The sequence below is a fragment of the Adiantum capillus-veneris genome, chromosome 19, assembly GCF_014529385.1.
Source record: "Adiantum capillus-veneris isolate H3 chromosome 19, ASM1452938v2, whole genome shotgun sequence".
Classification (NCBI taxonomy): Eukaryota; Viridiplantae; Streptophyta; class Polypodiopsida; order Polypodiales; family Pteridaceae; genus Adiantum; species Adiantum capillus-veneris.
In genome coordinates this window covers 118509127-118572921 of record NC_140949.1, presented here as the reverse complement: position 1 = coordinate 118572921, position 63795 = coordinate 118509127, and the positions used below count along the sequence as shown (strand labels likewise).

Sequence of the window (63795 nt, the reverse complement as noted above, 5' to 3'; positions counted from 1 at the left end):
ACTCTCTCTCTCTCTCTCTCTCTCTCTCTCTCTCTCTCTCTCTCTCTCTCTCTCTCTCTCTCTCTCTCTCTCTCTCTCTCTCTCATGCATTCTCTCATTGCTCTACACTTCCGCATCATCCACTTTGAAAAAATTATGCTTAGTGCTTCCAAGAGATGAGTCCACTTTCACTTTAGATGTGCCATCACAATCTTTGAATCATTTGCAGTAAAGATTGATTATAACTTCACCTATAGAATTTTGCACATTAAAATTTCAGGTTCAAATATTTGGAAGTTGCTTGCACAAGGGGGATAGTTTTGTAAGGTGTGATACTCTTTTTCAGAGACATCTCCACCACATCGATTAGTTGATGGTAGACAACTTGCTACTTGTTATTTGATTCTTCAAGCTTATACTCTTAATGGATAGTTTCTTCCACTAATAATTAATGATTTCATCTCAAATTCTAGTGATCTTTGGGGGAAAACAAAAAATTACTAAGAATATAACATTTTCTCATATTCTCAATCTAGTCAATTGATATCAAGAAGTTCTAACCACAAAATTTTAGCTCTCAATGTAAAATAGTGTTACCGTAGTGGAAATGGAGGCCAAAATGAGCCTGAATCAAAATTCTAAGCACACCAAGTTCTATGAGCTAGCCCAAAGTATTACTCGACATGTGGATGCTCACCAAAGATCACCCAATTGGGAGAAAGTGAGCAGGGGGGGTGTTGGCCACTATGCCTGGGAGGACGCAACTTGCTCTGGTACCAATTGTTGGAATTAGGGTTGCAGAGATGCACACTTAATTCGGAGAAGATGAAGAAGCTCAAGTCGCACAATAGAGAGAGTCTTTCTTAGTGCACAAATAGAAAGTTAAGCTAGCTCTATGTGACTCTGTATATACAATGCACGGGGGGGAACCTCCTAGTGAGGTAAAAAGTGCCATGATGGTCCTAAGTGTGTTCACACACATCATTGGTAGTACTCTGCATGCAATTTTGTCCTTTTGTGCAAAATTTATGTCATTGCATTTTACAAAGAGCACGTCCCTTATAGTCCTCTTCAAGTTATGCTACATAGCACGTGTTGGCCTACTTCAGAGAGGGGAGATTCAAGGGCTGACCTTGGCAAACAACGACCAAAGTCTAGCGAAGCTCTTCATGGATGACTCCCTTCTCTTCCTGAAAGCTTGCTCTCAAATAATTAGGAAGGCTCTGCAGATTGTGCAAACTTTTTCCATAGCCTCGATATCGAAGTGTAATATTGAAAAATAAACACTAATTTCACTTTCAAAAAATGATTTATTCGATCCATGTGGAGTGGAGAGATGGTTTCAAAAGGAAAGATATTCCATCATGTGGGAGCGCCACTAGGGGTCAACGTAATGCACAAGCAAATATTTAAGTGGGTTTTAGATCTGATAAGGAACAAAATGCAAAGGTGGGAATATGTGGTGCTTCCCTTCCCGAGAAGGAGAAAAGTGATTAATTTGTTTATGCTTCCATACATAGCTTCTACCGGTCCACTCCTCAAGTTATCCAAATACAACTCGAAAGAATTTGTAAAACCGATGAAAAGATATTTATTGAAAAACAACACCAAAGTTTTGATGCCCTAGTAGTGGACCAAATGCAAGTCTGTCGCTAGAACAATGTAGAAAGGTGGTATCAAGATCCTCAACTCGGCTATCCATGTAGAGGCCTAGATTGCTAAATTTGTGGCTGCAATCACAAACCAAGACCAAGCATGTGATATTATGGCAAAAGACATGAATGATAGGGCAAAAATATTCTATGAAGGTGGCCAGTGTAAAGAGCTTTAGGTGCATGATAAATTGCTAGCCCCTTAGTGGGCCAACCTAAGAATAGGTGGCACAAAGGCGAGTTGATACAAAAGTGTATTAGAGTTACAGAGAATTTGGGAGTGGGGAGAGCTAACGAGGTATTTTCAAAACTCCATTCCCCTTGGCTCTCTAAAGTAGAAAGCATCTTATTGAACCCATCTTGGAGAGAAATTTTTGTAAATGTCAATAACAAAGGACTTAGACAATCGGCCCTTTTTTGGGACAGCAACAACCGGAGGAGCTGGGAAGGAATAGGTCAACTAGCAACCTAGCTCCACCTTAATGGTACCAAAAGAATGTTGATTAATAAAGTTGTTGAAGGGTTTGAAAACTACGCTACCTATATGCGAATTCAAGTTCAAGTGGAAAGCCTGGTGGTGACCCAAAAATAGACATTTCTTTAAACCGCAAGCCAAGGATGTCTACCACATTCTATTGATCATGATTGATTGGTTCTTCCCCCTTAACAAGTAGTGGGGAAAGAAATTCATGAAATCTAGATGGGTGGTGATAGTGTATAACATTTGGATTCCACAATGGCCACTTTTAATGAAGATTTTTTGTGGAAGGTACCATGGGGAACACTTCCCACATGCGTAAAGTTTCAAACCATAGGTATTGGCTCAACTTGAGGTGCAAAACTGCAAGTGAGGACCTCCCACACTTATTCAAGGAGTGCCCAATTATTTGTGGCCTAGCAAGGAAGATTTGAAAATGGATTCAAAAGACCTAAAAGCTAGGGTTCTTCAAGAACATTATGTTTTTAGGAGGGAAGGTGGTGAAAAATGAAGCACTGTAATCTGTGCACAAAATGTAAGATTCTATTACTTTGAGCAAGTTTGGAAGGCCATGAACCATCAAGTTTTCAAAAGAAAATTATCAACAACTAGCTTCACATAGGCTATCTAGGAAACCAGAGAAGTAATTGCCATTGGTAAAAGGAAGAACTCGAATGAGTAGAATAGGGTAGTTAGCGTCGTTATGATAAAAAAATAATTATAAAGGTATGGAATCATGGGTAGTGGTTCACCTCTGTTTGGGGCCTTGTAGGCTACTTGATGTATCTCGTGTTTCCTCAAGGCTTGACACAAGCTTGAGGTTGCTTTGTACATTTCTTTTAGAGAATTTATTACATCCATTCACAATTGTGAGGTTGGAACTAAAAAAAACACACACCATGATAATAATTTTTGTGTTTTGTGCCCTAAACCTCCTCCTTCTTCTCCTCCATTTTGTGTGCACTCTTGCGACCTTATATCCACCAATTAGTATCAATGGAATTCTAGGCAAGGTTGCCAACACACTTATGGATTATTTTTAGATTGAGGTGATATTTTGTGAGTGTTTTCTAGGCAACATAACCTCTATTTTCATAGCCAATGCAAGACAAGTACTTTTATTCTTTTGTGTGATTTTTTTGACAATGGAAGATTTGTTACAACAGGTGCTATAAAGGCACACATTGGTTTTGTTCAATTTTTCTATCCAAAGGCAATTCTACACTAGTTGCATAGATCTACTATGGCTGCAAATAATGATGTTTTTTGCATGTTGGCTTCTAGAAAATATTTGGATGGGGATAACTGCCCTCTTATGTAGACTTTCTTCCCTGTTTGTCTCTTGTGCTCCTTCAACAAAAAGAAAAAACCCTTCTAATGCTCACCATCCCCTTCCTTCAGGAAGCATTGTCGTCATCCCCCCTTGCTTGCTAGGTGTTTGATCGTTTTGGGTTTTCTTCCTCTTGATTTCACATTGCAAGACCTTTTTACATATTTCCCACCATATAGTGGAAAAGTTTGCCCATAGGCCCCTTTGTGTAGTAGTTTGAATGCCATAAATAATGATTAAAGAATTTCCAAGCTTAACATCCAAATAATTCTTGCCACTTCCATATTGGGCATATCCCCCGCAATCAATGTACCCCAAGGGGCAACATTTCAGACAACGAGCTTCTCAAGCACTATTTTTACTTTTTGAAGTGCACCACATATCGACCAAAATAATGCCAAGCACAACATCCAAGGCTTCCTTGCCACTTACATGCTAAGCATAGGCCACAATCAATGTACTCCAAGACATAATATTTTGCACATCGATCTCTTCAAGCAATTTGTATGCTTTCTCAAGTGCACTACATTCGGCATGCATATCAACCAAGTCATTCCAAATCACAACATTTGGCATTCATAGTTATCAAAGCATTTCCAAACTCAACAATTGCCCTACATTGACCAAGGCATTTCCAAGTGCAACATTTTGTTTGCCTTGCTCTATTGAGTGTAGCTACTTACTAATATGCATCCAGGATGGTAGTTATAGTGTTTCTTGTAGTAAAAATTTGCTGGTTTGGTAGCTAGGTTTTCCCATCTGGTGGGGTTTGAGTACAACGTAGCAATTCAAGTCAAGAGGTGGCTATTTTCCCTTTTCACATGACTAGTATGTCCTCGGTAGCTACCTTTTGTAAGTACCTTTCTTGGTAGCTATCCCATATTTGTGGTGGGGTGTGCTCATGAGGTGGCTACATAACATGGATTTCAATCTTTCTTGAGAGCACCACAATTATGGTTTAGGAAGCTACCCATTTGGTTTGCATCCTCCCAAGGTAGGGCGTGACCAATCCCTTGCTACGTTCTATACATGGTAGCTATCCCCTACGGTTCAACTTGCTATTGGTTGAAGATTATAGTCAGGTAGCTACCACTCTATCTTCATTTTTGGTTGGTTGTTGTGTGGTGGGCAAGTGCATGAGACTAGTCCATTAGCGGATCATACAGGTAGCTACCCCATAGGCGATGGCAACCTCAAAAAGAGCTCATCCAAGAGGCTAGTGTGGTGAGGCATGGATGCCTATGCGGTAGCTACCTATAGATTGCATGACACCTACTAGCTTCCTGTATTAGGGATGGTATTTTGAAGTGCATGGTTTCCATCAAATATACTTAAGCTAGCTAGGCTATACACAGGTACAATCAAGTGCATGATAGAAATAGGTTGACAACTTAAACGGTGCTCATATGGATGCAAAATCGAAAGGTTTGCATGTCTACAGGTAGAATTCCTCCTTCGGTTTCAAAGAGCCCATCCAAATGTGAAGATTGGGCAACAAACTTTTGAGAAAATGAAGCTATACTTTGTCGGCAAACTTAAGGATAGGTACACGTGTTGATGTGCATAACACATGTCCATATGTCTTTTTGGAGAGATGCATTAAACCAGATAAGGAAAGGTTCTACCAAAGAGGGAAAGGTTCTATTGGCTTGCATTATGTCAATTGTACTTGCCAATGTAAACTTTGTGGGGCCACTGACAAGTGCAATGCATGTGCTCAAACCTACAGCAGTATAACAGTACTATGGAAATTGTTATGTGTCCGAAGTCTGAAAGTGTCAGCCATCACATTAAAAAATGTTTAATGGGAAAATGCTCTATTTGTGTCCCATAAAAAATGCCTAAATGCCCAAGGGAAGAATCACAGACAGGATGCATCGTGACAATCAAGCTATTCGAGGATGTCAAAGTTGGACAAACAGATGCCGGTAAAAAGAAGAAGAGGAGAGTCCTTTCACTCAAGAAAATGAACAGCAAAGAGCTTCTGGTTTTGTTTAGGGATCACTTGAAGAAGTATATCCAGCATAACTTTGTGTATAGATGGTAGGCTAACCAATTCAAAGAGCGTCTTGTAGTTTTTCCAGAAACTACGGTATTGTTTCTAGTGGACTTTGCAAAGAACTACACGTTCAAAGAGCAGAACGAGATTCAAACAATGCACTGGTACTCTGATCAGGTCACTATATTTTTCCACATCACATATATTCCTGCATTGTAGGAGTAGTCCAAAAATATTATTACTTCTATATATCAGATGACAAGACTCATGATATTCTTTTTGTTCAGCATTGTTTCATCCTACATCACCAGTGGTTGCAACAACTTAGCATAGCAGTCCAAGAACATTAGGTGTGTTCGGATGGCATGGCCTCTCGATTCAAAGCTAGGAGGACATTTTACTTTGTTGCTAGGTATGGCACTCTAACAGGGGCTGATATGACATGGAAATTTTCAGGATCAGGTCATTGTGTTGGGCAAAATAAAAAGTGGGACACCTCTATAGCTAAATAGCCCAAGAGCGTTCAAAACTTCAACCTCAGCACCGAAATGTATACCAAAAACACTCTTAGTAAACCCCAACAAAAAGGCATATGCTCCCTTGGGAATTTGCCAGCACACGCCCACCCAAAGGACCATAGCACATAGGAGAAAAACCTTGTCAAAGCACGGATTTACAGCACACACCGACCAATGCATATGAAGATAAGAGCCTCCCCTTTCACAATAGAACATCACAAACTTCAACGTGAATTCCACCATTCGTAGATACGTGCCCTCCCGATCTGTCTGCACACAATTTGCCATTAGGCTACCATAGTCATAACCCTGCAGAGAACTAGTCGTAACCTGAAGAGAACAACTCTAATTGGGGCACTTTAAAGCTCGGAAGAAATATTGAAATATAATTGGCAAGAAGCTGAAGATGAACAAAATTGAATCTACACGCCGCTACATGCAAAATTGACGCGAACAGAGAGCTGTTCGGACACGACTATGCATAGAGCAGGCAAGGCGAGGCAAAAAACTACATCAGTAACCATCAAGGAGGAACAATGAGCTAAAACCTGCAATTTTTTGAACTTTGGCTGAACTTTTATAAGTTTGTAAATGAGTTTTAGTTATATACAAGTCTCACTTCCAAAAGCTCACTTACGGGTACTTACAATAACCGGACAGCTGGTGCTATGTTAGTGACTTGCCATGCATGTACATGTGCTTGCAAAAGCAATCATAAAAGCCCAAAAGAACATGTCCAAATACTCTAATGAAAGTCTATCTCAAGCCCATATGTACAATTTTAACCAAAACCGGGGTTCTCAAAATGCACGCAGTAACAGAAAAGGTGAGCATGATGGAGCAGGGGCTATCATCAAACGTCATCTCACTCATGAGCAATTGAGCCAAATGGAGTAAAATTCCAATGTGCACATGAAGTTGCAGCATTCTTGAGGGAGACCATGTCTACATGCGTAGAGGCTTCTTATCCATCAAAGACCACGATCGTGGGTGTTTTAGGAGATCAAGTTAGATGAGGTCGATCAAAGTCAGACATGGGATTGTAAGGTTGTCCCTAATGCGCGAAGCATTCATTGCATATCTGGTTATTTGCTGACAAATGGGAGAGCTCTGAAAAGTAGGACACTATCATGTGTTTGTTGTGCATGTATGCACGGTCTTCGGAGGAGATGCTCCAATTCAGTGCATGTGGGGTCTTGGGAGTACATTTAGATCGAGCCCATGAATGACTTTGAGGTGGAGGAAGAAACAGACAATCCAGACTATGAAGGACATTATGATGCCCTAATAGATGTTCTGCATGTAGATGATAACTTTGTTGTATCTGCAAGTGCAGACAATGAAGAGCTTGTGGACTTCTATTTGTTGAAGTGCATGAGAGAGAAGACATGGATCGAGTCTCCAATTACCGATGCTGGGGGCAATTATTGCCTGCGAGGATCTTATGTGGTCAAGGGAATTTGGTATAAGTAGCGATCTCAAAATCCGCAAGAGTACAAGCTATTGCACTGGAAGCCCAAAGTCTATATGTTATCACACCTTGTGAGAGCTATCACGTTCCCCATGGAGAGAATCGGCCACAACTTGTTTATGATGTTCCATGATGTATATGAGGCTGTTTACAATAACATTCCCTTTGATACATAGGGACCTTAGAATTTCCAGTACATTCAATGAATAAAGTATCCTTTGTTTCTTCCAAATTAAATGGTGCACGGATGTAATGTTATGTTGTTCTTGGGCTCCAATTCACAATAGGAAGTCTGCTCTTTATCTGTGTACATGTAATGGTTCCTTCCTTTCACTTTGGAGCTTGATGAGGATAGAGAAGTTTTTTCTCTATAACTATGACTGTAATGGTACCTTCCTTTCACTTGGGATGTGGTTGTGGGTAGGGAAGTCTTCAGTTTGATGGTTCACAGAGTGAGGCATAAGGCCTCATCATCAAACTCTAAACAATAATCCAACCAAAATTCCAAATCTGCCTTGAATCTTTAAACCTTTGGAACTATAAACCAACATCCTCAAGTCATGGTCTCTCTCTCTCTCTCTCTCTCTCTCTCTCTCTCTCTCTCTCTCTCTCTCTCTCTCTCTCTCTCTCTCTCTCTCTCTCTCTCTCTCTCTCTCTCTCTCTCTCTGCGTGTGTGTGTGTGTGTGTGAGAGAGAGAAAAGGTGTTTTGGTTCCCATTAATTGAAAATTGTCACATAAAAGTACACCGTGACGTCTGAAAACCCAAACACAAGGTTGAAAATCGCCGAGGTAATACCCTCAAAATATTAAATCATAGCAATCCCAAGGGGAAGAGCCCCAACCAAAATAGAAGACATTGGATTAGGATTAAGGATCCACAACAAGAGCTCGTGGTAAGCTGTAAGGAGAACAAACATCGAAAAAGAGGATTAAATTCTTTAGTTGATGGTTCCCAGACCAAGGCACAAGGCCTCATCATTAAACTCCAACCGCGAATCCATTCAAAATTGCAAATCTTCCCTAAATATTTCAACGTCTAGAACTGTAAAATCAACATCCTCTCTCTCCCCCCTCCCTCTCTCTCTCTCTCTCTCTCTCTCTCTCTCTGCCTTTCATTTTTCTCTCTATCTCTCCCATAGAGAAATTGACATGCACAGAATCTTTCATTTCAAAACTATCATGAGTATGAATCATGAGTCAGGAAGAACTTTCTTAACTTTTAAATCTTGAGCAAAGGTAACTAATGATGCAGCATCAACTCTCAAAGTTACCACAAGTTCAATACTTAGAACTTGAGCATGGTGTTGCGACTAGTGTAGCTTTATAATATTAAGTAGAATATTCAATCACAAGGGGGTTAATGGACAAGCAAGAGTCTTGTCATTACGGATGTTTAGGGTGTCATTTTTGCACTACATGTTTTCAGTGCGACACTCAAGTTGAGTTTTTGATAATCTTCAACTCACAACACAGCTGATCTCTACAAGAAAGTATAGATGCAGCAATCAGTTGCGACAACATGGCTGTCCATAAGAGCTCGAAAATTCACTTGTGTGGGTCTCCTGCTCTCTCTATAGCACTATGGAGTGTCTATGGACATACTGTTTTGGGGTAAGACCTGGCGGGTAATTGCTACATCACCCCATAGGCATTAAGGATCATAGTTTGATCTGCATTGAGGATCACAGTTGATCTCTCCCAGTTATACTTTCAAGGAAAGAATTCCGCAATCTACCACACGGTAGCGGACCAACACACTTTTCAAGTTGATTCCAATCATTATGTCCACGGTTGACTATGTTGGTTACCTTTATCTGCTAGTTGAGCAGTTTCTACAAAGAGTCTTACCAAGGGTTTGACTACGTAGATTCTAATCCAAGGGCTTGGATTACAAAGGCAACACCCAGGGTTCCCAGTGCAATGCTGTTTGTTTTTTCAGGTAGGGGACGTGCTCCTCTTCGTTTGAATACGGGTAAGTGAACATTACGTTCAAATCTCTAGGTACGCATCTATTGGTTTGGTGTTATTCCATTTTTAGTATGCTTTGCTTGGTTTTTCAAGACGTATAAGTACGCTTGAATGTTACAGAGCCATGCCAAGGGCATGTCGACACAAAGTATTTTGGGCCCAATGTGCAATCTATCTTTCTGCCTTATGGTGTTACGAACCTACTTGTAGGGTTCAATTTGGCACATGTTGTCACATGGGATACAACATGGTCTAGGAACTCAAGGAGTTCAGTTTAGACAGTGTGGACAATGAATGAGGGTCCCTCTCACTCTTGTCGCAGAGTGTTTAGAGTTACCTCCACACACAAGTACATCTTGTACTTGACGAATGTTCTTTTTTATACATCCTCACATGAGACATATTCCACATGTGGAGAATATGAGTCTTTGGACTGACACTGGCGCCATTATTTCAATTATGTGTCACGACAAAGTCCAACTAGGTGCTGGTCAAATCTGTTTCTAGACCATTTTCAGCACGACGTATCAGGAGCAATTTTAGTGGCCAAAAAAATTATCAGATACTTAGAATGACTTGTTCACGTACAAGTACTACTAAACAACATTACAGATGGTTGTTTATACATATAGCAAGGCTCTAAGTTGTTAATGAAAAAGTTTCATTGTTGGTACCTAGAAGTGATCCATGTTTCACCTTCTATTATGGGTCAGACGTTTCAGCAAGGCTGACACAAGATTGCAACTGAAAGTATTTAGTTTCTTTTTAGACCTATTTACATTCCTTTTTAATGTGTGCTAGGTGCATCACATTTGCCATAAGTATTGGCAAGGATCACCATGGATATACAGGTTCGGATTTGTTTTTTGCTAAATGCATGCACACTAGGTGTTATGGGCCCTAGTGTTTAGCAAAAGCTGATTTGGAACGGCATGCGTATTCATCCAGTTGTTGCTTATGAAGCATTTTTGCACTGTATGTGCAGTATCTCTATGAGATCACCTCAGTACTGTTAGTTATCCAAGGGGATATGCAAATTACAAAGTGTAATCTGGTGGTGAATAATATGCAAAGTGTGTACGTTAGCACCAAGCGATCCAATCAGTAAGCATTTATTGCTCTACTTAGAGTTTGCTTACTATAAGTTAAAGCATGTTTGCGACTAGGCGTAGTCTCTTCATGTATAACTCAGGTTCTCAACCTTGAACACTCGTTAGGGTGGGGTTGTTTACTGGTGATGAAATTTGGGAACAAGTCAAGGACTTATACTTGGCTGATGAGTTATGTCAGCAAGTTACTTTCATGGAAAGTGACAAGAGGTACTCTTTTTGGTACATCTTTGTTGTGATAAACTCGTTTACCACGCTCATGAGTGTTGTAAATGGAGTCTACATACTATGTTTGGATAGGAACCGGTACCATCAGATGGTTACAAATGGACAACAATGTAGAAAACCAAGATGTTACTCTTGGTTTCATTGAACCTCCTACTGAACCGGGTTTCGCTCAAATGAACCATTGGATCCATGAGGGATGTTACGGTAGAAAACATTAGTGTTCTTATGAAGATACCATCACTTGTGTTTTCGCGGACGAAAACACTTCTCCAAGGGGGGGGGTAATGTCAGGACAAGGGTAGGACCAGTCACGGCCAAGGGCCAGGATGGACATGCAGTCAAGGGGGTCCCTATATTTAGCAGGCCAAGGGTGTATATAGGGCATGGCTGGGTGAAGATTAGCATGTTCAGTCCCCATGCCCTTTCAGAGAGAGTTTCACTGAATTAATGGTTGAATACAATGGGGGCTCAAGGTCCACTTATATATTAGCATAGGGACCTTAAGTGCCTCCCTAAAAAAATTTCCCTATCCAAAAACATGTCAAATAAGTACAATAAATACTTGAAGACAATTAACTAGCTAGGAACACATTGGGCTATTCACTTAAGATGCTTTAACACCCTCTTTGCATCTCATAGGACATATGTAGGAGAACCAAGTCGATGAAGAAGCTACCATGGACACCCCAGCAATTGCACCTTCCACGGAATATACACCTCAGATTTTCTACCACCAACCTCCCACCTGAGAAGAATGCCATTTTGAACACTAGTTGCGTCAAATTGAACGGTTGTAGACCACACTACATCCAAATTCCCCATTCGTGAGCTACGAACACATCACATCCAAAATTTTCAAGACAATGAACTTTTAAAACACATCATATCCATAATCCAACCGACACTAATGAATTGTTTGCATATCCATAGTGTTTTTTATACATTGCATTGGATCCTTTCCAAATGCATGTGCCTTGAAATGCAACTCACGTGTTCAAACACTAATAACTTGAACTCCGACACATGGGTCCAAGTAATGTATATGGAGCTCCTTTTGCCCCTGTTTGTTGCTCACAAGTCTCTCTCTTTTGCTAAAGCAATTTGCGACAATGGCCACCCAACTAGAAGATTGGAGCCTTTGCTAGTGTATTCTATACCACAGTGGCATCCTTTGCAAAATCATTATCATTGCTAACCTCATCATGTTTTCCTTTGCCTTTGTCCTTTATTGAGCTTTTGCGTTTGCCTTTGGGTTTGCAATCCCAAGACAAATGACCATGCTTTTCACAACTGTAACAACGGTCCTTGCCTTTGGATTTGCAATCCCAAGACAAATGACCACGCTTTTCAAAACTATAACAACAACCCTTGGAATTCTTTCTAGTATCCAAATCAGCAAGTGCTTCACCACCTTTGCCAAAAAAATTCTTTTTTTCTTAGAGTGATTAAGATGACTTCCTCCTTAATGAGGAAAGAGCTGAGATCATCAAATTCTAGCTTTTCCTTTGTGATTTGCAAGCATAATGTTCTTGATATCATATCGTACTCCTCATGCAATTTTGTGAGTACCAATGTAGTTGACTAAGTACTAGTCAATGCATTGAGAGTTTATCATGGATCACCTTTGCCTTTTTTAGAAAAGACTACATGGAAATTTCGGTCTCAAACTTGATGGAAAATAACTATCCAAGGAGGATGACCGCTCGCATCGTAGAATCTCAATCAAACATTCCAACAAGAGTAGACCACACACTAGAAATCTTCAAAGTCTGTAAGGCTAGAGAAATTTTGTTCGTGAGTGACTCCACAGTGGCTAACATCACATTCACATTACTCACATCCCAATCAACACATGACATGAGATACTCCTCATTTAAAAGGTGGATGGACTTATTGCTGTTGTTCCTTGTGGGTCACGCCCCTGAGCTATTAACGATATCCCATAGGCCTTTTTGGGAAAACTAGAGCCAAATGATCAACTTCCAATGAGCATAGTTATCACCGATGCTCAACCATTGGGGTGCCATCTCGCAGGTGTACGAGATCTTTTAGGGCCATCACACACGTTTGAATTTCATGGTTGGTTAATCCCCAAGCCACATCAAAAAATAACTCTCCACTACCTTTCTAAGGAAAAAAGAGTTCAAGTGCCCAAGGGCATGTGGAACCTCCCTCAAGGAATTGAAGCATTGCAATTCTTTTCATGTTTCAAAAACACATGGTAGCCCCCTATATTTGGCTTCATCTACTGACCAAAATGCCTCACAAAACAGGTCCTTTTCCCTTGGCGTTTCAAAATGCTCATTTAGAGCACTTCCTATTGAGTGCAGTCTTAGAACTCGTCAAAGCGCCTTGCTCACCACAAACATACGAATGCCGATCTAAAAAATGCCAACAAAGACAACGCTATTGAAGAAAATGCCACCATAAAAATGCTAGTTTTCTTTGCGTGCTAGTCCTCCCCTCCATCAACGAGTGAACGGCTCTAATACCATGTAAAATTCGACGATGAAGAAGCATAGAGAAATGGGAAAATGCAAGAGAGAGAGAGAGAGAGAGAGAGAGAGAGAGAGAGAGAGAGAGAGAGAGAGAGAGAGAGAGAGAGAGAGAGAGGGTTGTTGAACTGACCAATTAGGCAATGAATAACTATTGTTGTAAGTTGGTAAAAGTCTACATACAACGCCAACTCTATGTTTTCAAGAATAGAATCATGATTGAATAGATGATGAGGATGCATGGTGTGTGCCCTATGTGATGATGATGATGCATGGTATGTCCTTTACGAATGATGTTGAAAAATGGGAGGTGCCCTATGTGATACTGATGATTGGATGACAAAAATGGAACTGGGCCCTATGTGATGCAAATGAGTGAGGTTTAGAAAGTCAAAGAGGAGGAGAGCCAAAAGCCATCTTTCTTCACATGACCATGAAATTTTATCAAAGAAACAATCCAAAAAAAAAGGAAAACATCAATGAAAAAACAGAGCAAATTAGTAAACATGAAAGATCTTACAGAAGCTGAAGCTGAAGACCAAAATGTCCACAAGAACACTTAACCTTACAAGGATAAAAAACTTACAGAAGCTGAAGTTGAAGACCAAAATGTCCACAAGAACACTTAACCTTGATCTAATACTTGAACCACTTTATGTAGGTGTTCTAAATTTTCATCTCATACAAGATGTTTCTATTTTTGAGCAACAAAAGTCCAAGTAGAGTATTCTAGCCAAGAGTATGTTACTATTAACCTTGGCCATCTCTAATGACTAATTTGTCAATATGCACAAAATGTTTACTAAATTTTCTCAAATGTAGATCAAATAGATTTTGAGCAACCTTTAACTTCTTTGTGAAATCCCTCTATATGTATGTGATAGGGGTATCAAGCTCCTATGATACGCACCGAAAGACCAAAAATATTTCGTGCTAGTTTTAGTTGAACGGTAGATTGCAGTTGTATGTACAATGTGCAAGAATTTCTTAGATTTGATTTTTTTAGCTCAAAGAAGACTCTCAAAGGTTTCTTCCAAAACGTAGACACATGCATAAAGTTTTGATGTCATATACAAGAGTTATGCTCAGAATAGTGGAATCTGGCTGAATCGTGGCACGAGCCACTTTATTGGCCCAAGCTAGTTTTGTGGCCCACTACAAGTCTAGTGTCAAGGGGCAAGACTCAAATTGTTTGTGCGAAGGATCAAGGAAAAAAATTATATTCTCTAAATCATATCTGCCTCATAGTTTAAATTATGGGTAGCTATTGGGTTGTTCATAAACTTAGTGATTGGTTAATGCTAAAACTTCTAGGGACATTTGAATAATTCACAATCTTCATTGGAACTCAATCATTATATTTCTTATGTTCTTCGTGATTTTCATGAATAGAATGTGTGTGTGTGCGCGCGCAAGTGTGGATAATGCTACAAAGTTTTCTTTTGCTACTTGGGCTATGCTTACTGGAAAATGATAAGGTGCTTCTCAAAGACATTCATGTAAATGATGTCTATTATGGAAAAAGGAAGCAAGCATTGGTTTGATGAAAGTTCTTAATGTGTTGCACATGTGTGTAGGGTGGTGTCTCCACACTACACAAACATGAGTGATGGTGTTGATATGAAGCAGCGCTCGGGAAAAGCGTCTCTCATATTACATCGTGTCCCTTAGTGTTCCAAAATGTTGGTCGACAAAAAGAGCCAAAGGAAGAATTTTGCCTAAACTATGGAAAATTCAACCTAAAAATAATAAAAATCAGCTCAAGTTGTAAAGGTAATATAATTCCTTGGGATAGGTAGCATTTGTTATATTATAAACTCCACAAGTTTGGCTTTGTATTTTGCCTAGCAAATTCTCTTTGTTATAGGATTATTAGGCAGAGGAAAGTATTAACTTATAATTTGGTGTCAAGCAAATGATTCATTGGTTTAGTCAAGTTTTTACTTTGTTGGTTCACAAGAAGACTTAGAATTTTTCTCATGTAGGAAAATGGAGTCTTTTTCAGTGTTTTTCATACACTGCATAACATCATGAGCTTTTGTTCGAGAGGCACCACATACCTAGCTAGTTACGATTGGGAGCAAGGGACCACCGGCCCCCCCACCGGGCCGGCGGTCCCCTGTCCCCAATCGTACCTAGCTAGGTATGCGATGCCTCCCTCACCGTTGAGGTAAGTCACAATGTGAGAATTATTGTGAGAATCTGTCCAAAACTTCTTGTGGTTGAGCATGGCTTCCATTCTCACTAAATTCAGCCTGCAATTCACTCACTTCTCACCAACATTGGCGATTAAGTTAGATGCATGATAAATATTTCATTGATCTTGAGTATTTCTGGGCAGCATTAATGCATTGGTCACATGCTAATGATGCCCTTGAACTCTACTGTGCTTATATTTTCTCGGATTTGGTGCCCTTTATAGGATTATGTCAAACATAGAATGTGTGTGTGTCTCCCAGTGTACATTCACACATCTTTTTGGAAAACTATTGCAGTCAATCAGCTTGCATGTGCATATATTATGGGAAAAATTCAGAAGCATGTTAAAAAATGGAATACTTTGTGCAAATTGGCATAACACCAAATTGGTCGGGTCTTTGTCTTCTGCATATGGAAACTGGTGGCATTGTCACTTCAGCTCAAGCTGCCTACAATTCAAAAGCAACATTTTAAAGTATTGCTCAATTGTATAGTAAACCTGCCCAGTATCTGCAAACTTATGATTCACTTGATTTGCCTTGCCATAATGCTACTAGCATAAGCTTTACTTATGTGCCCGAGAGTCGATTAATTATTGATTAGGGAAGCTAAAAGCTTTTAAGCAACAAATTATTAGGTCATCAACTATATCTTTTTCTTTTTTGGAAATAAAAATTTGGACCATTTCTTGTCATCCTTGTGCAGGGGCCATGCTAATCTTCTCTGAATTTTATCAACAATATTATTGCTCCTTAAGCTAAAAGTTTTTGAAAAACAAGGGTATGTTGATTTTAGCTCTTCTAGAATGCTTGCATCACTCTCTTTGTTCAGAGGTCTTGATTTATTTACATGCCTGGAATGTATATGGCTGAAGAATGTCACAAATCCCGTTGAGCATAAGACATGTTTCATTTGGTCCCATAGGTCATATTTGACCTTCAAGGACGATAATACAATCTCTGTCTCTCTCTGGGTAGATGGCAATATTGCATGTGCTCTCCATGCATGCGAACGATCCATTGCCACACCTCTAGAATTTCGAATGGTGCAACAAGAGATGAATGGCAATTGTGAGGGAGAAAAGCTGCTTTGAACAATTCAGTCAAGTTGGGGGAGGAGTGACAAGCACCTCAGCAAGGCCCCCCCAAAAAAGCACGAAGAGGAATAAGCAAATCTGCAATACCAAAAGATAGCAGCGATTCTTGATTTGAGTCCAAAGAAGCTCCACTTCTTGCGACATCTCAAGGACACCGAGGCAGCACTGAAAGTTGCTTAGAGGATCTGTGGGAGGGCACTGCATTGAGTTGGCCCCCTTACTACTTGTACAAGTCCAAGCCACACAAGGCTTGATCACATTCTGGTTGTACGGTTCGATATTCATGTGATGAACCGACAATAGGCTCAAGGTTTTGCTCATTTCCGCATGTTTTGGCTCTTGTACGTTTAAGAAATCCAACAATGCAGGGGTCAGTCCGAAAACCTTAGCCTCTCGTTGCACAAGAGGCCGCTCGTCATTGTGAGCTTTTCTGTTCGATAATTTTGTTACTACTAGGTGATGATAAATAAGATCACTTGATGACATTGCTTCGAAACCCTCAGTTGAATCACCGACTTTAGGTATTGCTAACAAACTCTCCTCCTTTTTGGGTCCTTTTGTACATCCCACTTCCAGTGAGCTCTCACTAAACTGGCAGGCCAAGAAATCCTGTGGTTCATTCTTACTTTTATGATCTGCTAGAACAACCTCTCTCTCTTTGATGGCATTGTTTAGCGGCATCAACTGGTTGATCACGATACTAGCTGGCGTATCAAAACTCTGCATCTTAAATTCTCTCCCATGTGTAATGTCATGCTTATCAAGGTCAACTGGAAGCAAGTCTCCATTTGTATCACACATCGGCAGCACACTATCAACAATTAGATCCACTGATCCATCCACTTGTTTTTCTTGAGAAAGCAATTCTGTCTTTGATAAACCACCTCTAGGTTCATATGCTGACGTTGTGACCACATTATTTGACTTTTTAACCTTATGGCTTGCTTCCCATGTCTCAGGAGTAAGTTCCCTTGCCCTTGCTTCCACAGGTATACTGCTATTGAGCTTGGGTGGAAATCCGGCAGCATTCTTGTCGTCTCCTTGATGAAGCAAATCCTCCATTGTTACATCCGTCTGTATACCCACACATTTCTCGGCAACCGTGGCTTTCTGGATAGACTGATTAGCTAGCTCCTCTCTTGCGTTTGCCAGGACTGCAAAACTATCCTCTCTTGGAAGCCTGATTGGCTCTTCTGTGTTCAATCCAATGCTCACCATTTGCATACTGCTGGCACCGCCCATTCTAGCCAGCGATATTGCTCTGACCAGGTCTCCTTTATCCTCATGATTAAACCCTATATTTATGCCCATGCTTGGCCTTTGAAAGGGCTCTTTGACTGGCCTATCCTCATGATGAAGAGCAAGGCTTGATCTTTGGAGAAATTCTTTGAATGGTTTGGTTACGATAGCACAAGTGGCAGCATCGGCATGGTGCATTTCACCAACATGGTCATCCCTAAACTCTAAAATATTTGAGGCGCTCGTACTATCATTAGACTCCGCAGAGTCCAATGGATTCAGAGCACATTTTAGTCCCTCGGTCACCTGCAACTGCCTGCCTATTCTCTCTAAAGATGGTCGCTGACAATTTTTCGATGATATCGGAGTAATTGATGTTCCTGTAGGCAGCTCCATTATCTTCACCTCTGGATCCCCTGAATGAGGATCTGGTTCTAAACTAATGGAGATCCCAGGATATCTTTTCAAGCATCTTATGGAGCTCGGTATTCTCCTCTCGTCCACCGGAAGCTGCCCATCTGTATCCATTTCTGATGTAGGTAACATTGCCATTTACTCCTTCCCTGCAAATCCAAGAGTTTGTATTCAATGCAAAAAGTGTTGTATAAAGGTTAATCTGATGAATCTAGACCTGCACAATGCTGCAGCTCAGCACCACGTCATTTTACAAACAAGAGAAAGGGCGGAGAGCTCAGTATGGAAAATGTGCGCCTACATGCTATGTGAGCTTGTGCTCGTGTTCTAAGAGACAACTTAACCCAAGATCTGAAGAAACTTCAATATGAGGTGACAATTAGGCTGATCACTGTAAAGAATCATCGATCTTCTTGTGGGAGATGCGAACGCCTCCCAGTGCTCTCCTCCAAAATTTGAAAAGACCCTGTTGCACAAAAGTGAAGGTCATTCAGTAGTCAAAGCCGAACAAGTTGGTGAGGCTGAAAGAACCAAAAACTGTTAAAAAAGGCATCCACCAACACAACAAAGAATGCTCATATAAGCTGCTCTGAGCAGAGCAACAGATTTATAAACTCACAAACATGATATTTAAAGATCACACCAATAAGTTTCCACCCGCGTGCCAGCTGTTTTGCTTAAACTACACACTCTTTGCTCAGATAACATTGTGGTGTGCCGCTTTGAATCCACCAAAACAACGAAGAATTCTCCCGGGACAGCTGCTCTAAGCAGGGGAGAAGCTTGCTAAGCTTACATCATGCTATATAAAGATCACACTAACAGGTTTCCACCCATTCACCAGCCTATTTTGCCTAAATTACACACTACCTCAGGTCCCCTTCATGTGTGTCCGTTCCTTGTGTCCCAGCCATATAGCCAATATATGTTCACCGAAATGCCTGAGACCTCAGCTGCTACCACAAGGGTTGGCATCCAAAACTGTTCATCTTTACTTGTTAATCCTCCTCGTTTACAATTGTGAAACTCCACTAGCGAAAACGGATAGCGAACTTCGCACCTCTATATTTGCCTAGCTCATCTACACCTCCTTTTGACCTTTCCTTCTCTGCTCTTTCTTTGCCTTTGATTTGTGTGTAAGCTTTGCACTTCCTCTCCTGTCCTCCTGTGCTTCAAACGAACTCTTTATTATTCTTATATTGTTGTTTTTCTCCGCCAACATCCTCCTACGTGTGCATCTAGCTGCCAGCCACATAACCTGTAAGACCCCCATACACCAGTAAGGCATAACAAGGGCGTAACAGAGTTATACACTCAATCTCTAATAAGAGCTTTAATTAAATGAAATTTATTGCATAATAGCTCAGAGATGTAGTACTAAGCAGAAAAGAAAGAGAGAGAGAGAGAGAGAGAGAGAGAGAGAGAGAGAGAGAGAGAGAGAGAGAGAGAGAGAGAGAGAGAGAGAGAGAGAAATCAAATGAAATGAAATCTTATATTAACGTCTTCAAAAGGCCAAAATGACCTATGAGGCCAATCTGTTACAAAATAGTGAATCTGATACCATGTCTGGGTACAAAAGAACTAGAACAAAGATACTACTACTAGAATCCATCCTCATCTGCACTCCGGATGTCGAAAGAGTATGGCTCGAATCCTTTGCTGTAGTCTCCATCGATGCTTTGTAGCCCCTCTCCTCAATCATGGCCGTCTGGATCTCCGTAGCTCCAATGCTCGGTCAATGAGAATATTGGTAGTGGTCGAATGAGAGTGGGCCGAGCTCTGCAGTGATGGCTGCTCCTCTGGTTGTCCCATACCTAGTAAAAAGAAACGTGTAATTTGTCTCTGGGATTGTCTCGCTCTAGCTCTCTCCAGTAAAGTGTCTCTATATCTGTGTAGCTCAAGTAGATATAGCCCAAGACATCTCTGATCCTCATAACTCACGACCCTAGAGAAAGGACCGAAACCCTCTCTGAATAAGCAGTGGAAACAATCCCATATCGCATAGTACACTGTGCAATGACATATGTAATGTAGATCTGTCTCTGGCTCTAGCTGGCATAAGTGGCATATCCTGCCGTCTGCTGGTATCCCTCTGAATCTACCAGTCTCTATCTCCAGCTGATGTGAGGATGTGCGTATCTGACAAATCGCACACCCTAAACCATGAGACATATGCGTGTCCATGTAGCTGGGCCGAATCACAAACCCATCTCCTATGAGGTGGAGAAGATGCTCTCTATAGAAAGCCATCTTCGTGCCCAACTCCTGTGGCGGCTCTATCCATGTCCTCCTGGTATCCAGCTGGATCAGGTCTTGATGAATGAGTCTAGTAATCTCCACCCGTGTAAGAGACATCGAGAGTGCCTGAAGAGAGTACTGGAAAGGGGGCAGCCCTGTCCATGGTGAAGCCATGCGTCTGAAACCATGATGTCATCTATGCATACCAGCATGAAGTGTCCCCATGAAGAGCTAGCTGTCTGGAAGACTCAAGGGCCAGTCTAGCATATCTGCCTCTAGTAGTATCCCATAAGCTGTGCAAAAAGGAGACTGATCTGGTAAGCGCCTCAATCTCCATAGGAGGGGCAGCTAGCTCTGCTCGAATGATAGCGTGGGGTATGGAGGCCTTGGCTCTCTGATCAGTCGAGAGATCATAGATACCAAGGGCCTCTCCATACGTCTCCAACCATCCTGGCCTACAGAAGGTCCCCATATCTGCACCCCATGCAACATAGTTGAGGCTACTAAAGTATCAAAGAGCCATAACTTTGTCCGAGGTTCCTGGAACTGAACCTGCAAACACATCCCAAGGCTGCATAAGCTCTAGTCAGTCTAGTCTCTGCTGCTCTCCCCAAAGAAAACCTCAGCCCAGTGAAGAAAACCCCCCAGGTAAGTGTATGGCATTTGTATACTCTACAATCTCCTGACCATATGTGAAAGTCAGTGCTGATCTTCTGATCCACTGTGGTGTGGTGTGGTGTTAAATACCATAACCTTGGTTTTACCAAGGTTTATAGACAATCCACTATCCTCTGCAAAACTCTGTAATGCATCCAACTGTTGTTGCATACCCTCTGGTGAGTCAGAGATCAACACAATATCATCATCATATAACAATAATGGGATCCACGTCCTACCAGCTGGGCACCTCTATCACCCTCTCTGTCAATGTAATCAGACACCTCATCAACATGCATACCAAATAGACTAGGAGACAATGGGCAACCTTGTTTCACCCCAATGGTGGAGTGAACTAAACCAGATATCCCCTCCGGGGTGCGTACATGTCCCATCACTAATCTGTATAGAGCCATAAACCCCCAAACACTATGGGCACCCCCATCTCGTGCAGTCTGTGCATCAATCGAGCTCTAGGTACCATGTCAAATGCTTTGCGGAAATCCACAAAGCTACAATAAATCCGTCTCCCATGTGAGCTGCCCTCCTCAATGATGGCTCTGAGTGTCAGAATATGATCAAGAGTGGAGAAACCCCTTCTGAAACTGGTATGGCCCTTTGCCAGTACACCCTCACCCTCTGCCCAATTACTCAACTGCTGCTCAAGAATGGATGCATACAACCGTGCCAATGTGTGCCCAACCATAATAGGGCGGTAATTCCTAGGCTCTGTAGGATCACCTGCCTTGAAGATAGGCACAATAGTAGACAACCTCCAAGTCTCAGGTAACCCCTCACACATAGCACGATGAACAACACTGCAAGAACCTGTACCAGCATATCTCTAGCATGTATAAAGTGCTCTGCTACTAGACTGTCACAAATGGGTGACGTGGCATGGCCCTGGACACACTCAAAGAGTCGGGCAGTAGACGGGTAGCAGACCCGGACATACACACTCTGGCCGGCAGCACACGTGGCAGCCTGTACGGCATTTCCGAAATCGCCGGCACGAAATCCACTCACTTGCTGATGTGGCACAGTGTGCGGAATTCCTGCTTTTGCGTAGATGATGATGACGCGGCAACGTACGGAGATGCTGATTTTACCTTGGCTGACTTTTTAGCAAAGCTTTTGGGCCCGTTGCTTTATTTTAAGAAGCTTTCGGATTACTGCTTTTGGGGCTCTACTTTTGGGCAACCCTTGTAACCAATAAATAAGTGGACAGGGTCTCACTTCTCAGAGCATCTGGACGCAGAGTTTGAGAGTGAGCACCTACCACTCTCTTGTACTTTGAACACAGATTAATACAAAAAGAAATACCGAAAAGGGCGCTAGTCTTTGGGGCCAATATCTCTAGGCACGGAACTATGCCGGGCCGTGTCGACTCAAGTGTGAATTGTGAACTGTTTTGAAGTGAATCTCTGCTGTGTCACGGTAGAATCTTGACTTGGTGTTACAGTGGTATCAGAGCACAGAAAGATTCTTCTTCTACGGAGGATCCGATTCTTTTTGCAGTGCACACAACTTTTGGACTTATCAGCCACTCCCCCGATCCCGTACTTATCAGCCACTCCCCCGATCCGTACTTATCAGCCACTCCCACCCTTCATACATCGCGCTCCCGTCTTCATCGCTCTGTCTTACAGGACATAAAGCCATAAAGAACCCCAGATTACACATGGGTTCTCGTGAAGAATCTGACAGAGATGACACCTCTCAGTGGGAAGGCAAAGAAAAGTTGAAAAGTCCGGCACGGGAATTGAAGAAAAGAATGAAGATTTGGGTAAATTTTTTTCAAACAAGTTTGCCTGAAAGGAGTACAAACGTCAACTGCAGATTGGCATCTGTGTGAATAGATTGATTAAGTACTCCAGGGACCCGAGATTGGCGAAACACCTGAAGGATTACCCGATTGATAAGATTTACTCAAGATGGCGTGTGGCCATCGCTTCTCCTCTCAGGTAGGGAGGAAAGCCGAAAAGACAGACGAGTGCAAAAAAGCGGAAACTGTACTCGCAGAAAGACATGGACAAGCACTCTTGAAAAGAAGCACTTTTACAAAGCCAACCAATTTGACTTCCTCGAAGGCGAGCAAGAAAACAAAAGAATTTAAAGAAGGTGGACAGTCGATTTGAATCCTTTTCTGGGTTCCGAGATGCTCGAACATGGTGGTCCCCTCTTCTTTTGAGGAAGGAAGCTCCAGTTACATGGTCGAAATTCAAAAGGCCCTTTATTTTCTTCTTGGCTTACTCGGGAGTACGAACGAGATATACGAACCGCTTGGAATCATCTTCGGATGACCAAGGGAGATTCTTTGGATGCTTTTTGCGATAGATTTTGGAGCTCTTTTCTACCAGCCTCTTAATTTAAGGTCTCATTTAAAGAACAAATCGAGCGGTTTTTCTACAAACTTCCTACAGAGATCCGAGACTACTGCTTGGAACAAAAGTCAAGTTCTATTCAAGAATTGATGCGTCATGCGAAATGGGGTTTTGCCATATATTCGGGCAATCTGACTTACCCCACTGATGAGATCTTGACTCAGAGAACCCAACAGACTTCTAATAATAAAAGTAGAAAGAGAAAGAGCTCCAAGGACAAAGAAAAAACGACACACGTCCCCAACTGACTCTTACAGAAAGGGCTATCTATCTCAAAGAGGGGAAGTGTTTTGGTTGCGAGGAATTTGGACACATCTACGCAAAGTGCCCCCAAAAGGCACAGCAAGAATAAACTAAAGACAGGCCAGAGGGTTTTAGAGCAGCAGAGGAATGTGGCAGAAAAGGCAGATGACAGCAAAACTGGTACCACATTGCGTGGGGCCTGAACCGAATCAGATGAACGAAAGTACAAAACTTTGCTGCACTTATGGCAAAGTGAACGATCAAGAAGCCCTCATTTTTTTTAATGGAGGAGCCAAGGCTAACTTCTTTTCACTTGAATTGGCGGCTCGATTTGGAATTACGCCCGACAGGTTGAGGCCATAGGCGGAGGCGGTTCTAGCGGCACCCGGACGGGATATTGCCATTACACAGATCATTGGCAAACTTCGTTTGCGATGTCAGGGGTGTTTAGGACACGAGGACTTCTACGTAATGCCCTTGGGAGGTTGTGACGTCCTCCTTGAAATCCCTAGGTACCACAAGAACAACGCCGTGGTTGAATATCAGGCTGAGAAACGACTTTGACAAATGAAGGGCAAAGAGATTGTACTTGATGAAATTTAGTTTTTTGCTCGATTTTCTGGAGAGAGCTCAATGATGATTGAAGGTCGAGTATGTTTTGACCTTGATAAAGAACCCCAAGATTTTCTCCACACTCGTGCCAATTGCTTTTCTGAGGGCCTGCCAGGCGAGTTGCCACCAGCTCGTCCTGAGGATCATACTATTGATATGATACCTGGAAGCACACCACCGAACCGGCCACCTTACCGTGTGAGCCGAGCCCAGAATGAAGAGATTATGAACCAAGTGAAAGACCTCTTGGAAAAGGGTCTTATCCAGTTGAGTACTTACCTTACTGCTCTCCGGTGTTGGTTTTGAAGAAAGACTGATATTGAAGAATATGCATTGATTATAGAGCTCTCAACAAAATCACCATCAAGGACAGATTTCCAATCCCCACGATCGATGCTATTCTTGACCGACTACAGGGATCCTCTTGTTTTAGCAGGATCGATTTGAAGAGCGGATATCATTAGATCCGAATCGCGCCAGGAGATGTCTACAAGATTGCTTTTTGGACGACCTCGGTTTATTTGAATTTTTGGTGATTCCTTTTGGCCTTACCAATGCTCCAGCGACCTTTAATCGAATGATGGACAAGATTTTAAGAGAGTACAGATCTTTTGTAGGCACTTTCTATAATGACATTATTGTCTTCTCCAAGGATGAGGCACAACATAGAGAACATCTGCTACAAGTCTTTCAAGCATTGCGGGATCACAAGTTGGTGATCAATGCAAAGAAGAGTGAATTTTTCTTATCAGAGATACACTTTTTGGGACACATCGTCTCAGTAGCAGGAGTGCAAATGGACCCGGCCACGATTGAGAATATACGTGATTGGCCAGATTTGAAGAATGTCTATGAAGTTAAAAGCTTCTTGGGCTTATGTTCTTAGTACCGGCGGTTCATTAGAAAGTTTGTAGAGATTGCTTCCCCTTTGCATATTTTGACACAGAAAGGAGTCCCTTTCTCGTGGGGACCCACAGAGGTGACTGCCTTTCAGACATTGAAAGAGAAATTGACTACAGGACTAGTTTTGACTTTGCCGGATTTGCAGAAGTCTTTCGAAGTATATTGTGATGCTTGTGGTCGTAGTCTGGGTGCGGTCTTAATGCAAGAAGGCCATGTCATTGCCTACGAGAGCCGATTGTTTTCAAGGCCGGAATTGACAACACAGATATATGAGAAAGAGCTTTTGGCGGTTATCCATGCTCTTACTTAGTGGCGACATTACCTACTCAGAGCCAATTTTACGGTCTTCACAGATCACCAGAGTTTACGCTACTTCTTGTCACAGAAGCAGCTATCGGAAAAGCAGATGCGGTGGGAGAACATTTTGTCACAATTTCACTTCCAGATTGTCCATGTGCAAGGACAGAAGAACTTGGTGGCAGATGCTTTGTCCTGGAAGCCATTGGTCTTGGCTATATCCGCGATACATCATAGAAGCTTCGAGGATGTGGTCGATCAATACGCCACAGATCCAGATTTTGCAGATGTATTCGATCGAATACAGAATGGGGAGATAGTAGCGAGATATTCCATTCGCGATGGCTACTTGATGAAGAAAGCGATGTTGTGCATTACACAGCCGTTGAGAGAAAGGTTTTAACCGAATGCCACTGTCGATTATTTACAGGTCACTGCGGCATTGATACCACCTTGAAAGGTGTGGAGCGATACTTCTTTTGGCCGAGACTCAAGAAGGTCGTGGGCGATTTTGTACGCAGTTGCTTGGTTTGTCAGAAGGTCAAGTTTGACAGGCATAAAGCACAGGGATTGTTACAGTCTTTACCCATTTCCACCCGACCCTGGGAAAGTATTGCTATGGATTTCATTTTTGATCTCCCGAAGACACAGAGTGGGCACGATGGTATCTGGACTGTTATTGACAGATTTAGCAAAGCAAGCTCATTTCATTCCAATAAAGAAAACAGTCAAGCCGGATCACTTAGTGAGACTGTTCATTGTCCAAATATTCAGATTACATGGCATGCCTGAGACAATTGTCTCTGACAGAGATCCCCAATTCACGAGTTTGTTTTGGAAGGCTATTTGGGAGAACATTGGCATGCAGTTGCAGTTCTCATCATCTTTCCACTGGCAAACAGATGGGCAATCTGAGATTGCAAATTCAGTCGTACTAGATTTATTGAATTCTTACATTTCGGATCAGAAGACTCAATGGGAAAGGTTTTTACCTTTGGTGGAATTTACCTACAATAACACGATTCACTCTTCGACGAGGAAGGCGCCATTTGAGATTATTGAAGGTTCCACCCTTTTGAAGCACGAAAGATAAGATTTTTGAAGCCGACCAGTACACGAGGGACTTGGACACTGCTTTTGCAAAGGTCCGGGAGGCTTCAGAGAAATCTCAGGAAAGATACAAAAAGGCAGCAGATTGACACCGTCGTGATTTGAAATTAAAGGAGGACGATTGGGTGCTCTTACGTTTTGAGAAGGCACGCCTAAGAAAGAAAAAGGAAAGGAGCGGCTTTTTCCAAAGCTTAGCATGAGCTACTATGGACCTTTCCAGATAAAAGAAAAGATAAATGATGTCTCCTATAGACTGAAGCTGCCCGATACTTGGAGAATTCACAATGCTTTTCATGTGAGTCTCTTGAAGCCTTTTAAAAGCGATGTGCCCGATGATGGGGAGCCAGATGAGCAACCCGAAGTGGAGGAAAGCAAGGAGATACTCGTTCCAGAACAGATACTGGCACATAAAGATAGAAAGATAAAAGGTAAAGTGATGAGGTGGTTCTTGGTTAAATTCAAGAACTGTCCCGCATTGGATGCGAAGTGGATGGAGGAGGACGACCTAGCAAATACTCAGATTGTGAAACTTTACCTTGAAGCATTCGGTTTAGCATAGTCTACTCCGATAGAGCCCCGATTTCAGCATGGGCGAATCTAGTGCAGCGGGCATGCACAAGAGGGGAGTCACTCCGCTCCTTTGTCGACAGATTGACTCGATATTTTGATTTGATATAGAGTCACTGATGTCCCTTTAGGTTTTAGGGATACTGCCGAGCTGATAGTATTCTGCTGTATGACTTTATGAACTGGAATTCCCGAAAATGAAAATGATACTGATTGATTTGTACTTGACTTGTTTGAGTGCAGACATTGATAGACGAAATGACTACAACATTTCGGTCTCATAAATCTCTATAGACATGATTGCAATATGTGGATTAGTTAATCGGGCATCTGTGAGGTCCCGACTGGACCTAGATGTGATTACTAAATACGTTGCCGATTAATCATGGTTTGAGATTTGGAATAAATTTTGAATGTGATTTGTCATGTGATGTCCTGTGATGTGACTGTCGATTGGTACATGTGCTAGATGTGTTGTTCCTAGTGCGTCAACACTAACAATCAATGTCTGCTAAGACAGTTTATGGCCTCTGTCTGTTTTGTAGGCATAATCAGGGCGATTACAATGCTTTCAAGAGGGGGGTATGTCACAAATGGGCAACCCTTGTAACCAATAAATAAGTGGACAGGGCCTCACTTCTCAGAGCATCTGGACGCAGAGTCTGAGAGTGAGCACCTACCCACTCTCTCGTACTTTGAACACAGATTCATACAAAAAGAAATACCTAAAGGGGTACTAGTCTTTGGAGCCAATATCTCTAGGCACGGAACTACGCCGGGCCGTGTCGACTCAAGTGTGAATTGTGAATTGTTTTGAAGTGAATCTTTGCTGTGTCGCGGTAGAATCTTGACTTGGGGTGTTCAAGTTTGTTACATAGACCATCATTGATCATATGCCCTACTAGTCCTCATCCTGTCAATGGCTCTCTTTACAATCTCAGTGGTAAAGAAGGTGCTCGTAGGTGGGCATGTCTTTGTAGGATCTGGAAGGGGGTCCTGTCTGGAAACCGTATATAACGATGTCGCATATTGGCCCCACACATTAGGAGAAGTAATCACTAGGGGAGGGGAACGCCCATGAAAGAATCGCCATGCCTCTCTTGAGTCTCTACTCAAGAACAGCTGATACAAGTCTCGCTCCATCTGGGCCAAGTAAGCTCGTTTCTTTCGTCGCACAAGGTGCCGGGAAGCAATCCGAGACTGTTTGCAAGTGATGACTCCTAAAAGAAGATCCCTCTCAAGCTGGGCTCTCATCTCTTTGCACTCCTCATCATACCACCTATTTTGGGGCATGCTCTCAAAATGTCGCCTCCGACCCGGCTGAGTGTGTGGGTATGCCTCTGATGCTGCACCATGCAGTGTCTCAGTCAATAAAGTGGTTCACTCCTCCACTAAGAGGCCAGGACCAGCTGTGCATAGACGGCTATAGATCCCTCTGTATAAACTGAGTCAGTCTCTGGTGTAAATGTATAACGAGTATGTGACCTGTCTCCTGATGTCTGGGCTGTACTATATTGAAATGAAAAAGACAATGTTAAAAGAGCATGATCCATTGCTACGCTACTGATCTGGCTCCCACTATGAAATCCTGAATACAAGGAATAAAGCTCGGCTGTGCCATAAGTCCACTGTACTGACCCCGTGTCTGTGTGGAAAGGATGTGAAACCAGCTGCTCCAGGAAATCGCTGTAAGCCATTAAGTATGGCTAACCCATGTGTAGTTGTCATCTCCGTGAGATATCTCCCATAGTCCGTCTGCTCTCTGTCATGTGAGCATCTGTCAAGCCCGACTCACCCACATCCAGCTCTCTAAGCATCTCATCTGAAGTGTTGTAGAAGACTATCTAAGAGTTTCCCATTCGGGAATTTAAGTCCCCTAGGAGGATGATATCACCATCCCTAGAAAACTTCCGTATATCATCATCTAGTATAGAGAAAGGTGATTGTCCTCTGGATGCAACATATATTGACGTACTGGGGGGGAAGTAACATATGGCAATGTATAGAAATTGGCATGTGTCAGCTCTCAGCCTCACCCACATGTATCTAGCATGATCATCTCTGCGTACAATATGTAGTAGTGGCTGTAACTCCTCCCTAAATAGCACTGCTACCTCTCCTGAACCTCTATTCCCATGCTCAGATCTTGCGACTGTCCTGTGGGCTGTCTCTCATCTGTATCCCACCACATGTGGCATAAGCTGTCCAAGGGCCTGATTTTTCTATGAGATGAAAACAATGTCCCTGTCTCTGAAACTATCCTCAAAGGCACCAACGTCCAACCTCATAGATCCATTACAATTCCAAGTAGCCATCTTCAGTGTGGTCCCATAGGGCTCACACTGTCATGTAGAGCGCCACTCTACAATCACCACCCGACCATCTCTGTAAAAGGCCATCTTTCTCTTCTCCTTTGCCGCCGTAATCTCTGGCATTACCTCTATCATACGTGCAAGCTGTGAGAGAGTGAGATCATCACTGAGGAAAATACTTGTCTTCTTGAGAGTAGGCCTCTTTCTCAAGAATTCCTTCTTGTCTTCCAGGGAGGGAAAGCATAGTATGAGAGCTCTCCCTTTTGAAGATTCTCCCGGGCCATCATATGGAGCCTGGGAACTACCACACTATGACACACATTGGCACGGTTGTACGCATCCATCCTTGAGCAACAATTGAGTAGATGGGCAGAGAGAGTGGGTGTACGAGCAACAAGATAGACAGGTTTCAGAAGAGGTTTCTCTACTCTTGATCATATTCTGACACTCAAAGCCATTATTGAGGAGGGGAGATCACGTGGGAGACGGCTCTATTGTTGCTTTGTGGATTTCCGCAAAGCCTTCGAACAGTGCCCAGAGCTAGAGTGATGCGTAGATTGTAGGAGATGGGAGTACCTAAAGAGTTGATTTGGGGGATCATGGCTCTATACATGTCAATAAGGGGGCATGTATGCACTCCAGAGGGGATTTCTCATTTGGTTCACTCCACCATTGAGGTGAAACATGGCTGCCCGCTATTTCCTACGCTATTTGGCATGTATGTGGATGAGGTTGCTAACTACATTGAGAGAGATGGTGATAGAGGAGCACAGTTGGCAGGGACATGGATCCCACTATTGTTATATGCCGATGATATTGTGTTGATTTCTGACTCCCCAGAGGCGATGCAGCATCACTTAAATGCTTTGTACACATTTTCCCACGATAGTGGATTGTCTATTAACCTGGGGAAACCAAGGTTATGGTGTTTAACACCACACCACAGTGGGGCAGGAGGTCAGCACCCACTTTTACATATGGCCAGGAGACAGTGGAGTATACGGATGCATACACCTATCTTGGGGTGGTCTTCAATGGACCGGTATATTCATTGAGGAGAGCAGTAGAAACTAGATTGACGAGAGCTTATGCAGCCCTTGGAGGAGTGGAGAAGATATGTTCGCAGGTTCAATTTCAGGAACCTCGAACAAAGCTTTGGCTTTTTGACACTCTAGTGGCTTCAGCTATGCTCTATGGGGTTCAGATTTGGGGATCGGTGGAACATCATGGCAGATCAGGTAGCACTGATAGATGAAGATGTATGGAGAGGCCTCTAGTCTCTATGATCTCTCCGATGATTCGGGCTAAGGCCTCAGTGCCACATAAGATTACTCGAGCTGAGCTAGCTGCCCCCCCTCTCGTGGTCGAGGCCCTTACTAGATCAATATCCTTCATGCATAATTTATGGGACCTTCCTAGAGATAGATATGCTCGGCCAGCCCTTGAGTCATCTCAAGAGCTAGCGCTACAAGGGGACACAACATGTTGGTATGGGCAGATGACATCATGGTTTCAATCACATGGCTTCAACATGGATAGACTACCTCTGCTCCTGTACTCCTTGGATGCACCCTCCCTGTCTCTCACATGGACAAAGATCACTAGACTCATACGCCAAGGTTTGATTCAGCTAGATACCAGGAGCCCATGGATACAACCGGCACAAGAGTTGGGCATGAAGATGGCTTTCTATAGAGAGCATCTTCTCCAACTACTAGAAGATGGATATGTGATCAGACCGGCCTATATGGACACTCATTTATCCTATGGGATACGATGTGCCATTGGTCAGATGCGCACATCAAAGCTAATAGGCTGATGTGGATGGCGCCTTCCTTTGTCCTCATAGGCCGCTAACAAATCCTGACACTCAAATCAACAAAGTCATGTTTCCAATGCATGTCTTCAATGATGCGATATGTTATATCAAAAAAGCTATGACTGCAAATATCCATGCTAAGATCTCTTTATGTTGAGGTGGTCAAGCGCACACACCAAGTCACCTACCCTCTCACAAGCTCACCACAACCTTAACCCCGGGTATACAGTGTTTTTATTTCCTACGTTCAAGGCGCACGGTCTTACGCGCAATGGTAGGTCCTGTCGTTCCCTGAGTGAGAGAAGCGTCCTTAAGAAAAACGCTACAACACACTCAAATACTAGAGAGTAAACAAAAATCCAGAGGTTAGCAGATTAGCGCAAAATCACAAAGCTCTGATACCAATGTCAGATGCAGCGGAATTGAAATGGTGAAGATCTAGGTTTTACACTTCTAAAAATCCTTTAATTCTTTCCTTGCGTGAGTGCTAGCTTTTAGCTTGAGTGATGGTTCCTTTTACTTTCCTTGCAGAGAGGGAATAAGAGAGCGGTAGAGACGTGTAGAGAGAGAGAGAGAGAGAGAGAGAGAGAGAGAGAGAGAGAGAGAGAGAGAATGAAACCCGATGGGATCCCAACCAAAGGCCCCCCACACCATTGCCGATGTGGTATTTGCTTTTGATTGTGTAAATGTGATGTACACACATACAATACCTCGAGTGCAAACTCTACTGACTCGAATGGCGAATGTCGCCGCCATAACTCTTCAAGATGAAACACCTCCGGGCAAATTCGATGTGTAAGGTGCAGCGGAAGTGAATGTTGAACTTTGCTCAAGATGAGTGCTCCGACTGTGCTCAAGGTTCCTTTTACTTACGGAAGGGAGAGCCTTCCGTTCCTTTAGTGAGAGAGTGCAATGGATACAAACAAAGCGGTGAACACTATGAATGAAGATGCTGAGATGAGAGATAGAGAGAGAAGAATACGACACCAGAATGTTGTCAAACCCTCCTCCGAAGGCCCCACTCTCTATGGCGAGAGCGGTCTACTATTGATTGCACAAATCTCTACAATGCTTGGACTTGCCGACGATGTCGACGACGACGAGACTGGCTGAAATCTGAAGGCTGAAATCTGCAAATCTTGATGACGACGATGCGCTGGAAACGCAGATGCTGAAATCTGCGTTTTCCGGGCTGAATCTGTAAACTTCGCCGGATCTGGCCGTGCGGCGAGAATCTATTGCGGGAAGGTGAGATTTGCGAGGTTTGGGGGTTCTACTGCGGAAACTGACTGCTGAAAACTGAAAACGCTGAGTCTAGGGTTGATTCCGTCGCGAAGATCTGCAAAAACGCTGAGGTTGATCTGCAAACCAAAAATGCTAGGGGCTGAATTCTTGTCCTTGTTGTAGAAACGCTAGGGATCTGTTCTCCTGTTGTTGCCGGGCTGCTCTGCAATGCAAAAACGGCAGGGCTGATCTGGGTACTACTGTCGCCACGAAACTGCAAGTGCAAAACGCTGGCTGATTTGTCTTTTGCTGAAAACGCTAGGCCTTGCCTACTGCAAGAGACGCTAGGGTTCCTCTGTTGGGGGTCCTGCTGAGAAGGTGCCTGTTGAGCAAGTGCTCCTGCTACCTCTTCTGCCAGAAAGTGCTAGCACTAGGTTTTCTTTTATACTTCCTTGCAAAATTGCCCTACCTAGTTCCCAACAAAAGTCACTTAAAAATAATAAGTGAATAATGTCAAAAATAGAGAAAATAGGTCTATACACTGTAAAAATGCTCCTGATAAGTTCTGCTGGAAATCTGATGATCATGTTATGTGCAACCAGAGGATATGCATCTACTCTAAGTGTCTGGACATGCACGGTTTGCGAACAGACTCACAAAAGTGCTAGATCACTTCCTGTTCTAGACTAACTTGACTGAACTGAAGCCTGGTCGTGCTGTAGCTTGTCCACAGATACATAGGGTTGGATGTGTCACGTGACATCCCCTCCTTTTCAAAGTGAGGTACTTATACCGAACTGTATGGCGTCGAGGAAGATCGCCAACAGGGTCTGGAATCCTGGAAAGGACTAGTCGCTGGCCCACTATGATGCGTGGGTCATGCGATACTTGAACTTCATAAAGGTCTGCAATGCCTTCTTCTTTGGGCCGCGCCGAAAGCGACACAAAGTCATCTTCAATGCTTCCACTTCGTCTATAGTCATGCGTCTACCTTCTTCAAGAATCGCCAAGGCTGAAAATTCTTGAAACCACTTCCAACACAAAAACATGAACATACCCATTCCATGTAAAGTGACTGGAAAAATACTATTCCTTCGAAAAAACTGTGCATGCAACGCAGATAAACAAAGTGACGGAGTGCCAAACCGTTCATCAAACACACTCAAACAATGAAATCAAAAATTGTCTTTCTGATCTAAATCAATAAACTGTGGCAAAACACAATGGAAATGCCTATGCTTTGATGCTCAATCCTGCTTGTGCTCTTTCTACGATGATGTCATGCCAAAGAAGAGACATGGGATGTGACTTCCTTGAATGTATACTTTTCAGCTTTTCATGAGAAATCCGCATACATCCATGCTCATTCATGAGTGAATCGTGCTCAACGTACAATATGGCATGCCTTTGGAAAGGGATCACATAAAAATACTGACTAAAATACAGGAAACGATCACGACTGAAACACTCGAACAATGCGTGCTCATTCATCATACGAACACATAGTACTTCTGTCACCAGCGTGTGACTACTATCTATCCTTTTTGTTGATTTCTTTCTTATTATCTATTTACTTTCACTTTTTGGAAACACCCCTCGGGAAATCTAACTGCCCTGCATTGCATAGCTAGTGTGGAACTGTCCAGAGGGAGTCCAGGCCTGAGGGCAAGAGAGCACTAAGGTTGGACAAGGACTATGGTTAGCCAAGTGGGGTCATTGACTAGCCAAAGTGGAATCCTTTGCTACAGAGGCTACATTTCAGTTTTGGATGTGGCCGCAGTGTACAAAGAGGGTCGGATGACCTAGAAAGATACAATGGCAGCATCTCCTAAAATTTAGGGAACTGCTATTTTGGGACCTGAAAATGTCTTCGCGTCATTACGTGCAGTTTGACATGGGGATCATTTTGTTACTCTGTGGCCAAGTCAACAGAGGCTGCAGGTGAGATATTTTTAGACCCGAGGGTCTAAAGCGGGAAAATGCACAAATGAGTGACACTTGGCACTTTGAGGCCAGTTTACTACTTATAGAGAAGGCAAAAACGTGATTTATAGTTGGGAGGCTCATTTTGCAAGTCTCTGTCACAGGTTAAGAGCTATGGAGTGCTTGCTTTCCCTCTTATGCACAGTGCGGTGCCAGGAGTGATGCCCTGCACGCTACGCACTGCCCTCTCTCTCCCCTTTGGCAGTATGTTATGCCCCTCTAGTGGGCTCTTCATTTGACCAATGTACAATTGTGTGGGTTCATGCGCGATTGCCGAGGCAAGAGCCTCTTGCACAGGTACTGGATTAGCTAGCGGCTAATCCCCCCGCAGGTACAGGTGAATTCGGAGAGGTTTCACGCCAGAAATCTCGTCCGATTCAAAGGGCAAGTAGCCCTACAGGTGCGGGAGCTTGAGGACTTGCTAGGGATGCGACCGGCACGCGAAACGGAGCCCGAAACAGTGAATTACAGCCTGCTGTGTATTTTTGCAGGTTTAGGGTTTTGGCCCTAAACGGACCCTAATACCCCCAGGAGGTTCGGGGACGCAAGGGGACCGCTGTACAGGCGATCTGGAGCATTTTCAGGGCTGAAAACAGAGAATTCAGCGTGCTGCAGATTCTCGCCAGGTTTTGTAAAGTGCCCGTATGCGTCGGGAAAGTCGGTCAATGCGTGGGAATACTGACCGTGAAGGGTTCTAGTACAGTTATGCTGCCGAAATCGGGCTGGAACAGTGGAAATTCAGCCGAGTTTGTGCGGGGCAGCTTGTAGGAACCACAGCGTTTATTCCCTCTTTTGAACAATAAAGAAATACCGAAAGGGGCGCCTAAGTTAGGGGCCAATCTGGTGTCCGTCTACTCATACAGGTGCAATCTAGCAGCCTGTATCCCTCTCCCCTTTGTTGTGTCTTGAAGGTACAGGTAAAATAGACGACTAATAATGGGTGAAAGCTAAATCAAGGTTTAAAGTAAAGTCTACCGCCCTTTTTGGATTGAACAGGCCGGTTACATGGTTCCATCGACGGGATTAAATCACTTTTTCCCATAGAAGTGAGCCTTGGTCAGTTTTCGGCTTGAAGACACAGGGGATCATAGACGAGACACAGGGAATTGTAATTATGGCTGACAGACCAGATGATGTGACTGAAGAGGTTTCCTCTTCACAGGGTCAACAGACACATGAAGTGGGTGAGTCCTCAAGACCACCACAGACTGATGATGATATATTCAGGACCCAGTTGGTTACTGCTGTGGCTATGTTCACACAAGTAATGCAGAATCCGAGGTTTTTAGCCTTTCTGCAACCTCCGGTTCCGTCTCAGCAAGTTGGGTCACTGGATCATATTCAAAAGCCTGTTAAGGCTCGAACACAGGTGATTCATACCGCACAGTCAATGGAAACACCTGTACACTTGACGGAGAACATGCAGTCTCCACAACGTATGCCTAAGGTGCAAGAACAGGTGGCTGAGATGCCAGTTTTTCAAGCTGTACCAATTCAGCCCGCCACCTTTCAACAGCCTATAGCTGGTTCTAATGGGCAGGGAAGCAACTTACAGGCTATGCAACAGGTCTTCCCACCACCTTCAGTACACCCTGGCTATTTTGGAGGTGGATCGGTATTTCAGAGCATGGCTGGTCATGCACCTGGAAATCAATTTTATACGCCAGGAACAGTGTTTGCGGGTGCTCAAACGATGATGCCTAACCCCATGTACAGTGTCATGGGTATGCAACCAGGGTTTCAAAGCACTCAGGGACAATTTGGGATGCCACAAGCAAATTTTGGTATGGCTGGAATTACAAATCAGCAGCCAAATATGGCATTTCCAGGTCAAGTTAATAGCGGCCAAGGAACACAGATGAACCTTAATAGTGTTCCCATGTTTCAGTCACTTCCATATGACAATTTAACGCCGCTGGAGAGGCCAACTCCGTACAAAGAAGGTGGCAAAGGTGTGTCATTCACGACCTTTACAGGGTTTGATGACAGGAAGAAGGCTCTTTCATTCCTCCAGCAGTTTGATAAGGCCTATGCAGGGGGAAACTTTACAGAGGCTTCAAAGGTCCGCAAGGCAGCCACTTTCTTGACAGGGAATGCGGGACAATGGTGGACAACTTTATTGCTTCAAGGGCAAGCTCCGTCCACATGGATTTACTTCAAGCAGATTTTTGCAGCAGCATGGTTATCTGATGATTTCGAAGCAGATGTCATGACAGAATGGCACCAGCTTAATGCTGCCACTTGCAGAAATCTGGATGATTACAATCGGAAGTTTTGGAAAGCTCTACTTCCAGTAACTTCCTATAGGTTTGTGCCATTGACAGAACAGATTGAAAAATACTGTTGTGGCCTACCTAAAGGATTGAGAAAGTACTGTACGAAGACAAAAGTCACTACTTTGACGCAGCTCATCGAGGTAGCAAACACTGGCAATGGTTTGCTCAAGGGAGAAGATTGTGAATTTAACACTGGCGTCAAGGCAGGATCAGGCAAGAAAAATTCAGCCAAGAAGCACGTTCCCAATGAGGCTCCTAAAGGGACTCAGGAGTCAGCCAACGCAGGGAAAGACAAAGCTACGGCTGAATCAGAAAAAGGACCAGCAAAGAAATGGAAAAGACGTTTTCCTCGCAAGTCAGAAGAGCAAAAGAAGGTCCTGAGGACAGAGAACAAATGCTTTATATGTGAGCAGCCTGGCCACATTGCTTACAACTGTCCTACAAAGAAAAGGCCAGCTGATTCTGAAGACAAGGAGGACAGGAAGGGAAAGAAGCCCATGGCTGGTCTAGTGCCAGATATGGTGGGCGACAAGCCAAATTCAGATGCAAGTGAGCTTTGCAGAGCATGGGGAAAGGTTAGGGATCAAACAGTGCTTATCTTCTTTGATCCAGGTGCCAAAGCCAACTTCATTTCCCCAGAATTGGCTTCAAAGTTGGGAATCAGACCTGAAGAGATGGGGTATACAGCAGAGGCAGGTTTGGCATGTCCTGGCCATACAGAGGCTGTGACACCCATCATTGGAAAGTTGCGTCTACATATCCAGTCCTATGTAGATGCTGAAGAATTTTACATCATGCCACTGGACGGATGTGATGTGTTGTTAGGTATTCCTTGGTTATTTCGTGTACAGGGAATCATGGATGCCTACAACAAAAAGATCACTGTACAGAGCAGGGGAAAGACTCACATTCTGGATGTAAAGCTTAAAGGGGAGTCTATTCCTACTGTATCAGCTTCTGTTATTACTTCTGTAATGAAAAAGCATCTTTCTGCGTACTTGGTTTTTGCACGTGAAGTGTCAGATTGTGATGAATCAAATTTATCTGTGCTAGATAAAGAAAGGTCAATGTTTTTACAACAGTATAGTGACTGTTTTTCCGATTCATTACCGTCTCAATTACCGCCAGAGAGACCCGAGGACCATGCGATAGATTTGGTGCCAGGCTGTAGCCCACCAAATAAGCCTCCGTACAGGGTTAGTGCGGCTCAGCAGAAAGAGATAATGGGCCAAGTACAGGAGCTGTTAGAAAAAGGGCTGATTCAGCCCAGTTCATCTCCATTCTGTTCTCCAGTATTGTTGGTGCAGAAAAAAGATGGCTCATGGCGTATGTGCATCGACTACCGTGCACTGAACAAGAATACCATCAAGAATAGGTTCCCTATACCTAGAATTGATGATATTATGGACAAATTAGAAGGAGCAGCTATGTTTAGCAGGATAGATCTAAAGAGTGGGTATCATCAGATCCGCATTAGATCAGAGGATGTGCACAAGACTGCTTTTAGAACAACGTTTGGCCTTTACGAATTTTTAGTGATGCCCTTTGGTCTCACAAATGCTCCTGCTACGTTCAATAGGATGATGGACAGAATTTTCCGTCCACACCAGCAGTTTGTTGGTACATTCTTTGATGACATGATAGTCTACTCAAGGAATGAAGAGGAGCATAGGCATCACTTGGCCATTGTGTTCAAAGAGCTACGCAGTCATAGGTTGCTCATCAATGCAAAGAAAAGTGAGTTTTTTCTGGAAGAGATTCACTTTCTGGGACACATTGTCTCAAAGGATGGTGTCAGAATGGATCCTGCAAAAGTTGAAGCGATCAAGTCATGGCCAAATTTGAAGACGGTGCATGATATCCGAAGCTTCTTGGGACTATGCTCCTATTACAGAAGGTTTATCCGAAATTTCGCTGAGATTGCTTCACCTTTACATGCTCTTCAAAAGAAGGCAGTCACCTTTAGATGGACACAAAAAGAGATTTCAGCTTTTAATCTCTTAAAGGAAAAGATGACTTCGGATCCAGTCATTGTGTTGCCAGATCTTAGGAAGTCATTTGTGGTCCAGTGTGATGCCTGCGGTAGTAGCATTGGTGCTGTGCTAATGCAAGATGGCAGGGTAGTAGCCTATGAGAGCAGAATTTTGCAAGGGCCAGAGATGACCATGCAGGTCTATGAGAAAGAGTTACTGGCTGTGATTCATGCGCTCTTAAGTTGGAAACACTACCTGCTAGGTGCAGACTTTGTTGTCCAAACGGACCATCAGACCTTGCGATACTTCTTGACACAGACAAAGTTATCTGAAAAGCATATGCGATGGGCAAATATCTTGTCCATGTTCCATTTTCAGATTGTGCATGTGGAAGGCAAGAAGAACGTTGTGGCTGATGCCTTGTCTAGGAAGCCACAAATTTCAGCTGTGTCAATTCCTTATCATCATGAACTTGATGATATGAGAGAACAGTATGCAAATGATGAAGATTTTGCAAGGGTCTTCGAGCAACTAATGGATGGACAACGTCATGAACACTATCTTCTTAAAGACGGGTTCATGATGATGCATGGCAGATTGTGTGTCACAAAGCCATTGCGACGCAAAGTTATGGAAGAGAGTCATGTCCCACCGTATGCAGGGCATCGTGGTATCGATGCTACAGTTAAAGCGGTAGAGACATTCTTCTATTGGCCTACATTGAGAAGGGATGTGGATGCCTTTGTGCGAGAATGCCTAATATGCCAAAAGGTCAAGTTTGACAGGCAAAAGGCACCAGGGTTATTGCAACCACTACCTATTCCAGATAAACCATGGGAAAGTATTGCTATGGATTTTATCTTTGATCTTCCGAGAACGCAGACAGGAAACGATGGTATTTGGACCATTATTTGCAGATTCAGCAAACAGGCTCATTTTATTCCTGTCAGGAAGAAGATAAAGCCAGATCAGATGGCACCCTTGTTTATGAGCAATATTTTCAAGTATCATGGCATGCCACAGTCGATTGTTAGCGACCGTGATCCACGCATGACAAGTTTGTTCTGGAGAGGCTTGTTTGAGAATATGGGCACCACGCTCAAATTCTCTTCGTCATTTCATCCTCAAACAGATGGGCAGTCAGAAGAGGCAAATTCTACTGTCCTAGATCTGCTGAAGTGCTATGTATCAGAGCATAAAGGAAAGTGGGAGCAGTATTTGCCATTGGTGGAGTATGCATACAATAATACAGTGCATTCATCAACTGGCAAGGCACCTTTTGAAATAGTTGAAGGTGGCAAGAAAGTTCCTCCCATACTGCATACAAAGGACAAGATGTTTGAAGCAGATAAGTATGTTCAGGACATGGATGAAATGTACAAGAAGGTCAAAGTGGCCTTAGAAAGGACTCAGGCAAAGCAAAAGAAAGCAGCTGATCGTCACCGTCGTGAAGTGGTATATTCACTTGGTGATTGGGTGCTTTTACGCTTTGAAAAGGCAAGGTTAAAGAAGATGAAGGGCAAGGAAAGAGTGTTTCCAAAGCTCAGCATGCGTTACTATGGGCCTTTTCAAGTGTGCGACATAATCAGTGATGTTGCATATAGGCTGAAATTGCCTGACAGTTGGAAGATTCACAATGCGTTTCATGTGAGTCTTCTCAGACCCTATGTGGGTGATGTGCCAGAAGATATGCCAGCTGAAGATCAGCCGGAAGTCGAGGAACTTGACGAGATCTTGGTCCCTGAACAGATTTTGGCACACAAAGAAAGGAAAGTGAAAGGCAAGGTTGCTAGGCGTTACTTGGTAAAGTTCAGAAACTATCCACCAATGGATGCTAAGTGGATGGAAGAAGGTGAACTTGCAGAGTCACCAACTGTGTTATCACTTTACCTGGAAGCCTTCGATTTGCAACCTACCTTGACCCCTTGAGTTTCAAAGCTAAATGGATTGTCAGTGTGACAATGGCTTCTGAAACAAATGATGTACATGGTATTTAAAGTGAGCTCAAATGAAATACCTGTTACATGAATGTTAGAGCTGTACAGATTGTCAGTTTGGCAATTGCTCTTATGGAATGTCCAAAAGTTTGGTTAGTGCTATAGAAGTGAGTATTTCTTGTCAGTTTGTCAAGGATACAGTGATTGCTTCTATTGAAGAGTACATGTGTAACTGCATTCTTAAACTGTCGGTTTGGGTATGCTCGAAAGTGTTACGGGATCCAACGTGTACTATAAGACAGTGGCAAAATGTGCAGCTACCATTTTGTCATTGGAAAGTTAGTGACTCAAAGCAATGGCAGAGTGCGAAGCTACCACTATGTCATTGGGACAGGGTTCACACGCAGGCAATACATGAGTCGACGAGGTGTTGAATACACCAGGGTTGACAATGAGCATGTATGTGTCGTATATGTGTCGACATGTGTTGAATACATCAGTGTTGACAGTAAGCATGGACGACATAGATGCAAACGAGGACGTTTGAGATTTCAAGAGGAGGGTATGTCACCAGCGTGTGACTACTATCTATCCTTTTTGTTGATTTCTTTCTTATTATCTATTTACTTTCACTTTTTGGAAACACCCCTCGGGAAATCTAACTGCCCTGCATTGCATAGCTAGTGTGGAACTGTCCAGAGGGAGTCCAGGCCTGAGGGCAAGAGAGCACTAAGGTTGGACAAGGACTATGGTTAGCCAAGTGGGGTCATTGACTAGCCAAAGTGGAATCCTTTGCTACAGAGGCTACATTTCAGTTTTGGATGTGGCCGCAGTGTACAAAGAGGGTCGGATGACCTAGAAAGATACAATGGCAGCATCTCCTAAAATTTAGGGAACTGCTATTTTGGGACCTGAAAATGTCTTCGCGTCATTACGTGCAGTTTGACATGGGGATCATTTTGTTACTCTGTGGCCAAGTCAACAGAGGCTGCAGGTGAGATATTTTTAGACCCGAGGGTCTAAAGCGGGAAAATGCACAAATGAGTGACACTTGGCACTTTGAGGCCAGTTTACTACTTATAGAGAAGGCAAAAACGTGATTTATAGTTGGGAGGCTCATTTTGCAAGTCTCTGTCACAGGTTAAGAGCTATGGAGTGCTTGCTTTCCCTCTTATGCACAGTGCGGTGCCAGGAGTGATGCCCTGCACGCTACGCACTGCCCTCTCTCTCCCCTTTGGCAGTATGTTATGCCCCTCTAGTGGGCTCTTCATTTGACCAATGTACAATTGTGTGGGTTCATGCGCGATTGCCGAGGCAAGAGCCTCTTGCACAGGTACTGGATTAGCTAGCGGCTAATCCCCCCGCAGGTACAGGTGAATTCGGAGAGGTTTCACGCCAGAAATCTCGTCCGATTCAAAGGGCAAGTAGCCCTACAGGTGCGGGAGCTTGAGGACTTGCTAGGGATGCGACCGGCACGCGAAACGGAGCCCGAAACAGTGAATTACAGCCTGCTGTGTATTTTTGCAGGTTTAGGGTTTTGGCCCTAAACGGACCCTAATACCCCCAGGAGGTTCGGGGACGCAAGGGGACCGCTGTACAGGCGATCTGGAGCATTTTCAGGGCTGAAAACAGAGAATTCAGCGTGCTGCAGATTCTCGCCAGGTTTTGCAAAGTGCCCGTATGCGTCGGGAAAGTCGGTCAATGCGTGGGAATACTGACCGTGAAGGGTTCTAGTACAGTTATGCTGCCGAAATCGGGCTGGAACAGTGGAAATTCAGCCGAGTTTGTGCGGGGCAGCTTGTAGGAACCACAGCGTTTATTCCCTCTTTTGAACAATAAAGAAATACCGAAAGGGGCGCCTAAGTTAGGGGCCAATCTGGTGTCCGTCTACTCATACAGGTGCAATCTAGCAGCCTGTATCCCTCTCCCCTTTGTTGTGTCTTGAAGGTACAGGTAAAATAGACGACTAATAATGGGTGAAAGCTAAATCAAGGTTTAAAGTAAAGTCTACCGCCCTTTTTGGATTGAACAGGCCGGTTTCAACTTCCTTTGAGGGTTCTTTGGACCTAGGCTCGAGAGCCAAGATCGGTTCTTCCTGTTTGATCGAATCTTCCTGTGGGGGTTCTGTGGACCTCGACTCGAGAGCCAAGATCGGTTCTTCGTGATCGATCGAATTTGCAATGAGGTTAGCTTCACTAGAGTAAGTATCAACTAACACATCATCCTTCTAAACAATAATATCATCATGCAAATCATCATGCTTGTCATTGTCATCCAAATCATCATGCTCATCATTATCATTCAAATTATCATGTTTATCATTATCATGCAAATCATGTGTATCTTGCTTTGGAGAAGACCAAACTGAAAGAGTCTTTTTCTCCTGAGTCTGTTCAAACTGCGCCTGCACAATAGAAAAATAAGTCGCAACAACTCTTTCATGTGTCGGACGCTCTGTTCTTTATACGCTAATCGTCGTGCTTCACACTGGCAATCCAATTCGGCTAGGTTTTCTTTGGCCTTTCTTTTTGCTTGCTCGCGCTCACGCGCTATGGCTGCTATTCTTTCTTCGTATCTACGCTCTATGGCTGCCATACTTTCGTCGCTTTCTAGCGCCCTGTCCATCATCATCCTGCTCTTGTCTGCAGGAGTACAACAGGAAGTTTACAAAAGCGTTGCTCTGAGTGACTTCCTACAGGTTTGTGACTTTGACAGAGCAGATTGAGAAGTACTGCTGTGGGTTGCCTAAAGGGCTCAGGAATTATTGCACAAAGAATTGCGTGGTGTCATGTGACACATCCAACCCTATGTGTCCGTGGACAAGCTACAACATGACCGGGGTTCAGTTCAGTCAAGTCAGTCTAGAATAGGAAGTGTTCTGGCACTTTTGTGAGTCTATTTGCAGACCGTGCATGTCCAGACACTTAGAATAGATGCATATCCTCTGGTTGCACACATCATGACCATCAGATTACAGTCAGAACCCATCAGGAGTATTTTTACAGTACATAGACCTATGTTCCCTATTTTTGACATTTTTCACTTATTTATTAAGTGACTTTTGTTGAAAATAGGTAGGGCAATTTTGCTAAGATAATATATAAGCAACCCAGAGTTAGCACTTTCTGGCGAAGGAGGCAACAGGAGCATTGCTCAACAAGCCAATCCTCAAGCAAGAACAAGGACCCCTTCAACTTGGCGTTTTCAGCAGAGGACTCCAGCGTTTTTTGACCCAGCAGCCTTGCGTTTTTCAGCAATAACTCAAGCGCTTAGCAGCCCCTTGCCTTTGTGATTTTGCAGCAGAAATTCAGCGTTTAAAAGACAGTAGAACCTAGCGTTTTTGCATTAGATCAGCCAGCGTGTTTGCACTTGCAGATTCACGGCGACAATAGCCAGCAGACCAGCCCTAGCGTTAGCAGATTCCCTCACAACAGCAGATCAGCCCTAGCGTTAGCAGATTTCCTCAGCAACACACATCAGCCCTAGCGTTTTTGATCAGCCAGAGACCTAGCATTTTTGCAGATCTTCGCGACAGAAACACAAGAGGAATCAGTGTTTTCAGTTTTCAGCATTCCGTACCTGCAGTAGAACGCCCGAACCTTGCAGATCTCACCTTTCCACAGCAGATCGTCGCCGCACTATTAGATCTATCGAAGTTTGTAGTTTCAGCCTGGAAAATGCAGATTTCAGCATCTGCATTTTAAGCGCGTCGTCGTCGCATCGTTGTCCTCGACATCGTCATCGACATAGACTCAGAATTCAACAGATAAAGATTTGCAGATTTCAGTCCTTAGCATTTTCAGATTTCAGCCCCCGTCTCATCGTCGTCCTCATCGTCGTCGACATCATCGGTAAGTCCAAAGCATTGTAGAGATTTGTGCAATCAATAGTAGACCGCTCTCGCCATAGAGAGTGGGGCCTTCGGAGGAGGGTTTGACAACATTCTGGTGTCGTATTCTTCTCTCTCTATCTCTCAGTCTCAGTACCTTCATTCATAGTGTTCATCCACTTTGTTTGTGTCCATTGCACTCTCTCACTAAAGGCACGGAAGGCTCTCCCTTCCGTAAGTAAGAGGAACCTTGAGCACAATTCGGAGCACTCATCTTGAGCAAAGTTTAACATTCACTTCTGCTGCACCTTACATTGGTATCAGAGCTTTGGCAGTGTTCTGTATCACTCAAGGAAAGAAACACAATTTTTTTTTGCTTGTTGCGGTCGCACGTAACCTAAGACCTCTTGGGCATGTCGGTTCCTAATTGTGTTTTGAAGAGTGACGGGAAACCCAAGAAAGAAGGGCTTGTCCAGCCTCCCCTTGTGCCTCTTTTCACTCATTAAGAGCGGACTGTGCACTTAGCGGCAGGCCAATCGACGTGGTGTGAGCGCAATGCCGCCAAGGGGTGCGCCTGCGGAAAAGAGTAGAACTCGGGTGAAGAGAAGATCCTTCTCTAACACAGATTGCAAGGGAAAGAAGAACCTCAAGAACTCAAGAACCTCAAGACCCCAAGAACCTCAAGACCCTCAAGAACCCAGGACCCATAAGAACCCAAGTTCCTCGTGAACTTAAGAACCCAAGACTTCAGTGGATGGTCATCACTCGAAGCAGAATGGATACTTCGCTTGGAGGTGATGAGCATGAGAGAGGCAAAGAAGAATTTTCCCCACCACGAGGGTTTTCCGACCTCCCCCTCCCCCATCTACGCCAAGGATTGCACCAGATCCTATGGAGGAGTTGGAGCAGTTGTTTATGGAAAGAAAGTTAGAATACGAAGAAAGAAAAGCAGAAAGAGAAGCAGAAAGAAAGGCCTACGAAGAAAGAAGGGCAGCCATAGATCGTGAATACGAAGAAAGAATGGCAGCCATAGAGCGTGAGCATGAGCGTGAGAACAAAGAAAGAGACGCAAAATTTGATCACGAGAACAAAGAAAGACAAGCAACATTTGATCGCGAGAACAAAGCAAGACAAGCAATGAACGACCGACACATGACAGAAATGTTGCGACTCTTTTCTCAAGTTCAAGCACAAATGCAAGAGATTCGAGAAAAGAAGACTCTCTCAGTCTCTTCTTCTCCAAAGCATGACACACAGGAATTGCATGAATATGATAAGCATGATGAATTGCGGGATAATGATGAGCATGATGATTTGGATGATAAGGACACGCATGATGATTTGCATGATGATCACGATGTGATTTCTCACAAGCATGATGATTTGCAAGATAAAGATGATGTGATTGTTCACAAGGATGAGGTGTTAGTTGATACATTCTCTAGCGAAGCTAACCTCATTGCAGATTCGATCAATCACGAAGAACCGATCTTGGCTTTCGAGTCGAGGTCCACAGAACCTCCAAAGGAAGATTCGATCAAACACGAAGAACCGATCTTGGCTCTCGAGCCTAGGTCCAAAGAACCCTCACAGGAAGTATTATGTGTTCCTATGATTAGTCAGCACGCATTGTTCGAGTGTTTCATTCGTCATCGTTTCCTGTATTTTAATCAACGTCTTTATGTGATCCCTTTTCCTAGGCATGACATTTTGTACGTTGAGCACGTTTCTCTCATGAATGAGCACGAATGTATGCGGATTTCTTATGAAAAGCTGAAAAGTATGCATTCACGGAAGTCACATTTCATGTCTCTTCCTTGGCACAACACAGTTGTAGAAAGAGCACATGAAAGTATGAGCACCAAGCATGGGCATTTCCGTTGTGAATTTCCACAGTTGATTGATTTAGATCAGCAAGACAAGATTCGATCTCATTGTTTGCATGTGTTTGATGAACGGGTTGGCACTCCGTCTCTTGTTTCATCTGCATTGAATGCGCAGTCTTTTAGGAAGATTATATTTTCTCCACTCACTTTACATGGAATAGGTATGTTCATGTTTTTGTGTTAGAAGTGGTTTTAGGAATTTTCAGCCTTGGAGATTCTTGATGAAGGTGGACCTCTGTCCATAGAGAAAGTTGAAGCATTGAAGGAGCCGCAGACGACTTTGTGTCGCTTTTGGCGCGGCCCAAAGAAGCAAGCGTTGCAGACCTTTATGAAGTTCAAGTATCGCATGACCCATGCATCAAAGTGGGCCGGTGAAGAGTCCTTTCCAGCATTCTGGATGTTATTGGCGATCTCTCTCGACGCCATACGGTTCGGTACCAGTACCTCACTTTGAAAAGGAGGGGATGTCACGTGACACATCCAACCCTATGTGTCCGTGGACAAGCTACAGCATGACCAGGGTTCAGTTCAGTCGAGTCGGTCTAGAATAGGAAGTGTTCTGGCACTTTTATGAGTGTTCGTAGATCGTGCATCTCCAGACAGTTAGAATAGATGCATATCCTCTGGTTGCACACAGCATGACCATCAGATTATAGTCAGAACCCATCAAGGGCAATTTTACAGTGCATAGATCTATTTTCCCTATTTTTGACATTTTTCACTTATTTATTAAGCGACTTTTGTTGAAAACTAGGTAGGGCAATTTTGCTAAGATAATATATAAGCAACCCAGAGTTAGCACTTTCTGGCAGAGGAGGCAATAGGAGCATTGCTCAACAGGCCAATTCTCAAGTAAGAACAAGGACCCCTTCAACCTGGCGTTTTCAGCAGAGGACTCTAGCGTTTTTTAACCCAACAGCCTGGCGTTTTTCAGCAATAACTCAGCGCTTAGCAGCCCCTTGCCTTGGCGATTTTGCAGCAGAAATTCAGCGTTTCAGAGACAGTAGAACCTAGTGTTTTTGCATCAGATCAGCCAGCGTTTTTGCACTTGCAGATTCACGGCGACAGTAGACAACAAACCAGCCCTAGCGTTAGCAGATTCCCTCACAACAACAGATTTCCTCAGTGTTAGTAGATTTCCTCAGCAACACAGATCAGCCCTAGAGTTTTTGATCAGCCAGAGACCTAGCATTTTTACAGATCTTCGCGACAGAAACACAAGGGGAATCAGCGTTTTCAGTTTTCAGCATTAAGTACCCGCAATAGGACCCCCGAACCTCGCAGATCTCACCTTCCCACAGCAAATCCTCGTCGCACAGTCAGATCCATCGAAGTTTGCAATTTCAGCCCAGAAAGCGCAGATTTTCGCATCTGCGTTTTCAGTGCGTCGTCGTTGCATCGTCGTCCTCGACATAGAGTCAGAATTCAGCAGATAAAGATTTGCAGATTTCAGCACTTAGCATTTTCAGATTTCAGCCCGTCTAGTCGTGGTCGACATTGTCAGCGCATTTTCAGATTTCAGCCCGTCTCGTCGTCGTCGACATTGTCAGCAAATCCAAAGCATTGTAGAGATTTGTGCAATCAATAGTAGACCGCTCTTGCCATAGAGAGTGGGGCATTTGCAGGAGGGTTTAACAACATTCTGGTGTCGTATTCTTCTTTCTCTCTCTCTCTCTCTCTCAATCTCAGTACCTTCATTCACAGTGTTCATCCACTTTGTTTGTGTCCTTTGCACTCTCTCACTAAAGGCACGGAAGGCTCTCCCTCCCGTAAGTAAAAGGCACCTTGAGCACAGTTCGGAGCACTCATCTTGAGCAAAGTTCAGCATTCCCTTCCGCTGCACCTTACACATGGCCACGCTTACCCAGCTTATAGAGGTTACCGACACTGGAAACGACTTGCTCAAGGGAGAAGATAGTGGATTCCAAGGCAGCCAGAAAGGGGGCCAGCCCAAGAAAAATTCAGCAAAGCAGCCCTTTACAAAAGCGGCTCCTGAAGCGTCCCAGGGGCCAACGAAGTTCAATAAAGGAAAGGGTTCAACCGAGACTTCTGGGGCGCAGGCAAAGAAGTAGAAAAGGAAGTTTTTTATGTGTAAGACGCCCGAGGAAAAGAAGGTCTTGATGGCTGAAAACAAGTGCTTTATATGCGAGCAGACCAGTCATTTTGCAACCGACTGTCCACAAAAGAAAAGGCCAGCTGACTCTGATGACAAAGAGGACAGGAAAGGAAAGAAGCCTATGCCCTCGGCAGGTTTAGTGCTAGACATGTTGGGCGACAGGCCTAGTATAGATGCCAATGAGTTATGCAGAGCGTGGGGTAAAGTTAGAGACCAGATGGCACTCATCTTCTTTGATCCAGGTGCCAAAGCGAACTTTATCACGCCAAAATTAGCTATGAAGCTGGGCATCAGAGCTGAAGAGATGGGGTACACCACAGAGGCAGGATTGGCATGTCCTGGCCACTCAGAGTGCGTCACTGCCATCATTGGAAAGCTACGTCTACATATTTAGTCGTATGTGGGCACAGAAGAGTTCTACATCATGTCGCTAGAAGGATGTGATGCCTTGTTGGGAATCCCGTGGATGTTCGGAGTGCATGGAGTCTTGGATGCCTACAACAAAGATCATTGTACAACATAGGGGCAAAACTCACATCTTGGATGCAAAGATAAAAGGAGAGTCAGTCCCTATTGTATCTGCTTTTGCTATCACTTCTGTAATAAAGAATCACCTTTCTGCGTACTTGGTTTTTGCACGTGACGTTTCAGATAGTTGTCAGTCAAATTTATCTGTGTTAGATAAAGACAGGTTAGCATTTATGCAAAAGTTTAATGGTTGTTTTTTTGATTCATTACCGTCTCAACTACCGCCGGAGAGGCCCGAGGATCATGCGATTGATTTGGTGCCACGTTGTAGCCCACCAAATAGGCCACCATACAGGTGTAGTGAGGCGCAACGGAAAGAGATTATGAGCCAAGTGGAGGAGCTCTTAGAGAAAGGGTTGATTTAGCCTAGCTCGTCACCCTATTGCTCTCCAGTGCTCTTAGTACAGAAAAAGGATGGCTCGTGGCGCATGTGTATTGACTACCATGCGTTGAATAAGAATACCATCAAGAATGGGTTTCCTATCCCAAGGATTGATGATATTCTTGATTGCCTAGAGGGTGTGGCGATTTTCAGTAGGATCGACCTTCAAAGTGGGTACCATCAGATTCGAATTAGGCACGAGGATGTGCACAAGACTACGTTTAGAGCGACATTTGGTCTCTACGAGTTCTTAGTGATGCCATTTGGTCTTACGAATGCTCCTGCTATGTTCAATAGGATGACGGATAGGATCTTCCGTCCATATCAGAACTTTGTTGGCACATTCTTTGATGACATGATAGTCTACTCGAAGAATGAAGAGGAGCATAGGTATCACTTGACCGTTGTGTTCGAAGAGTTGCGCAGGAACAGATTGCTCATCAATGGCAAGGAAAGTGAGTTCTTCTTGGAAGAGATCCACTTTCTCGGACACATTGTGTCGAAGGATGGCGTCCGAATGGATCCTGCGAAGGTAGAAGCAATCAAGACATGGCCAGCTTTAAGGACTGTGCACGATGTCCATAGCTTCTTAGGGCTATGTTCTTACTACAAAAGATTCATTCGCAACTTTGCAAAGATTGCTTCACCTTTACATGCTTTGCAAAAGAAAGAGGTCACTTTCAGATGGACCCAAAAAGAGATTTCAGCTTTTAATCTCTTAAAGAAAAAGATGACTTCAGATCCAATCACTGTTTTGCTAGATCTCAGGAAGTCATTTGTGGTCCAGTGTGACGCTTGTGGCGGTAGCATTGGTGCAGTGCTAATACAAGATGGCAGGGTAGTAGCCTATGAGAGCAGAATCTTGCAAGGGCCGGAGATGACCATGCAGGTCTATGAAAAAGAGTTATTGGTTGTGATTCATGCGCTCTTAAGTTGGAAACACTACCTGCTAGGTGCTGACTTTGTTGTCCAAACGGATCATCAGACCTTGTGATACTTTCTGACACAGTCAAAGCTATCGGAAAAGCATATGCGATGGGCGAACATTCTTTCCATGTTTCACTTCCAGATTGTGCATGCGGAAGGCAAGAAGAATGTTGTGGCTGATGCGTCATCAAGAAAGCCACAAATTTGAGCTGTGTCAATTCCTTATCATCATGAGCTTGATGACATGAAGGAACAGTATGCGAGTGACGAAGATTTTGCAAGGATCTTCGAACAGTTACAGGAAGGACAACGTCATGAGCACTACCTCCTCATAGATGGTTTTATGATGATGCATGGCAAACTCTTATGTCACTAGGCCATTGCGACATAAGGTCATGGTAGAGAGTCATGTCCCACCGTCTGCAGGGCATCGTGGTATAGATGCTACAGTGAAAGCGGTTGAGACATTCTTTTATTGGCCGCCTACCTTGAGGAGAGATGTGGATGCCTTTGTGCGAGCATGCATGATTTGCCAGAAGGTCAAGTTTGACAGGCAAAAGGCACCAGGGCTGTTACAGCCATTGCCAATTCCAAATAAACCATGGGAAAGCATAGCTATGGATTTTATCTTTGATCTTCCAAGAACACAGATAGGAAATGATGGAATCTGGACCATTATTTGCAGATTCAGCAAGCAAGCTCATTTCATTCCTCTTAGGAAGAAGATAAAACCAGATCGGGTGGCACGTCTCTTTATGTGCAATGTCTTTAAGTACCATGGTATGCCACAGTTGATTGTCAGTGACTGTGACCCGCGGATGACAAGTCTATTCTGGAGAGGCATATTTGAGAATATGGGCACTACGCTTAAGTTCTCATCGTCGTTTCATCCACAGACACATGGGCAGTCAGAAGAGGCAAATTCTACTATCTTGGATCTGCTTAAATGCTATGTGTCAGAGCACAAGGCGAAGTGGGAGCAATATTTGCTGTTGGTTGAGTATGCGTACAATAATACAGTGCATTCTTCAACAAGCAAAGCACCTTTTGAAATTGTCGAAGGTCATGTGAAAGTTCCTCCCATTTTGCATACCAAGGAATCTCTACAATGCTTTGGACTTGCCAACGATGTCGACGACGAGACGGGCTGAAATTTGCAAATGCTAATGGCTGAAATCTGCAAATCTTTATCTGCTGAATTCAACTCTATGTCGGTGATGACGGCGATGACGACGATGCAACGATGACGCGCTGAAAACGCAGATGCTGAAATCTGCATTTTCTGGGCTGAGTCTGCAAACTTCGTGGGATCTGACCGTGCGGCGAGGATCTGGGTGGGAAGGTGAGATCTGAGAGGTTCGGGACTTCTACTGCGGGTGCTAACTGCTGAAAACTGAAAACGCTGGTCTTCTTGTTGCCTTGTCGCGTCGGAACTGCAAAAACGCTGAGGTCCAGGCTGATCCAAAAACGCTAGGGCTGGTTTCCATCTTCTGCTGCTGCAGGTTGTGTTGCAATGCAAAACGCTAGGCTGATCTGCTGTGGTTCTGTCGCCAGGCTGATGCAGAAGCAAAACGCTGGCTGATCTGAGTTCTTGTCCAAAAAACGCTAGGTATCTTGGGGTCCTGCTGAGAAGTTGCCTCCTGTGAACACATTGGTTCCTGCTGCCTCTTCTGCTAGAAAGTGCTAGCTCTCGTTTTCTTATATACAAACTTAGTAAATTTGCCCTACCTAGTTTCCAACAAAAGTCACTTAAAAATAATAAGTAAAAAATGTCAAAAATAGGGAAAATAGGTTTAATGCATTGGAAAATTCCCCTGATGAATTCTGATGGTAATGCTGATGATCATGCTATGTGCAACCAAAGGATATGCATCTACTCTAAGTGTTTGGACATGCACGGTCTGCGAACAAACTCACAAAAGTGCCAGATCACTTCCTATCCTAGACTGACTTGACTGAACTGAACCCTTGTCATGCTGTAGCTTGTCCACGGACACATAGGGTTGGATGTGTCACGTCTATTCCTCATTCTTGAAAGATAATAAAGAAATACCGAAAGGGGCGTCAACCTTTGATACCTAAAGGTGTCACTGTCTGCTTGGAAGCATTCTAGCTTCCTGGCCGTGCTTTTGTCTTGAAGTGTAATTCCACTCTCAGTTACAAGTTCCTTTTAAGTCATTGCTTTGTGTCGTAAAGTTAAGTGTTAAAGAATCGGGTGAAAGCTAACGTTCACCGCCATACGGGCCGGTTTCAGAATTCCACCCCAGAGAGTATTGGCCCCAAACGCGCCTCTTTCGGTATTTCTTTATATTGCATCAACACAGCACAAGCCGGTACTCCAGACTCTGCACCTTCTCCAGGAAGCATGCCAGAGAAAGAGCCCTAGCTGCATATTTAAAGGCCCTTGGCCATTAAAAGAATTTACAGTGAAAAGCTTCAAACTCAAAAGCATCTGGTCCAAAAGTGATGCCCAAAAGCTGCCAGCGTCATGGAAATCTGTACAGCTGCCATAGCAGCAACGCAAATCGTGGAAATCCATACAGCCTACCACGTCAACATGTCAACACAATTCACGAAAATCTGTACAGTTAGCCACGTCAGCGCAATTCACGAAAATCCGTACAGTCTGCCACGTCAATAGTCAGCGTGAAATCCGGGCTATCTGTACAGATCTCCTACGTCATCAGCTGGCTGTGTATCTTTTGTGTGTGTGTGTGTGTGTGATGGTCTTGCTTCATCTTCTACTGCTTCTACCTCTTCACTTAGGGTTTAGACCCCTTAGTAGGGATCTGCACAGTGGCTCCGTTCTTCAGCGGCTTGACACATAAGTACATCCCCCCTTCTTGAAAGAAAGTAACCGTTCGCGATTACAACACATTTGCAAAACAATTCAAGTTAGCTCAAAAAAATTTCCGCATTCCGAGGAACAATCCAAGGGACAATCAATTTGCTCTTTTAAGGAGTTGGCTTCTCCTTTCGGCTCTTTTGATCAAGGAGTTGGCTTCTCCTTTCGTCCAGATTGGAACTCTTGATATTCCGGCATAGTAAAATTAGCCATCACACCCAAACCGCACTGATCTTCCACGGGTGTCTTGATGCACTGAAATTACATAACCAGGCAATCTCATCCAATTAGGAATATTCAGTGGTTGGCACATCACAATGCAACACAAATGCTCACATATGCATGTTACAAGACATAGAAATATAAAGTCGCCGATGAACACTCCTCCTGCATAACCTAACAAGGTCTGGCCGGGAGATATTCAACGACTCCCTCATCACTCCTCCCGCATAACCTAAAAAGGTCCGGGCCGGGAGATATAGAGGCCTTTTACAACCAAACGCCCCCCAGACCGCAGCCTGCGTCGTTTGGAGGTGCTGAGAGTAACTACTACTCAAACTTTTTAATACTCTTCCAGCATAACCATCCAGGTCCGGGCCGGGAGTCACAAAAACAATATTTTGCAAGCATACAACCAAACGCTCCCTAAACATCCCGTCTGTGTCGTTCGGAGGTTTTCTAGCATACAACGAAACGCTCCCCATACATCTTGTCTGCGTCGTTCCGAGGTTCAAACAATATCAAAACAGCATTCTCACTACTCCACCCTGGAGTAAAAATCACCAATTAATGAAACTAGTATTAAAATCAGAGTCAAACATTTCAAATCGGCACCAAAACAGGTTCAAAACAGATACCATCCATTTCAAACAATTTTCAAACAGGATCACCAAACAAGTTCAAATAGAACTCAAACTTCAAAAGCAATCTCGACATCAGCCGAGCTCGAAAAGTCGACCGACTTTCCATCCTGAAACCTGCATCAAAATTTAGGGTTAGGTTCCTTCCATAAGGTCGTAGCCGACCACAACATGGTCCGTCAGCTCTTGGACAGATAGTGTTCCTTTGGCGATGATATTAGGTCCCAAGACATAGCAATCACACCGGACTTCCAAGGTTGTCAGCTTGAGAAGAGACACCTCGTGAGAGAATGTCCAAGAACTTTAAGTCGTATTCTGCTAAGGTTTCCATAGCAAGCATTTCAGAATACCCTACTCTGCCAGAAGTTGCATTCCTAAGGAAGATATCAAAAACCATATAATTTCGGACAAAAAATTTCCTTGAAAGCTTGCCAAGTCCTTGAAGTGAGCGGCTTGGTAGCTATAGAGACTTCCACCATTGCATGACACTGCATCTGAGAAAGACAGCAGCTCAACCAAATCTTGGATCCTTCTTTGCAAGTCTTTATGGCTTATGCCCTATAAGACATGAGCAGTGAAGACGGGGGAGCGCCCGATACACGATGAAGTAAGGGTGGGAGTGGCTAATAAGTCGAGGGTCGGAGTACGAAGCTACTCCAAATAAGATTCCAGTAGACTTTTGAAAGCGCCGGTTTGCTCTGTCTACTCGTTTGTATGACCGGAATGCTTTCAGAAAAGCATACGCTTGATGCTCTGATACCACTGTCACAAGACGGGCATCACGTGCTAATAGAAGAGACTAAACAGACTTTTAGCACTTCAATAAAAACTGAATTGAGAGAGAAAGAGAGAGCGACACGCGACACGGAGTGACGGAATTCCACCCCAGAGAGTATTGGCCCCAAACCTTGGCACCCTTCCGGTATTTCTTTATTTTGCATCAACACAGTACAAGCCGATACTCCAGACTCTGCACCTTCTCCGGAAGCATGCCAAAGAATGAGCCCTAGCCTCATATTTAAAGACCCTTAGCCATTAAAAGCATTTGTAGTGAAAAGCTTCAAACTCACAAGCATCAGGTCCAAAAGCGATGCCCAAAAGCTGCTAGCGTACATCACGGAAATCTGTACAACTGCCACGTCAACAATGCAAATCGTGGAAATCCGTACAGGCTGCCAAGTCAGCATGTCAACGCAATTCACGAAAATCCGTACAACTGCCATGTCAACAATGCAAATCTTGGAAATCCGTAAAGGTTGCCACGTCAGCATGTTAGCACAGAAATCCATACAGTCTGCCACGTCAGAATGTAAGCGCAATTCATGCAAATCCGTATAGTCTGCCATGTCAGCATGTCAACGCAATTCACCAAAATCCGTACAGTCTGCCACGTCAACAGTCAACGTGAAATCCGGGTTGTCCGTACAGATGTGCCACGTTATCAGCTGGCTGCGTAGAAACACCAACACATATGCTCAAGGAACTCCGTTGAAGTAAAAGTCTCTCCCCTCTTACCTCGCACTTGCCGAAATCAAGCAAAAGCATGTGAGAGGGTTATGAATTATAGTTATTTGACAAGGACCTTCCCCTCTGCATCGGTAGCACGAGGAAGATGGGTGAACAATTGCTCCCGCTCCATGACGGAATCCAATCAGCCAGCCATCCATCCAAGTATCTCGAACAAAAAAGTCCTTTCAAAGCTTCCATGCGGGGGCCACTTCGACTAGACCATTGGTGATGAATCATTTGGAAAGAGATGCTCATGTAGCCTAGACTTTCCAAAGCATATGGTTCATAGCCATCTCTCCCACATCAAGTATTGATCCAAGTTGGCTTGCTCAATCCGCAGCAACACTACCAAGGACTCAATCTGTCTATCATGCATGCTGAGAAGCTGATCCATTGTACGCAAGCCAATGACTTCACCTTTTTACAACACAGAATCGTGTAGTTGAGTGTTCTGCCGCCCCGGCTCCAGGACTGTGCTCTAATGTGCCATCGACAGATCGAAAGCTGATGCACAAGTCAACCTACTACTGCCCTCATAAAACATGCTCGATGGCCGTCCCCTTTGAGCTCCCCTAACCTAAACTTTTAAGTTATTAATAAGATAAGTTTCTACTGAGCGTACGACTGAGAGTTGTGTTATTAATAAGTTTCTACTGAGTGTACGACTGAGAGTTGTGTGTCTCTATGGGCTCCCCTCAGCACTAAAGACCACGGGTCTTTAATGAAGCCCAAGCTGTGAGATCACGACGCGCAAGTAGGACTTGAAATTCAAAAACATTGTGTGCCGTCGGATGTTGTCCGAGTTTACTGTTTTTGGCCGAGTTTACTTTTTCCCGTTTGTGTCCACCAAATAAGGGTGTGTTTTGCCTTGGATGCCATCAAAAGCTACACGCCCGCGTGGTTAGGGCAACAACCTATCATCGGGCAAGTCATGGGTTCGATTCACCTTGAGGGCGTTGATCGCGACCTTTTTTTTTACCATCCATCCTCCTCGAGATTCCCCCGCTCTGCTTACTTACAACCATTGATCCCATCTCTCCAACTTCATTGAATACTTAGTGTTGTGGGTGGGCTCCAACCTAAATAATTATATGGAAGAGATAAAATGACTAACTTGATAAATAGGCTTTGAAACTGGGAACGTTCACATCAGATGCATACTCTCATCGATTTTTTCATCAGATGCATATCGAACAGACATACTCTCATCGATTTTTTCACAGTAGCACTTAATTTTGTACCTTTTATCATTTTCCAAGATAACCAAAGGACATATTCATTTATAGTGATCTGTTTCATAGGCCGACTTTGGCCTTTAAAAGACGTTAATAAATTTCTCTCTCTCTCTCTCTCTCTCTCTCTCTCTCTCTCTCTCTCTCCATATTGCTGCTTAGCATTGGGGTGAGCTTCTATGGCTGTGAGGATCGACGTATAAACAACCAAAATCTTTAGAAAGTTGTCCCTGCTGCTTCAGAATTGGTTCTATCGTGACTGCAATCCTCTGACTGTAGACCACTTCCTTTTACTCAAGGAGATAGTATCAGGCAAGTTCGTAAAGGACAAAACAACTTCAGGATGGAGCAGGTTTCCACGCTTCTCGCACATACTCTTTACAATCTGTACAAGAAAGTTTTCTGGTTTGCGGTTAATTACTGCCATGAAAAAGGCTATACGATCAATTCTGTGACCCAAATGGGCTAGGAAGGTCGCCTTAGCGTCCGGTCGAGAGAATCGCTTAAACTTAGCTGGTTGGGCAGAAGTAAAATAGCATGCTCATGCCCAGAATTGTAAGAATGGCGATCGTACACACACACACACACACACACACACACACACAGAGAGAGAGAGAGAGAGAGAGAGAGAGAGAGAGAGAGAGAGAGCATACCTGGAAAGCCTGAAAGCGTTTCTGCGGAGTGGCAACTGGACATCAAGCACGACCATGGTGTTCAATGTGCGTACCCCTTCGTCCAGCCTCGCCCATTTCCTTTGGCCTGTGGAAGACCAGTGGCATGTTAATAAGAGCACGTGAAGAAACAAGTTAATTAAAAGCGTCCTCTGGAAGGCAAAAAGTGAACAAGTGATAAAATCACGAGGCCCTACTACTAATGGAGGCTAAAAAGTGATGAATCATGAGAGGCATCTCAGTTGAAACAAATTGAGTTTCGAGCCTAACTTCCAAAAATAACCATTTGAATCATCTCCTCAAAACTAAGTTCAAGGGTGGTTGCAAGTGTCATATTTTGGGTCCATAGAGTGGTTGCAAGTGTCATATTTTGGGTCCATAGAGTGGTTGCAAATCCACTAATTACAAATCCAAGAAGAAGCAATTGGCTACTCAAGCTAAGAGTAAGTAGGAATACTTTCAAGACTCTTGCAATTACCCATATAAAGCTCCTTCAAGGTTGTGAGGGAGCATACACTCTCTTGAGTGCGCTCGAGCAACTTTCAACATGTAGTGATTGTAGGACACTCCCAACCTTGGCTAGCAAGGAAAGCTCCTCATGTCAGTGTGCAACCTCAACCGGTGGTAGGTCAAATATGTGCACACAGTGGAAAGCCATATTGTGCTGAAAAGCAAAGCGAAGCAAGAGTAGTTAGAATAAAAATAAACTTTATTCATGTATTGTTAATAAGGTTCTAAAACGTCATGTGAGGAGGTGCAAGATCAAAATATTGCACAAGGAGCCCTAGACACCATCATCTTGCTGCCTATACCCACTCCAAGAAGCTCAAGCAATTGGGAGATCCATGGGGCCCGCTTGTACCACCTACCCTCCGCATCCAACAACAAAGGGGTGTTAATCAAGGTAGGTTCGCTCAAGAGGTACCTGCCCACTCCTTTGGCGTATCACAATGGCTACATGATGGTCGAAACCATGCAGCTAGTTTTGATCTAGCTCATGTCCTCGATCTTCATGTTTGATAAAATTGTGCATGACTCTTCCAAGATGGGAGCCACCGTCGGAGTCTCTAGGTAGTGTTTGCAAGGTATAAACGGTAGAAATAGACGTCTACAAGGGCATGTACATTATGTAAGCATATGTGGTGGAGACCTCGGTGAAGATGGTGGAGAATTGAAAGGGAGAAGCAACCGACCCTGCAGTACTGTGCAGCCCACCTATTGTGCTTCAAAAAAGAGAAGATAGAGAGGAGGCAGTTCATAGCAATGTTGACACCATTGATGGTGACTATAGTAAAGCAGGGGTGTTTCGACTCTCAAGCACAAGCTTGGCGGCAACAAGTGTGCTGGATTTACAAATAGTCCTCGGCTGCATCTTCGCATGCGCTGTGTTTCCCTTATAATAAGCTGTCACGCCATCTCCATCAGCTGCCTGCGGGACTGCAGAAGGTCAAAGGCGCCTCTCGGCTTGCGTTGCTGCTTCACGGGCGCCCTCTACCGCGTCGTTTCTCCAGCTCGGCCCTCTGCCGCGTCGTTTCTCCAGTTGTATCGCACGTGAGTTTGCAGCTTTAGCGTTCACGCTTAATTATTTTTAAAGTTGGTCTCGATTTTTTCTTACATTAATCTTTGCTATTTGAGAGGCACGCGCGCGCGCACACACAGATGAAAAGAAATGAAATGTTATGTTAAACGTCTCTTGAGACCAAATTGATACAATCCTACCGGATTTAATAGAATGTTTGGTATAAAACAAAATAAAGTAAAATGAAAGCTAAAATGAACATGAGTGTCGAAGGATGTCCAAGTGAGAGAGAGAGAGAGAGATGAGAGATGAGATGAGATGAAATGTTATATTAGACGTCTTATAAAGGCCAAAATGAGCCGTGAGACCAAATTGATACAATCTTAGTGGATTTAACACAATGTTTGGGTATAAAACAAAATAAAGTAAAATGAAAGCTAAAATGAACATGAGCGTCGAAGGATGTCTGATTGTGGGCATTGTCCATCAGTCCTTGACGAGCATCGTCAATGTCCATCTCTGTAAATAGTTGTATTGAATGTCTCTCATGTTGTGCTAGGTAGAATAGTCTTGATTCTCTAACTGAGCTCCATCAATGTCATGGCAACTCTTGCAGATGTAAATGTCTAGCTCTCCCAAGCTCAACGGCTTTGTTTATCAATATACCTTTGGTGTAAGTGGATGTGAAGTTAGAGAGAGAGAGAGAGAGAGAGAGAGAGAGAGAGAGAGTACACCCAAGTCTTCATACAAAAGACATGCTAAAAGAGAGAGACATCTGTAGGGTCCTTCATCGTAGCTGTACAACCCACAAATTCGTCAAAAAAATACTAAGTGATTTTTTTAGGGGACATGCACATGGTTTGGCCTATTGAGTCTTTAAAATTTTAGAAACCAAAAAGAATTCTTTGACTCGTGAAAAATTTGAGTCAGACCTAATTGGGTCTCCCCGTTATCAGCAAAGCCTTTCCTCCCTTATACAGTCCCTACGGTCGGTAAATCCTTTGTCCCTCCTGGTGTAGGCATCGACACTCTTTGCATCATCTATTATTACATGCATCTGTTGCCTTGCAATAAACATTACAAACATTGTTTAGTCGTTATCTATATCTAATGCTATAGATGTAGCAATTTTTGCATTACGCATGAAAACCAAAGGTTACTTGAGTGATCTTTAAAAAAAAAAAATGACGGTAGATAGCAAATCTTTCATCATTTGGGATAGTGTTGACCTTAGAAAAAGAGTTATTGGCTTTGCAGGTACATTTTCTAATATGCGTGTTTGTTCAATGGAGGTGGGCGAGGAAGTTGTCCTTGAGCTAACTATTTTTTTAATGGCAACCCAAGAAATAGAGAAGTCATGGGAGGAGAGTTCTTATTACTTGTTTGGTCAATCTAAGCCAAAAATCACCTTTTTACATATATGGATTGATGATCATGTTGGGTGGGATGGGAATCTATAGCTCCTTCTTTTGAAAGAGAGTCTGCGTCTTGTTGATTACTACATAGTCTATTGGCACATGGAGTCCAGTTTGGTATCTGTAGATGTTATCTTAGAAAGAATGGAGGACCTGTCATCTATTCTTCCTTCTAGAAAACTATTTCCGAGTGACTCCTATTATTCTCTTTTGTGGAGATGAGCAATGGATGTCACAAATTTTATGTAATTTGAAAGATTTGATGTAATGTCTCAATGCCTTGCTTTGTGTCAACTTATAAAGACTATTGTTTTTTAATTTGACGAAAGTCAATTTTAAGTGAAGAAATATAAGAAATCTGAAATATACTCTATGTTCCACTTTTTTGCCAAATAGATGGAGCCTAGAGACACAACGCTGCATAGGTGCCAATGTAATTATAAGTGCAAGCATAGCTCTCTTGGGTATGATCTTGTTAGTAGGAGGACATATTATGAGCACCTTTGTCACGATCGCAATGGGGATCTTCATCCAAGCATGAGTATTGGAAATTTTGAGCATCCCACCTCCAACTCTCAACCTACTACTGCGGTTGAGACTGCTCAAACATCATCACATCAAGTACCTAGAAAACAATGGTGTTCGTGCAAAGCATATTGCTATAGTGGAAGGTTGATAGCTCCATCAACCTATAAAAGACATCAGGATGCTGAGGTTAGATATCGAGAAATAAACTCGGTATTTGGCATTCAAAGTATACATGATTCATGGTGTCAAGAAACCATTGTACCTACAAGCACAAACAAACTTCAAATGGATTTGAATTGTCAAATTCTTAAATATAGTACTTTTGAAGCTATCGTAGATGAAAATCATGATCAAGGCTTTGAAGAGAATGAGCTGGCTATCTTCCATGGCTATGTAGCTCCTGCAATTGTTGAAGGTGGTCAAAACCTTGACGAGCATGAGAATGCAAGGACTCTTGACAATGAAGATCTACTAAACAACGAGCAAGAACAACAACAGGAGGAAGATGTGGCCAATACAGATGATAAGATTCTCCAAAAAATAGTTCAAATGCAAGCCCTATGGGATGAACATTAGGTCTCTATTGATTTTCAAGATTGAATGCTAAAGCTTTTGTTTGGAAAAAGAACAGAGAACGGTGTAGAGAGTTTGAGTTCTCTCTTGGTAAAGCTTCCAGACAGTTGGGAAGGCAACCTTGGTGGCATCAATGCTCCATTATGTTGGCCAGAGTTGAACACAATGTACAGAAGTCTCGGTATGGTAGACAATGAGAGATATCTCATTTGTATGGGTCTAAAGGGTAATACTCATCATCCTATTTTGTACAACCCAATACATGAGGATAATTATGTGGGAAATGTTGTGTTGTGCTTATGCTAACAACCTGAAGGACGCAAGGGTAGGAAATTGAAAAGGGATTGTCCTCGTTGCTGTGAAAGATGTAATAGAATTTGCCTATTCAATTTGAGAGTAGCGAAATCTAATGAGAGTACTTTCAAGAAATGATTTTGTGAGCATAGCAGGTTGACATAATTGAAGATAGAAACATACTCATAGCAATTAGTTAACTTGGCATAGACAATACTTTTGCAAGAGAGAGAATTTAGAGAACATGACAACAGTTGAGGACCGGATTTATGTGGAGCCGGTCCCCCCTCCAATAGGCATTTGTATTATGATTTCTCCCATAAAGAGAGACTTGTTACAATACATTCTTTGTGTTCCTTGTGACCTAGGTGAAGCAATGAAGATGGAAAGCTTCATGCATCACCATCATAGCATAACCTAAACTTGAAGAAAGCTTTAACTATACCAAGCCTCAGTCCCAAGACCTCAAACACCTTCGAAGGTGGAGAGAGCTAGCAGGGAATGAGGGTAGGAAAGAGGAAGAAGAAACATTTCGTAGGAGAAAGAATTAGTTCCTCACTTATCATACTCTTGTTGCTAGCATACATAATAACATAGTAATGAAGAAGAAGGAGATGGCAAGCTTAAGCATTGAAGCATGGCTCTTGGTTGGATTTGCACTCCATAGCCAAGAGTGTTGGTGTAGGCTCTCAACCTTTACTTGCTTGGAGAGGGAGCTCTTCCACTTTGCATAGCACACAATGAGAGTGCTTGTGAGTGTGTGTGGGTGAGTATACCCCCTAAGCACCCCCCTAGCTTGCTTGGGTCGACCTCCCCTTGTAGCTCATGCTTGAAGCTCATTGGACCCCTCCAGGCCTAGCCAATCACAAGCAGAAGCCATTACAAGCAACAGGGATAGCCTTGGGACAAGTGTCCCCCTTTCCCCTTTGAGAGAGAGGACTTGATAAATGCAAAAACAATTAGATAATTCAAGTAATTTATCATTGGACCCCTTTGAAGCCTAGCCAATAGGCTTCAAGCAACACATGAAGGTAACATGGGTAGGGACCTGACATGTGTCCTTGCTGCCTCTTCAAGCTGGGGCTTCCCTTGTGAGTGTGAGTGTGTGTTCTCTCTCTAATCCCTAGGAAAAGGGCTCGCCCCCCCCCTCTTGTAGGGATGCTTTTGACTTTAGGAGCTCAAGCACCTTAGTCATCAAGCATGACAAAGCACTTGGACTAGGGGGTATTCCCACAAGCATCTCAGGCAAGCATGTCAAGGCACCTCAAGCACCTTAATCAAGCGGCAAGTCAAGCACCTCAAGCATGGAGTAAGTCAAGCACCTCAAGCACGACAAGCACCTCAAGCAGGTCAAGCACCTCGAGCTTGGGCCGGGTTCCCACCTCAAGCTCAACCCTAGCTTACCTAAGGTCAAAGGACTTTTACACACATTATTGGAGGTCTTCAATGAAGCTAACCCTAAGGTCTTATGCTCCATTGGTTAGCCTTGCTCTTGATAGAACTTCTCCCATTTGGGCCCCTTTACTATTGGCCCCGTGTTGAGATAGATCTATAAGCACATATCTATATCTTAACACTTGTTTCCGTTTATTCTCCCACATTAAGTGATCAATTTAATATGAGAAAATAATTTGGGTTGGTTAGATATTAGATTTTATTACATTACCTCTCTCTTGAAATCATAGTCGTCCTCGACTATGAGGTAGAAGAGATAAAGGCTTAGTCATTAGTCAATCGTACTTAGCGGGTAGAGGATCCCTTTTTTTACCCTACGACATCTTTCCAAGATGGATGACTAATCCATTTGGTGCTTGGGAGACATAGCTGCCGCAAGCATTTCTGCTCTTTAGTCCATTTCATTCTCCCAAAGTAGAGTGACAAATTCTACTTGGTGTTTGAGAGACGTCGTCATCACAAACATGATTCTAAGCATGCATACTAGTTAAATTTGTGCACAATTAAAAAGAGGAC

At 43.5% G+C, this 63795-nt stretch overlaps 3 protein-coding genes and 1 pseudogene across 6 annotated transcripts; 1 reads left to right on the top strand and 3 right to left on the bottom strand.

Annotated features, from left to right (window-relative positions):
* Nucleotides 1-16096: 16096 nt before the first annotated feature.
* Nucleotides 16097-16190, bottom strand: LOC147434738 (U6 spliceosomal RNA; annotated as a pseudogene).
* Nucleotides 16124-57627, bottom strand: LOC147434736 (uncharacterized). 4 transcript variants are annotated; one of them, XM_086491174.1, is made up of 4 exons: nucleotides 19236-19362; nucleotides 19046-19156; nucleotides 18477-18641; nucleotides 16124-18324 (listed from the first exon to the last, which is right to left on the bottom strand). In XM_086491174.1, the coding sequence occupies exon 4, from the start codon at nucleotides 18311-18313 to the stop codon at nucleotides 16529-16531; it is 1785 nt and encodes a 594-aa protein (XP_086347300.1). In that variant the 5' UTR covers nucleotides 18314-18324; nucleotides 18477-18641; nucleotides 19046-19156; nucleotides 19236-19362; the 3' UTR covers nucleotides 16124-16528. The 4 variants fall into 4 exon arrangements, with proteins under 4 accessions (XP_086347300.1, XP_086347301.1, XP_086347299.1 ...); XM_086491175.1 differs by lacking the exons at nucleotides 19046-19156; nucleotides 19236-19362 and adding an exon at nucleotides 57478-57627 and having other exon boundaries at nucleotides 18520-18641; XM_086491173.1 differs by lacking the exon at nucleotides 19046-19156 and having other exon boundaries at nucleotides 19236-19373.
* LOC147434737 (uncharacterized) lies at nucleotides 19441-20948 on the bottom strand. Its single transcript, XM_086491176.1, has one exon. It carries the CDS (start codon nucleotides 20585-20587, stop codon nucleotides 19874-19876), a length of 714 nt encoding a protein of 237 aa, XP_086347302.1. The 5' UTR covers nucleotides 20588-20948; the 3' UTR covers nucleotides 19441-19873.
* A 3339-nt stretch (nucleotides 57628-60966) lies between the features above and the next one.
* LOC147434735 (uncharacterized) lies at nucleotides 60967-61533 on the top strand. Its single transcript, XM_086489674.1, has one exon. It carries the CDS (start codon nucleotides 60967-60969, stop codon nucleotides 61531-61533), a length of 567 nt encoding a protein of 188 aa, XP_086345800.1.
* The last annotated feature ends 2262 nt before the right edge of the window (nucleotides 61534-63795 follow it).

Bases quoted from the DNA above. Each gene is read 5' to 3' on its own strand.
- LOC147434736 (XM_086491175.1), bottom strand. From the start codon at position 18,313: ATGGCAATGTTACCTACATCAGAAATGGATACAGATGGGCAGCTTCCG.
- LOC147434737 (XM_086491176.1), bottom strand. From the start codon at position 20,587: ATGGCTTCACCATGGACAGGGCTGCCCCCTTTCCAGTACTCTCTTCAG.
- LOC147434735 (XM_086489674.1), top strand. From the start codon at position 60,967: ATGAGTATTGGAAATTTTGAGCATCCCACCTCCAACTCTCAACCTACT.